A 60948-nucleotide genomic window follows, 5' to 3' on the forward strand; every position below is an offset into this window, starting at 1 on the left:
GAAATGGTGTTCACAGGAACCAAAGCTGGGAAACACTGTCCTGATACATCATAGAGGCTCTGAAAATATGGAAGAAGGTGGAGAGTAAGGGAGTAAGAAAGGAAGGACAGGATAGAGGGGAAAATAAAGAGTTGAGATCTCATTTTCATGTTCTATTCACTTCAAAAAAGCTTCGAGAGTAATAATAAAAAGCATTCCTAGGCCCGGAAATAAAGATCCCTTCTCTTCATTTTCTCTATCCATAGAGGAGTTGATAGGAAAACCCCATAGCCCAAAGGCAAATCAGATTTATATGTAATGTGGATTATATTGTCAGAGTTCAGATTCTTACTTGAAACCTGGCTTATTTCAGGGTTGGGGGTCTTTCCCTTGAAATAACATTGTTTAAGGGCAAGCAGGTTTGATTTGTTTTTATATCTAATCCTTTACTGAGCATCAGCCTAGGATGCCAAGCCCAACCAAGTAAACAGTGGGAAGGGAAGGGACAAAAGGCATTTTCCAGAAACCACCTCTTTCCCCACATTCAGTGACTCAGCAGAAGTGGGGAACAGTGCCCACCAAGGGTGGCAGAGGGAAAGCCTGGGAGGAGACCCCGCCCCCTTCTAAAAATCCTCCCCTCTTAAAACAGATTTGGAGTGGCCAGGCAGAGGTCAATGGGGGGAAAGGAGACATATGTAATACTTTAAATAATAAAGAATTTTTTTAAAAGTTTGGTAGCATACCTTCATTTTCTCCAATATGGGAGCTGTTTCCCTTCTCTAACAGCGTCCAAGAAGGTGCAGGGCACTCGCAGAAGAGAATGTGCTTTCCAGTGTCCTCAGTCCTACTAACAATTCCAAAGAGAAAGTCTCCATTCTGTGCCAGCATGTCATTAAAGAGAAAAGACCTCAGAGTCAGACATCAGTTTTGCTTTCATTATACTTACTTTTGGATACTTTGTATTTGCATATTTTCATTTACAGATGTGGTTTAGAGTTTCCTCTTAATTTAGTTTACAAAAAGTGAGTTGATTTAGAGAAAAATGATAAGTAAATAATGGCATGTGAATTATGAAGATTAAGTTAGGGAGACCCTCACTCAGCCTTATTTTTATGCCAGGCCCTGAAGACCCACAGAATAAGACCATGGGACTGTCAAAGGGGAGGGCCACGTATTGAAATTACTGTAAAAGAGAAACTATTACCCATTCATATTCTACTCACTCTTCACAACTCCATGCTATAGTCAAGACTTTCCTCATTAATGTTTCAAGATCTTATTCTAAAAATTTCCTCTTCTGAGCCCTGCAGCACCTTGAAATTATAATAATAACCAACATGTATTGTTTCCCATGTGCCAAGACTGTGTTCTAAGCACTTTACATAAGCTAACATACAGCTTATGAGTGGCTCGAACCCTGAAAGTATGGGACAACTGTCAGTGTTCTTCGTCCCATGCTGTGTTGCCTCTCACGTCACTAATCAGAAGACATTTGCTTCTTGGTTTCCCCAGCTAGATCAGAGCTTCCCAGGAACAAGGGCCATGTCTGATATAGCTCCCTCTTCCAGCACCTAACCCATTGCTTGGCTTATAAGAATGCCCACTGGCCCTGGCCAGTATGGCTTGGTTGGTAGGAGTGTCATCTCATACACCAAAAGGTCGAGGGTTTGATTCCCAGTCCGGGCACATACCTCGGTTGTGGGCTTAATCCCCGGGCCCGGTTGGGGAGCATGTGGGAGACAACCGATCGATGTTTTTCTCTCATATCAATGTTTCTCTCTCTCTTCCTCTCCTTTCCTCTCTCTCTAAAATCAATAAAACATATCCTCAAGGTGAGGATTAAAAAACAAGAAGACTATGAAAGAGAGTGACTGGGGTGGTCAGAGAAGGCCTCTGTGTCCAGGTAACATTTGAGCAGAGGCCTGCAGGAGGTGAGTGAGTAAGCTGTGTGGATGTCTGGGGAAGAGCATTCCAGGCAGAAGGAACAGCACTGCAGGCAGAAGGAACAGCAAGTACAGAAGGGCTGGAGTGGAAGTTAGCCTATTGTATTTGAGGGACAGGGAGGAGGGGTAGTGGGTGAAGTATGAGAGGGAGCCGGAGCCAGATCAGATTGGACCTTGCCTTAGCATTTATGTGATTGATGTGAGAAGCCATGGGGAGGTCTTGAGCAGGGGAGTGACATGATCTGACTTAGGTTTTATAGTATCTATTTTATATTATCTGTATTTCAGTATTATAGTTATCTATTGCTGCATAACAAGTAACCCCAAAATATAGTTTCTTAAAGCAAGAATAGCCACATATTTCTCAGAGCTTCTGTGTGGGTCAGGAATTTGGGAGCAGCTTGCCTGAGCAGTTCTGGTCTCTCACAGGGTTGTAGTCAGTTATTGGCCAGGGCTGTACTCATCTGAAGGCTTGACTGTGGCTGGAGGTTCCATTTCCAAGGTGGCTGGCAAGTTGGGGTTGGCTGTTGGTGAGAGGCCTCAGCTCCTCTCACAGGATTGCTTGTGGTGACCTCTCAACTTCGTGGCTGGCTTCCCCCAGTGTCAGTGATTCGAGAGACCAAGGCAGAAGCTGTGATGCCTTTTATGACTTAGCCTCAGGTGTCATACACCCTCACTTCTGCCATTTCTATTGGTCACACAGGCCATTCTTCTTCAATGTGAGAGGGGACTACACAAGGGCGTAAGTACAAGGAGGTGAGGATCACTGTGGACCATCTTGGAGAGTGACTACCACAAGCTTTCTGTTTGCTTGGCAGGGTTTTTTTTTGGAGGGGATGGGGGGATTGGTGTTTTGTTGTTGTTGTTTTTTATTTCAAAGAGGGAGAGAGAGATAGAAACATCAATGATAAGAGATGATATGCTCAATCACTGAACCACGCTGGCCAGGCTTGCTTTTATTTATTTATTTATTTATTTATTTATTTATTTATTTTAATAATAGAAATTTTATTTAGGAAGTCACAGAGGCCCTAGACAGTTTGGCTCAGTGGATAGAGCGTCAGCCTGGAGACAGAAGGGTCCCAGGTTCTATTCCAATCAAGGGCATGTACCTCAATTGTAGGTTCCATCTCCAGTCCTGGTCAGGGCGCATGCAGGAGGCAACTAATCGATGTGTCTCTCTGCCATCGATGTTTCTCTCTCTGTCTCTCCCTCTCCCTTCCACTCGCCCTAAATATCAATGGAAAAAAATATCCTCGGTGAAGATTAACAAAAAAGAAAGAAAGAAAGTCACAGAGATAGAAGTGAGTGGTAGAAGAAATGGACTCAGGAAATAAGTTACAGTGACAAAAGGAAGGGCCCTTGAAGCTCAGGAGAGAGAAGGGTAGAGGTGCCGGCGGGGGGGGGGGTGGGGTGGGGGGGGGGGGTCGGAGAAGAGGAGAAGGGGAAAGATTGTTTGCTTTGCCGAAACCGGTTTGGCTCAGTGGATAGAGCGTCGGCCTGTGGACTGAAAGGTCCCAGGTTCGATTCCGGTCAAGGGCATGTACCTGGGTTGCAGGCACATCCCCAGTGGGAGATGTGCAGGAGGCAGCTGATCGATGTCTCTCTCCCATCGATGTTTCTAACTCTCTATCTCTCTCCCTTCCTCTCTGTAAAAAACCAATAAAATATATATATATATATATATAAAAAGATTGTTTGCTTGTTTTAACATATAGTAAATTTTTTTGTACAGTTGTATGGATTTTAACACGGGTAGATTTGCGTAACCACCACCACAAACAGGATGCAGAACAGTTTCATCACTCCTCCAAAACCCTCATGTTTCACTTTGTAGTGACATGCTCTTCCCACCCTTAACCTATGGTAGCCACCAAGCTGTCACTATAGTTTTGTGTTTTTGAGAATGTCATGGAATCATAGAGTGCGTCACCTTTTGAAATAAGCTATTTTCAGTCAGAATAATGTCACTGAGACTCATCTAGGTTGTTGCCGGTATCAATAGTTCATTCCTTGTTTTAAATCCTCACCCAAGGAGTGAAGATATTTTCCTATTGATTTTTTTTAGCGGGAGGGGAGAGAGGGAGAAAGAGAGAGAGAAGCATTGATGTGAGAGAGACAAGTCCATCAGTTGCTTCCTGCGAGCACCCTGACTGACCAGGGGTGGGGAACGAACCCACAACCCAGGTACCTGCCCTTTACCTGGAATCAAACCCGAGACTCTGGTGTGCAGACCAACACTCTAACCCAGAGCCATGCTAGCCAGGGCTCGTCCATCCCTTTTTATATCCTGTGTAGATATACATAGTGTGTTTATGGCGGGGGTCCTCAAACTACGGCCCACGGGCCACGTGCGGCCCGCCGAAAACATTTATTTTTTTTACTTCAAAATAAGATATGTGCAGTGTGCATAGGAATTTGTTCATAGTTTTTTTTTAAAAACTATAGTCCGGCCCTCCAACGGTCTGAGGGACAGTGAACTGGCCCCCTGTTTAAAAAGTTTGAGGACCCCTGATTTACGGGTTTACGCAGTGGAGGGGTTACTTCCTATTTGGGGGAATTATGAATAGAGCTGCTGTAAACATTCGTGCACTGCACTCTTTCTCTTGTAATTTCTGCTACTTTGATGATATATATGTCAGATCTTTTGAAATTGTGCCACAGGTCCCTTATACCCTGTTTATTTTATTTTATATTTCCCTCTGTTGTTCAGATTGGGTAACTTCTATGTATCTTTCTTCAAGTTCACAGATTCTTCCCTGTGACAGTTCCATTTTAATGTTTAGCCCATCCATTCAGGTTTTTTAAAATTTCAATTATTGTATTTTTCTCTTCCAAAAGTTCCATTTGGTATATGTATATCTTCTATTTATGAAAAAGCTGAAGAAAGATCAGGTTCTTCGTTCTTACTTGAAGTATTTTTTAAAATTGTGGTAAAACATAATAGCATAAAATCTACCATTTAAGTCCATTTTACGTGAACTAAATACGCTAAGTACATTCACATTGTTGTGCAACCATCACCACATCCATCTCCAGAACTTGTTCTTCTTTCCAAACTACAACTCTGTACCCAGTAAACACTAACTCCCATTCTCTCCTTAGAGTATTTTTAATTTCCTAAAAAAATACCTTTTTCATTGATTTCAGAAAGGAAAGGAGAGATAGAAACATCAATGATGAGAGACAATCATTGATGGCCTGCCTCCTGCACACTCCCTACTGAGGATCAAGCCTGCAACCCAGGCATGTGCCCTTCACCGGAATCAAACCTGGGACCCTTCAGTCCACAGGCTGACGCTCTATCCACTGAGCCAAACCAGCTAGGGCTCTCCTTAGAATATTTTTATAACAGCTGCTTAAAGGCCTTATTCAGATCATTCCAACATCTTGGTGTTGGCGTCTTTTCATTGTCTTTTCCCATGCAAGCTGAGATTTTCCTGCTTCTTTGTGTTGTAAGTAATTTGTCCTGGACATTTTAAAAAATATATATTTTATTGATTTTTTACAGAGAGGAAGGGAGAGGGATAGAGAGTTAGAAACATCGATGAGAGAGAAACATCGATCAGCTGCCTCCTGCACACTCCCCACTGGGGATGTGCCCACAACCAAGGTACATGCTCTTGACCAGAATCAAACCTGGGACCCTTGAGTCCGCAGGCCGACGCTCTATCCACTGAGCCAAACCAGTTAGGGCTGTCCTGGACATTTTTAATATTATGGTAAGAGCTTGGGTCTCATTTAAACCTATGGAGAAATACTGATATTTTTCTCTTAGCAGGCCATTGGCAAAGTGGGGTCATGTTGCAAACTCCATGTGTCTTCTGTGTTGTGGTTCCAATGTCAATCCTGTTTTCAAATCCTCTGTGATGCCATGTGTGTCGGCCCCATGTGCATGTCACTCAGGGGTCAGGCCAGAACTCTCACAGTGGCCTACCTCCTTATTCATTTCTGTGAGACCGGTAAGCTGTTTAGAGTCGATCTACTCATATACTGCTGGGGGCTGAGCCCAGGAGTCCATAAATAACTTTGTGGAGTGCTTTCCCAAACTGCCGCCTCACTGAGATTTCCCTGGGACTTTCCAGTTCCCTGGGGCTTTATTTACCTGACTCTGATGTGCGTTTCTCACAACTGCAACCACATCAGGGCCAAATCACTAGGGGTCCATCCCACAGCTCCTCCATTAGAGAGGAAGGTTCCCTTTCCTCATAATTTCAGGCTCCTGTAGGCCCTTGCCACCACCTCTGCCATGGGATAGCCTGGGGACTGGGACACAAGAGAATGGACAAAAGAAAACAAATAGGTGAACAACATAAACTGATGAACAAAAACAGATCTAGAGACAGAGAAGCATCAATCAGACCGTCAAACCTCAGCGGGAAGGTAGGGGAGGGTGGGGGTGAGGGGGAGAGATCAACCAAAGGACTTGTATGCATGCATATGAGCATAACCAATGGACACAGACAGTAGGGGGGTGAGGCCATGTGCTGGGGGTTGGGAGCGGCTGGGGAGAGGTCAATTTGGGGCGGGGTGGGGAAGGAAACTTAGGTAATACTTTAAACAATAAAGAACTTAAATTTTTTTATTAAAAGTTGGGCTTTCTAAAGGGACAGCATTCAGGGCACAGGGATAGCATGAGCAATGTCTTGGAGGGGTATCAGAGCAGATTGGGAAGGCTGGGGTGATGGGTGCAGGGCTGGGGCAGGAAGGAGGGTGAGTACTATGGGAGGGAAGGCCAAGAACTAGGCTGGGACTAGGTGTTAAGAGGTGAGTAGTTGGTTTCTGATTTCTATGGGCCAAAGAAAAAGGCCAGGTAGCCCTAACCGGTTTGGCTCAGCGGATGGAGCATCGGCCTGCGGACTGAAAGGTCCCACCAGGTTCGATTCCAGTCAAGGGCATGTTCCTTGGTTGCAGGCACATCCCCAGTGGGAGGTGTGCAGGAGGCAGCTGATCGATGTTTCTCTCTCATCAATGTTTCTAACTTTCTATCCCTCTCCCTTCCTCTCTGTGAAAAATCAATAAAATATATTTTTTTTAAAAAAAAGAAAAGAAAAAGGCCAGGTAATGTTTTCCACTAGTGTGTGAGGAGGGGAAGCCCCCACCCCCAGACCTGTGACAGGATGTGGCGATGCTCGTGGGTGACTGAGGCGTTGGCAGGGAAAGGTAGCATCTAGGTTAAAAAAGGCCAGTGGCCCAGGTCCCGAGGAGAGAGAAGGGCAGTTTCACAGCTGCTGAAAGCCTTACTGCTGCAGCCTTTCTTGGGTCTGATGATCTAGGAGAGGGCCAAGGGCTTGGCTGCTTTTGTACCCCAGATAGTCAACCTAACATTTCCCAAGGGCTATTGGTAAATCAGGTGGGGAGGGGGTAGAGGCTGGGGGAACCATATGTTTAGAGGTAGGAGTGACAAAGAGCTTTTGCTATATTCTTTTTTGCTTTTTGTTGTTGTTGCTTTTGCTGTATTCTTTAAAAACTTGTTTTTTAATTTCAAATCATGTGTATTTGAATAAATGACCCCAAAACTCAGAAGGTGAAAATAATAAACATTTATTACCTCATGCAATTTCTGAGAGTCATGAATCTGGAATCAGCGTAGCTGGGTAGTTCAGGCTCAGAGTCTTTCCTGAGGTTACAGTTACAATGTTTGCCAGGGCTGCAGTCATCTGAAGGCTTGACTGGGGCTGGAGGGTCTGCTCATTTATATGGCTGTTGACAGGAGGCTTCAATTATTCCCCAAGCAGAATTCTCCGCAGGGCAGCTCTTGATATGGCAGCTATTTTTCCCATAACAAGGGATCCAAGAGAGAGAGCAAGAGACCAAGATGGAAGCTCCAGTGCCTTTTTTGTTGTTAATTCTTACCCAAGGATATTTTTCCATTGATTTTTAGAGAGAATGGAAGGGAAGGAGAGAGACACGCAAAGAGAAATATGGGTGTGAAAGAGACACATCGATTGGTTGCCTCCTGCATGGGCTGACCTGGCCTGGGGATCCAGCCTGCAACCAAGGTATGTGCCCTTGACCGGAATCGAACCCAGGACCCTTCAGTCTGTGGGCTGATGCTCTATCCATTGAACCTCCAGTGCCTTTTTAAAAAATACATATTTGTTGTTGATTTCAGAGAGGGAGAGGGAGAGAAAAATAGAAACATCAGTGATGAGCGAGAATCATCAATTGGCTGCCTCCCGCATGCCCCCACTGGGGATTGGCTTGCAACCTGTGCATGTGCCCTGACCAGGAATCGAACCATGACCTCCTGGTTCATAGGTCTACACTCAACCATTGAGCAACACCGGCAGGGCTCCAGTACCTTTTATAACGTAATCTCAAAGGTGGCATACCAACATTTCTGCCATATTTTATTGGTCACTGAGATATTGTGATTTACAAAAACATGTACACTTGGTCATTCAGATCATCAAAATATATTTTTCAGGTATATTTGGTCTTCATTCGCAGTTCCTGGCTCAAAGTTCCCCAAATCCCTGAAATTTCCTCAGGGATAAGAGCAATGGGAGCACTGAGTGTTTTGATATTCATAAAAAGCCCCCTTCCATGTTCCTATTAATGAAAGATGATTTTTGGAAAGTACCTAGGATGGGGGGCTTGTTGCCAGGGGAACCAACGGTCAGTAGAGGTTTGGAACTTTTGAGCCCACCCCTGATTCCACAGAGGGGAGAAAAGGCTAGAGGTTGAACCCCTCACCGATGGTCAATGAGTTCATCAATCATGCCTATGTAATAAGCCTCCACAAAAACCCAAAAGGAAGGAGTTCAGAGCCCTTCTAGTTTGGGGAACCAGAATGGCTTCATGTGACACCTTGCAGGGCCCCAAGCTCCGTGGGGACAAAAGCTCCTTTATTTGGGACCTCACTTCATCTGGTTGTTGATTCGTGCCCTTTAGTATCCTTGGTAATAAATCGGTGATCTAATGAGTAAAGAGGTTTTCCTGAGTTCTGTGAACTGTCCTAGCAAATTAATTGAGCCTAAGGAAAGGGTCATTGGAACCTCCCATTAGTAGCTAATCTGAAGTGGAGGGCGATTTTGTGGGACTGGGCCCTTTACCTGTGGAATCTGATTCTATCTCCGCATAGATAGTGTCAGAATTGAGTTGAATTTTTGGACACCTCCTGATATTTGAGAATTGCTTGTTGGCGTAAAGAAGTCCTCCCCCCCCCCCCCCCCAACACACACACCTTGAAATTGGGTTCAGGAACCCTTTCAGTCACATAAGCCATTGCTGATTCAGTGTGAAAGGGGCCTATACAAGGATTTGAATGCAGTGAGGGTCATTGAGGGTCATCTTGGAAGCTGGCTACCACAGCATGGATTACCAATACAAGTTATTTTGTAAATTTAAAGAGATCACAAAGATATATTATTAATAGCAAAAAGCTATTAATACCTTTTTCTAGAATCTCACTTTAATAAAAAAAGAAACACAAAACATATATTTCTATTATACATACAGATGTAAATGTATAGAAAAAAAGGTCTAAAAGGATAAAATTAAAGCTATTAGCAGTGTTACCTCTGGGGAGGGAAATGGAATGAAATGTTGTGAAAAGAAACTAACCACTTTTACACTATATTTTCTTTATGATTTGAATCATTGGGTCACTGCTCTAATTTTCAGTTGCTTGATAGCAAACCACCCCAAACTTAGTAGTGTAAAACAACAATTTTTTTATTCTGCTGACAGATTTGATGAGTTGGGAATTTGGACAGGACATGGTAGAACTGATGTGTCTTTGCTCCATGATGTCTGGGGCCTAAACTGGGAGACTGAAATAGCTTAGGTGACTACATTCTCGGGACCTGGGCTCGGATAGGGCCATTGACTGGAACACCTGACTGTCAGTGTGGCTTGGTCTTCCTTACAGCATGGAAGCTGTGTTCCAAGAGGAAGTGTCCTGGGAGGGAGCATCTGGAAAGAGGACATTCCCAGAGAACCAGGCAAAGCTGCATGGTTTTTATGACCCAATATCGGAGGACACATACCATCACATCTGCCATATTCTGTTGGTTAAATCTGCTACCAGCCTACTCAAATTTAAGGAAAGAGGACATACATTCTCCCTCCCTTGGGAAGTGTGTCAAGGAGTCTGTGGCCATTAAAAAAGAAACTGCTGCCCTAGCTGGTTTGGCTCAGACTGAAGGGTCCCAGGTTCGGATTCCAGTCAAGGGCACATGCCCGGGTTGCAGACTTGGTCCCCAGAAGGGGGCTTGCAGGAGGCAGCCAATCAAAGATTCTCATCATTGATGTTTCTATCTCTCTTTCTCTCTCCTTTCCTCTCTGAGATCAATAAAAATATATTTTAAAAATAAATAAAAATAGAAAAGAAACTGCACAGTTAGTTATATGACTTTAAAATCTATTTTAAATACAACTTTGAGGCTGCCTTTCCTGAGACGGTAGATTGGGAGCCGCTAGGCACATGGTCACAGCTGCTGCCTCCCAGACTCTTAGGTCCTTCTGCTCTTTATCTCCTGGAGCCCGAGCATCTCAGGGACACTGAGATAACTTGGCGGTTACAACTTAGAATTCTTTCTTTTTATTTCTTTTCTTTACCTGGGACCAAGCCCTTTATGTAAATATTTATGTATGGATTTATTTGTTCCTCATGCCTTGTTCCAAAAAGGATTTGAGGAAGCTTATAAGAATTTATACAGCATAATCATGTGATTAAAATACATATAAATAGATCATAGAAACCAAGGTGAAGGGAAAGAAAAGGCCGAAGTAGTAAGTTGAGACCAGAGGGGAAGTTAATTCTCAACAATATATGCTGCAAAGTCTTAAGTAAATATTTGTCACTGCAGGGCTGGGAGGGATTATGTATGCCATCTGATCCAGCTCCCCAGCTGCCTCTGGAAACCCGCTTCCAACACCCTACCACGTATCCAGCTAGCCTCAGTCTGCACATCTCCAGTGCTGGGGAGCTCACTACATTGCAAGGCAATTCCAACTATTAGAAAGTATGGATGGACCCAGGAATCATGAACTCAAATGCTTCCAAGGGCCAGGGAGGCAAGGAAAACGAATGGACCAGGTTGGTGTGGAGCTGGGGAGCATATGGCAAAGTGAAACTCACATCCAGTTTAACAAGGGCAACTGCTCTCCTTCCAGGCAATTATTGCCATGTGGGAACCCATGTGGCCAAGTCTTTGAATATCTCAGAAGAAGCTGGAAATTCCAATTTATATGGGAAATTTCCTGCTTTTTATTTTTTAAAAATATGTTTTATTGATTTCAGAGAGGAAGGGAGAGGGAGGGAGAGGTAGAAACATCAATGGTGAGAATCATTGATCAGCTTCATTGCACATGCCCCACACCGGGGACTGAGCCCGAAACCTGGGCATGTGCCCTGACCGGGAATGGAACTGTGACCTCCTGGCTCATAGGTTGACACTCAACCACTGAGCCATGCTGGCTAGAGCTCTTGCTTTTTTAAAATATTGGCAATTAATTCTCTTTTTTATAAGCATAGTAGGCCAAATAGAACACAACTGCCAGTAGATGCTGCTCATGGTCCACCGGTCTGCGAGCTCAGAAGACGCTAAAGTCATGGGCTTTGAAGTTGTGTTAGAACAGACTTTGACTCTGGCTCTGCTACTGACTCATTGAGTAATTGTTTAGAGCCTCAGTTCTCCTCTGTGAAATGGGGATAATAATAGTTTTTATCTCTTAAATAGGTAGCTATGTGATAGGTAAGGTAGGTTGTCAAGCACTTACCACAGTGCCTGGCACATAGGATGTACCAATAAATACAGGGCTGTAAATAAAGGAATAATTTATAAATAATAAATAAATAATGAACTAATGTTTATCAATAGGTATGCAGTGCTAAATAAATGCAATAAATAAAATAAAAACTATCATGAGGGCTTTTGTGGGGCTTCCATGCACTGATTCCAGCCTTGCCTACAAAGATAACTTTTATTTTATTTTGTATTTTAGAGAGAGAGGAAGGAAGAGAGAGAGAGAGAGAGAGAGAGAGAGAGAGACATCAATGTGAGAGAGAAACAACGATCAGTTGCCTCCCGCATGCACCGTAACTGGGCATGGAATCTGCATCCTGGGTATGTGCTCTGACTGGGAATCAAACCTGCCACCTTCTGGTGTACAGGACAATGCTCCAACCAGCTGAGCCACACTGGCCAGAACTACGAAGGTAACTTTTGATAAGAGTGGTTGAGGTATATTCCAAGGCTTGGGGGACCTTATTTTTAATTGATAGAAGTACAGGTCACATTGTCCACTTAGGTGCCAGTACACACAGCATTTTCCTCAGTTCAGGGCTGAGACAAAACAGCTGACAAAGGAAGTCTGCAGGATCCTGCTTTTGAGTAGGGAGTAATGAGCAGATATGAACAGAGATATGTCGTGCTTGTGAGGAGAGAGGGGTGCAGGGGAGAGAGCATCCCAGGCGGGGAGAACCCCTGGAACAAAGGCACAGAGAGGCTGTGCGCAAGCTCATGGAGCCCAGCCAGAGAGAAAAGGGAAATACTGTACAGCCAACAATGAGATGGGCCCATGTTGGCAGGAGGAGCCTCCAGCCTCCTCCTCTGGGTGATGGAGGGCTATCAGAGTTCTGGACAGGGACGGGGATAACCAAGAATTATCAGTTTGCCAGTCACTGAAGTGCTGACCATGCATCCACAGGCCTCAAGTCAGAGCTGTGAGTGTGTCCCCTCTTCATGAGTCTGGGAGCCTCCAGAGAGATGGGAAAGAGACGAGCCTCTTGTTTGTTTGTTTGTTTTGTCTTACTGCTCGACAGACACACCCAATATTTGCAGAGGACTTGAGAGAGGTGAAGAGACTGTACTGGGGCACCTGACTGGAGGTAGCCGTGAGAGTGTGGGCTCTGGATTCATGTAATGATGAGACATAATCTTGGCCAGTTTTCCCATCTATAGGATGGGGATGATAATAGTACCTTCATAATCAGTGATTGTAAGGATTGATGTGCTTAACTCATTGTAACTACTCTATAAAAAAGTCCTTTCTGTGACTTTCAATTCTCCCTTGGTCTACTTACCCTGGACCAGTGGTTGGCAAACTGCGGCTCGCGAGCCACATGCAGCTCTTTGGCCCCTTGAGTGTGGCTCTTCCACAAAATACCACGTGCGGGCGCGCAGGTACAGTGCGATTGAAACTTCGTGGCCCATGTGCAGAAGTTGGTATTTTGTGGAAGAGCCACACTCAAGGGGCCAAAGAGCCTCACGTGGCTCGTGAGCCGCAGTTTGCCGACCACTGCCCTAGACCACCACCTTATATCTGTGGAATATCTGTCTCCTTCCTAAATCCATGTGCTCCCTCCCTTTTCATTCTCTAATCATACTTTCCTACTGGCCAGGAATGTGCCTCGGCCCTGGCCAATGTGGTTCAGTTGGTTGGGCGTGCTGGGTGTCATCCAGGGCACCAATGGTTTGATTCCTGGCACATGGGGTTTCAGGTTGATCCTCAGTAGGAGGCAGCAGATTTGACGTTTCTCTCATTGATGTTTCTTTCTCCCTTCTCTCTCTATAAAAATCAATAAAAGCATATTTTTTTAAAAAAGAATGTGCCTTTAAATTTCTTCATTTTTGATGCTCGGAAAAAGCCAAAAGGTCAAAGCTGAGAAATGACAGAGTTGGATCTCTCTTTCAAGTTCATGAACTTTGAAGCCACACTTGTTCGCTGGGCCCAATACTCACTGGCTGTGTCTTGCCCAAGACCCCACAGTTATTAGTGGCAGAGCTGAGATCTAAATCCAGTGCCTGGAGCCCTTACCCCACACTCTTCAACCCCCGTATGGAATCTTTAGTTGCCCTTTAGTATAATCACCGTGCTTCTCCTACACGACTCCCTACATTTTACTCCCTTTCACTACATGATCAACTCTCCCACAAGAATTCTGTGAGATCATCCAGCAGGAGTCATGCCAAATTTGTGGATGAAAAAACTGGGCTCAGAGAGGGAAAGTGACTTGACCAAGGCCATTAGAACTGGTTGATATTGCAGGAAGTCTAGAGATGAGGGGAGCCTGGTCTGGCCTGGTGTGATGGCACTGAAGATGGAGAAAGATGGATAGACAAGAGCAATATTTGAGAAGCAGACTAAGGGACATGCTGACGATATGCTGACTGACTGGATGTGGGGGTGAGGGAGAGGGAGGGGAAAAGAATGATTCCTGAATTTTTGGCTTGACTGACCAGGTGGACCCTAAATGGGACCTCAGTAGCAGTTTGAGATGCAAGTCAGGTAACTGATGTGAACGCCCTTTAGGAAAGGTCAACCGGTGGCTGAAGTCGCGTGGAGGGACCAAGGCAACGCGTTCCATTTTTAAGATGGGGAAACTGAGGCACCAGATACCAGCGGGTGGAGTCAGGTCCCATTGCTCTCTGCTCACACTCCTCACTTGGGTGAAAGACCAAGCGTGTTGGGCACCTACTAGGCGCCAATACCCAGCCCCGCCCGGCCCAGCAGGCTCTCCCTGTCCGCCGTCCGAATCCCAATAAAGTTATTGAAATTGACATTGGTTGCTAAGGAAGTAGGTCGCGGAGCCGGGTTGCCAAGGAAGTGAGCGGCCGCCGTCTCTCCCCATCCGGGGCAGTAGGGAATGGCTGAGCCCGGGATTCGCCGCCGCCTCCGCCGCCGCCGCCGCCGCCCGCTCTCGGCTGCCGCCGCAGGTGAGCCGGGGAGGAGCCCGGAGCCGCGGGGCTGGGCGGTCCCGCCGCCGCCCGGACCTTCGCGGAGGCCGCGCTGGCGCCGCCGCTGGCTCGGCACTGCCCGCGGGAGCATCCTCTGCGCTGCCTCCCGGGCATCCTCCGGTCGTTGGGTGGCCTCGCCCCTCCATCCGTGGGTGGAGGTGCGGCCAGACCCCCAGACCCTGCAGCCAGCTGTTGGGGTCCGCGGAGGTGTTTGGCTGTGATCGGGACCCGGCTCCGGAGGGAGGCGGGAAGCGAACTCCTGGGGTCCGCACTCGGCGCCGCTCCCGCGCACTGTGTGACCTTGGGCGAGTCCCCTTCCCCTCTCTGGCCTCGGTTGACCTGTTTGGCCCAGGGGGTCCTAACGCTTGCTGCTCAGAGCGGCCGAGATGATGAGGCGCGCGTGTTGAAAGTGCCCTAAACGAGGAGAGGGAGCATTCTTAGGGCGCCCTAGCCCGAGGGCCAAGAATCCAGTTTGAAGTCTGAGTGTCTGAGTTTGAGACTGACTCTCCACTGAGTCACTGTGTAGCCTTGACTTTTTCTTTGTCTGTAAAACGGGTTAATGAGCCACTGTGGGAATCCAGAGTACCTCCATCCAGCATCCTGGCACATGGTCAGTGCTCAGCACCCTGTTATGAGGCATGTGAGACGGTTTGGGCAAGGCGGCCAGGAAAGGACTTGGAGACAGGTAGGATTTAGGTTTGTAGAGTGCCAGCTCAAGTGGTTATTCCTATCCCCAGTTTTACTTCTCCATTCTGTTCGGAGCAAGGGAGGTGGTGTGGACTTTGCAGGTAGCCCTGGCAAGGGAAGTCCCAAGTCAGGTCCCTGTAGATGGCCAAGGTTATGTGGCCTTACTCTCTACTTGGGTCTTGTTGACCCTTCCAGAAGAAAAAGGGTATCTTATGCCTTTTGGGAAGTGCTTAACATGTAATATCTATGTACAAGTATGTGATTAAGAAGCATTTTCAGGTACACTATCTCATTTACTCTTCATGTAGACTTTTCCAGGTAGGTGGTGATTTTATCTCCATTTCACAAATGAGGAAACTGAGGCTCAAAAAAGTGAATGCCTTGCCTAAGCATCTTACACCTAATGAGTGATGGAACAGGACACCCAGGTAATTCCTCTGTTTTCTCTCCCATACCCTGATGTCTCTGATTTCTCAATAGTAGCTGTTACCAAGCCACAAGGGTATTCTTTTATTACTCTAACTGCTGTGGCTAGAGGCTTGTCTGCCAGTGGCAAAGAAATCAGATCTTACATAAAGCTTCATTTAAATAGGTACTCTCCAAAGTGTGAACCTCAAAATGAGCTGGAATGTTTAGAAGAGGGCTTCTCTGCCCCTCAGTCCCCTCCTCTTTAATGAGAGGAGCAGGCTAAATGATATCCGAAGGCCCTTTCAGTGCTGTTGTGCAATTCTGATTGCATGCTTGTGGCTTAAAAGCATGGCATCAGGCTGCCTGCGTTTAATTCTCGGCACTGCCGCTCCCAGGCTGTGTGCCACTCTGCAGTTTACTTCACCTCTTTGTGCTGCAGTTTCCTCATCTGTAAAATGGGAATAATAATAGTATCCACCATATTGGGCTATTGTGAGGATATATTTGAGCCTAATACAGGTAAAATGCCTGGAAATTTTGGTAAATGTTAGCTATTGTTATGTAGGCTTAACATAGCTCCTGTATATCCTAAGTGATGGGTGAATAAAACAGCTGTCACAATATTATGCAAATATCAGCATTATGACAGGGTCGTCCCAGGAACCTGCAGTCCCATGCCAGGTTGGGTTGCAAAGAAAGACGAGAGTAGTTGAGAGGATGCCACTATGGATTGGTAGCCTGACGTCCAGTTCAGTGAATGTTTACTTAATCCCTCTATGCCAAGCAGAGTGGCGGATGTGGAGATCAGCCACATCTTCCTATTCCTCAAGGACCTCAGAGCTTAACTTATAAATGACTAGTTAGGAAGCAAGGTGAGAAATGACAGTGGCCTTCCAGGGCAGTGGAGATGGTGTAAGTGGATGTGTTTTGGAGGTAGAACCAGCAGGAGGGTGGTTGGGGGATGAGCTAAAGAAATCAAGGATGACTCCTGGGTTTTCGGCCTGAACAATTAGGTAGGTGTTGGTAGTGCCATCTGCCTCTACCATGATGAAAGCACTTTTTGGTAAGGTGCCCTGTGAGGAAGAATCAGGTATGATTCACTCTGAACCCCTTGGAGGAGAGGCATAAAGTATAAACATCATATCTTTTAGTCTGTGGGGTGGAAGTCACAGATTTCATTGCAGGAGAACCACCAGGTGCTTCACTGAAGGCTCCACCTTGGACGTCCAGAAGCCCTGCATTTCTTGAAGTCTGGCTCTTTGCCAGCTTGTGGAGTGGCAGGTGTGGGCTTTGCCATCTGTCTCGTGCTGTTGGCATTGCTGTGCTGACTCGAGATCTTGGCTGATGAAGGCTGGAAGGAGGCTGGCCAGGTCTGGGAGAGCGAATGGAATCACAAGGGAAGCTCACTGTCCCTGCCAGTGTGGTTCTTTCCTTGGCATCGAATGACATTTCTAAAGTTGCAGAGCTCTTGATTTGAGAATACCTTGAAAAGCTCTTGTGTTCTGCCAGAATTCCTAGAGGATTTTTGAATGGAGCAAGGGAATTCAAGCTTTCTTTTCATAAATGGTAATACTTGCATGTGTAAATTTAGGGGCTACAGTGTTGGAAATTCAACATTGTGAATTTTAAGACTAATAATCTTACCACCTCCACTTGTATACTTTTGTTTGCAGTTTAGAATGCTCTTTCATCTGCATTTTCATTTACTAGTGTTCAGTCAGTTGAGATCATGTGGAATATGTATTATCCTCAGTTAACAGATGAAGCATTGAGATGCTGAGAGAGTATACATTTTTATCAATAGTATTAAATACCTACTAGGTGTTGAATTAGGTAGATCCTTGCTGCTCAAGGTGTGTTCTGCACTAATGTCCTCAGAGAGCTTTTATTTTAAACACTAGAGGCCCAGTGCATGGGTCCTGGCCTGTGGGGATTGGGCCAAAACCGGTTCTCCGACATCCCCCAAGAGGTCCTGGATTGTGAGAGGGTGCAGGCCAGGGGTCCCACCGGTGCACGATCGTGGCGGGAGGAACCGCATGAGGGCTCCAGGGCATGTCTGGCCAGTCTCGCCCAGCCCCAATTGGCCGGACCCCCGCAGCAAGCTAACCTACCTGTCGAAGCATCTGCTCCCTAGTGGTCAGTGCACGTCATAGTGACTGGTCCAAGGGTCGGACATTTAGCATATTAGGCTTTTATTATATAGGACTAGTGGCCCAGTGCACGAAATTTGTGCACATTAAAAAAGGGAGTTAATTAGAGGAAATATTTTAATATTGCTACTTGCCCTTTCTCTATAATAGAAGTGTCAGAGATGAAATAAAATTAGTAAAATGTATATGAAAATCTCCCTCCTGTCAGAGTCTGGGGCGCGCCGCAGGACTCAGAGTCAAGTCCCTGCCCACCTGCATGTGCTTCGAAATTGCAAGAGACTCAGATCTGGCCGGCCTCACCCCCATTGGGCAAGACTCAGACCTGGCCGGCCCCACCCCTGTCAAGCCCCGCCGGGCAGGGTTGCAGCCTCAGGTCCCCCCGGCCTGGCGCCGGGTGGGGGGCACAGCCTCAGGTCCCCCGTCAAGCCCCGCAAGTGGGGGGCGAGGCCTGAGGTCCCCTGGCCCAGCCAGGTGCCACACAGCCTCAGGTCCCTGCTGATCGGTCGTTACGCGTGATGACTGTTTGCATATTAGCCTTTTATTATGATGATATTTTTTAAAAATTGACTTTAGAAAGAGGACTGACTGGGATTCGAACTGGTGACCTCTTGGTGCATGGGACGATGCTCAACGAACTGAGCCACACCAGCCGGGCCCCTGAGAGCTTATTTGAAATGCAGACTCTAAGCCTAGATTAATAAATCAGTCTGCATTTTACCAAGACCCGACCCCTCCACTCCGAGTGTATCCTGTGCATATTAAAGCTTGAGTGCACTCAATTGGTAATAAGTAGCAAACCCAGTGATAATGATAATAAAAGTAATAGGAATGGCTAATGTTTATTGAGCCAAGCGCTGTTCTAAACACTTTACACATGTTGTCTCACTTAGTCCTCCCAGCAACCCTTTGGTTACTATTGTGATTCCCACTTTCCAGAAGAGGAAAGTTGAGGCACAAAAAAGTCAGATAACTTCCCCAGACCTGCTGACCCCAAGTCCATTGCTCTTTCTGCCTCTCACTTATTCATCTGTTTTTCAGGTGGGCAGTATATTCCTGATGTTTTGTTAAAGACTTTCTTTTCTCTACCTGGGTAATGAACTTTAAATGCTGATGAAAAAGTGGCTTCAAAGAATGAAAAAATCAGGGGGGAAACCCTTGAGTTATTTTAATGTAACTATAGGTGTCAGTTACTTGACTGATAGGTAACAAACAGATACCCAGTATGTAAGATGGACTACCTCTCACACTTCTTAGCTTAGCAGTCTCACTCAGGGCAGAAACAGCTGAAGCAGGTAGGAGCTGTGGGCTTTTCTTCTGAGTCATTCAGCGCTAAACTGTTTTTTTTATTCTGGCGATAATATCTACATTGGGTGAGAAGAGGGTGGCTAAAGTCCTATACCACCCTCTGACTAATTGCAAAAGATTCAATTTTATAGTGCCTTGCTTTTCCCTCTCTGCCTTGTGGGCTCCTTATTTTCCTTTAAACATCTCCTTATCTCCCCAAAGTCTTAGAATTTCTTTTCTTTTTTTAAAAAATATATTTTATTGATTTTTTACAGAGAGGAAGGGAGAGGGATAGAGAGTTAGAAACATCCATGAGAGAAACATCCATCAGCTGCCTCCTGCACACTCCCTACTGGGGATGTGCCTGCAACCCAGGTACATGCCCTTGACCGGAATCGAACCTGGGACTCTTCAGTCCACAGGCCGACGCTCTAGCCACTGAGCCAAACTTGTCAGGGCAGTCTTAGAATTTCTTGATCAAGGCTTATGCCATCCAGGAAATTTTGGTATGAAAAGGCAGTGGGATCTGGGTGGAAGCATGAATTCTAATAGCAATTCTGCCACTGGCTGTGTGACCTGGGGCCAGTAACTCAACCTCTCTGGCCCTGGTCTCTATATATGTAAAATGAGGACATGAGCCAGCCTTCCAATTTCTTCCAGCCCTTCCTGAAGACTGAGCTTTGAATGGGGTGATACTGTCTTCTTCGTTGGTGGCTGCATGCTGGGCTTTCTCCAAGACCTTCAGGGGTGAGGATTTTAGAGCATATTTCTTGGCGGTCCGAGGTAATCTTTTCAGCATCACACATCTGCACTGAAGCTCGGGAGGTTGGAGTTTAAGGCTTCGTCAATCATGGTGACACATTGTGTCTCCTCACTTTGTCACACTGATTGCAGACAGTGAGCTCCTCGCACACAGGCAGATCTGTCTTTAGCGTGCTGGTTTATTTAAATGATAGTTTGCATTAAAGAGCACCAGTGGTCCTTGTGGTAGGTGTGGTTTTATTTTTAAACTTTTTGGCAAGATATTTGCAGCGTTTGCATTTTGTCATATTTGAACATCGTGTGTAAATGGAAGTGAGTCCAAGTGAAACAGAAATTGTAATAGATTATTGGGAGTTGAGATTTGACAGTCTGTAACCTATTCTGGGATCTTTCATATCACCTTCAGCAGTGGTTTCAGGAAGGACTTGCATTGGGGCTTTTGTGGGTGACATAAACAGAAACTGAATGCTCAGAGCACAGGCTGCAGCAGCTTAGTGGATTGCAGTAATCATTACTTTATAGCACATTTCAGTAATCTAAGCAAAAACACCTAGCTAGTAAATCGTAAAAGATTCCATCCCAGTAAGATAAAATATCAGCTCAAGTTACTTAAGATAACCACAAGAAGGTAGTTCTTAGAAATACTTACTGGTTTTGCAAGATCTGCAGTAATGAGTCAGATTCTAGCCTAAGAAATAGAAGGTGTTTTTCTTTCCTTATTTCTTCAATTGCCAGCATTAAAAAAAAATTATTATTGTATTTGTTGTTGTTAATCCTCACCCAGGGATTTTTTTCCATTAATTTTTAGAGAGACTGAAAAGGAGGGGGTGAGACACAGAGAGAGAAACATCGATGTGAGAGAGACACATTAATTGGTTGCCTCCTGCACATGCTCGGACCTGCGGCCAGGGATAGAGCCTGCAACCAAGGTACGTACCCTGGAAGGCTGAGCCCACATTGCCACATGAGATATTAATAAAGTGCAAGTATCCATAAGTGACCTAAGTGACATTTTAAAAAATATATTTTTATTTATTTCTGGGAGAGGGTGAGAGAAATAGAAACATCAATGATGAGAGAGAATCATTGATCGGCTGCCTCCTGCATGCCCCACACTGGGGATCCAGCCCACCACCCAGGCATGTGCCCTGACCAGAAATCAAACCGTGACCTCCTGGTTCATAGGTCAACACTCAACCACTGAGCCACATGGCTGGGCAAGAGTTATTGCCTTTTAAATTATTTTGGTTCTTCGGCCCTGACTGGTTTAGCTCAGCGGATAGAGCGTCAGCCTGCGGACTGAAGGGTCCCAGGTTCGATTCCGGTCAAGGGCATGTACCTTGGTTGCGGGCACATTCCCAGTGGGGAGTGTGCAGGAGGCAGCTGATGGATGTTTCTCTCTCATCGATGTTTCTAATTCTCTATCCCTCTCCCTTCCTCTCTGTAAATTATTTTGGTTCTTCTGACTATGGCAGAGAGAATATTTGTTTAGTTCTAGCCTATTTTTTAACACTTGCTAAAGCTGGCTTTTTTACCAAGGGAGATCAGGTCTCAACCTTAGGGAAACTACAGTGTCTAGCTAGAATTTAGTGACTTTGTTGTGTGTCCTTATATTTATTTTTACAGTTACCTTCTATTTGCACTGTGACACTGATTTTCCATTCATGGTAGGGATATAAAGTAACTGTTTAAAAATAAATTTGTATTAAAAGAAATTAGCTTTCAAGAAAACCTCAAGTAAATAATATAGTACAGGCGGTACCCGGATATGGCAAAATTGTGAAGAGACAATCCGCTGACTGACATTTAGGACATGCTGGTGTAGAAAAAAGCCATGAACTTTGGAGCCAGTTAGACCTGGTTTCTGCTTGCTTTGCCACTTATTAACTCAGTGTGCCATGTTACTTCCCTCTCCAAGGCTGAGGTTTTTTCCTCCTGTAAATTGAGTCAGGACAGAAGCACCTCCTGTGGGCCAGGCACTGTAATGCTTGTCCCCCTCTGATCCTCACTCTGCTCCAATACTCTGCAGGGTATTGGTATTCCCACTTCCCAGAGGAGACGGGCTCAGAGAGTGGACTTGCATGGAGCCCTAGAACTAGGAATGGTAGGCCTGGGCTTTATTCCCAGGGGTGTCTGAATCTTTTTTTGTTATTCCAGGCCACCTCCCTCTTTTAAATATAGATTTTGCTGTGGCTCTCTACCGAGGTGAGTAGCAGTCTGATTGAAATGAAAAGTCATTTGCCTCACTGGTGTGGCTCGGTGGTTGAGCGTTTGACCCATGAACCAGGAGATCATGTTTCCATTCCGGGTCAGAGCACATGCCTGGGTTTTGGGCTCGATTCCCGATAGGGGCATGCAGGAAGCAGCCAATCAATGATTCTCTTTTATCCTTTGTTTCTACCTCTCCCTCTCCCTTCCTCTCTGAAATCAATAAAAATATATTTTAAAATGAAAAGTCATTACACACACCCATGTTTACTATAGCCTAAATTACAGTAGCCAAGAGATGGAAGCAGCCCAAACGTTTATGGGCAGATGAATGGATAAAGAAAATGGTATTGCCCTAACCGGTTTGGCTCAGTGGATAGAGCCTGCGGACTCAAGGGTCCCAGGTTCGATTCCGGTCAAGGGCATGTACCTTGGTTGCGGGCACATCCCCAGTAGGGAGTGTGCAGGAGGCAGCTGATCAATGTTTCTCTCTCATCGATGTTTCTAACTCTCTATCCCTCTCCCTTCTTCTCTATAAAAAAATGAATGAAAAGAAAAAGAAAATGGTATTTACATACAGTGGGATATTATTTATTCCTAAAAAAGGAGATCTTGTCACATGCTATAACATGAATGACACTAGAGATAGAATGATGGTTTCCGGAGCCTAATGAGGGGGAAAGGGATTTGTTATTTGATAGGTATAGAGTTTCATTTTGGCAAGATGAAAAAGTTCTAGATATTGCCCTGGCCAGTTGCTCAGTGGTTAGAGCATCACCCCTCGGACCAAAGGGTCGTGGGTTTGATTTCCAGTCAAAGGCATGTCGTACCTTGGTTGCAGGTTTGATCCCCAGCCCTGGTTGGAGCACGTATAGGGAGGCAATAATTGATGTGTCTCTCTCATTTCGATATCTCTCTCTGTCTCTGTCTCTCTCTCTCCCTCTCTCCTCCTCCCTATCCTCCTCTCTCTCTTAAAATCAATGGAAAAATATCCTCGGGTGAGGATTAAAAAAAAAAAAGCATATTATCATAGTCATTAAAATATTATTTTTAAAAAGTTCTAGATCTCTATTATACAACAATGTTGATATAGTTAACAATACTGAATTATATACTTAAAAATTATTAAGAGGGTACATTTTATATTATGTGGGTTTTTCACTACAATTAAAAATTTCAAAAGTTAACAGAAAAAAGATAAACCATTGGCCAGGGCTACTTTTTATTATGGAAAATCTGAAGCATACATAATAGTAGAATGAACCATGGACCCATTACCCTGCTACAGCAGTTATCAACATGTAGTAATTTTGTTTCATCTATAACCTCCCAACAACCCCACCCTATCCCTGATTATGTTGATCCCAGACAGCATATAACTTTATCTGAAAATTCTTTTGTCTGGATCTCAAAGTAAGAATATATATATATATATATATATATATTTTTTTTTAATATATTTTATTGATTTTTTTACAGAGAGGAAGGGAGAGGGATAGAGTGTTAGAAACATCGATGAGAGAGAAACATTGATCAGCTGCCTCCTGCACACCTCCCACTGGGGATGTGCCCGCAACCAAGGTACATGCCCTTGACCGGAATCGAACCTGGGACCCTTCAGTCCGCATGCCAACGCTCTATCCACTGAGTCAAACCAGTTTGGGCAAGTAAGAATAATTTTTAAAAAATATAACTTCTGCCCGAACTGGTTTGGCTCAGTGGATAGAGCGTCGGCCTGCGGACTGAAAGGTCCCGGGTTCGATTCCGGTCAAGGGCATGTACCTTGGTTGCGGGCACATCCCCAGTGGGAGGTGTGCAGGAGGCAGCTGATCGATGTTTCTCTCTCATCGATGTTTCTGACTCTCTATCCCTCTCTCTTCCTCTCTGTAAAAAATCAATAAAATATATTTTAAAAAAAATACAACTTCACACCTTAAAAGGTAACAACAATTCCTTAACACCATCTAAGATCCAGTGTTCAAATTTCCTTGATTGTCTCATACATTTTTTAACTGTTGGTTTGTTTGAACCAAGATCCAAAATGGGTTCCAATCTAGGGTCAGATGTTGTATTTGATTAATTAAGCTCTTAATTAGAGTATTAATATGTTTTTATTTATTTTAGAGAGAGGAAGGAAGAGGGAGAGATAGAAACATCAATAATGATAATAATTTTTTTTTTAAATCCTCACCTGAGGATATTTTTCCATTGATTTTTAGAGACAGTGGAAGAAAGAGGGAGAGATAGAGAGAGAGAGAAACACTGATGTGAGAGAGACACATCGATTGGTTGCCTCCCACACCCGCCCTGACCAGGGCCAGGGATCGACCCTACAACCGAGGTTTGTGCCCTTGACCTTGACCGGAATCTAACTGGGGACTTTCCAGTCCGCAGGCCATCGCTCCATCCACTGAGCCAAACCAGCTAGGGTCAGTGTGTATATTTTTAGCAGAGAAATAGCTTCATTTCTTTCCTGGATTAGTACATGGAATGAGAAGTTCCTGGCAGGAAGGTGTTTCCAGCTTCATAGCTTCATGGTGGTCAGAGCATGAGCTGTGTGTGTCAGGGTTGTGTGGACAGTGGTGTGCACTGTTAGTGAAAGGATAAATGGTACAGCCTGGGGGAAAGGTAAGATGGTGCCCTCTGTCAAAAAGGAACATGTAAGTATTTAAATGTCCAGGAATGGATCCTACGAATTACTCCCACCGGTAGCCAAAGGTATATGTTTGAAATATTCACTGCAGCATTGTTTGCAGTAGTAAAAAACTAGAAACCATCAGAAGGTCTCTTAGCAGGGGACTAATCAAATACATTATAAGACAACCATACTATGGCATCTAGGCAACTATTTTAAAGGGGAGTGGGCTGTCTCCAAGATCTATCAAGTGAGATGGAGAATGGTGCAGCCCTGGCAGGTTTGCTCAGTGGATAGAGCATCGACCCTCAGATTGAAGGGTCCTGGGTTCAATTCCAGTCAAGGGCACATACCTTGTTGCAGGCTTGATCCTGGCCCTGGTTGGGACACATGCAGGAGGCAAGATATTTCTCTCTTGTCTCTCCCCCTCCCACTCTCTCTTAAAAAAAAAAAAAAAAAGGAAATCAGTGGAAAAAGAGAATGGTGCATAGTATACTAGAACTTCCACTTGAGTTAAAAACAAAAGTGAAGGAGCAATACAGATACAGTCGGGCCTTGACTTACGAGTTTAATTCGTTCCGTGACAGAGCTCGTAACTCAAATTACTCGTATGTCAAATCAACAGTGAACGAGTGAGACACGTGATGCTGGGCTGAAGTTGTGGCGTTCGCTGTGACGTTCGCTGCACCAACTAGTGGTGGGGTATCTGAAGCTGGCTCGTAACCCGAATTTTAGCTCGCAACTCAAAGCAAAAATTCGGCCAAGAGATGGCTCTTATCTCGAAAAACTCGTTAGTCAGGACACTCGTAAGTCAAGGCCCCACTGTACATTAATGCTTGCTTACGCATTGACTTTCTCCCAGGGATAGGGGGAAGATTTACTTACTTGTTCACTGTATACTCACGCATACAGCTAGAATGTTTTTATTGTTTTAATTATGCGTATATTGATGCACAGTGCATATATGCATATGTGTGTGTTATACAGCTAGAATGTTTTTATTGTTTAATTATGCATATATTGATGCACAGTGCATATATGCATATGTGTGTGTTATACAGCTAGAATGTTTTTATTGTTTAATTATGCATATATTGATGCACAGTGCATATATGCATATGTGTGTGTGTTTTAATGTTTTTATTGATTTTAGAGAAAGAGGAAGGGAGAGGGAAACATAGATGTGAGAGCAGAACATCGATAGGCTGCCTCCTGTATGCCCCCATCTGGGGATCAAACCTGCAACCGGCCATGTGACCTGACCAGTAATCGAACTGGCAACCTCTTGGTGCATGAGATGATGCTCAACCAACTGAGCCACACCAGCCAGGGCACGTGTGTGTTTTAAAAATAAGTTTATATGTGGGTTTTAAATAAGACAAACCTGCTTTTGAATCTTGGCTGTTCCACTTAATTGCTGTGTGACCCTGGCTAAATTAATTTCTCTTAGCCTCCCATGCTTATTTTTAAAATAGGGCTAATAGCTATTCCTCATTAGGTGATTTTGAGGATTAGGAGAGGAATACACATTAAGCTGTTGATATACTGTGAGTTGTGACTATTGTGAGTTGTGACACAACAAAACCCCAGGCCCACATTGATTGTGAATGAGAATTGTCCTCTAGGCTTCAATATATTTTTTTGGATGTATTCTATGAATGTTTCACAATTGGATACAAAAAAGGAATTCTTTCCCTCTTTTTCCTCTTTGATAAATGCTTTCTTTGTTTGCTTGTTTCAGTCATCAAAAAACAGGGAATGCATGGCATCAATGTGAATTCAGGGCAGGCATTTATCTGTTCATGTTTCTTGTCTGTGATCTTTCTAGGTTTCTTTCCAGATAAGTAGCCTAAGACACATAAGCTGAAATCATGCTGCTAGACATTATCCCCAAAGAAAAAAATAGCTTTATTGCCATCTCCCCACTTGATATTAAGAAACTAAATACAGGCACCTCTTAACAGGGCCAGAGAAAGCCAAAAAATCCCTTGCAAGCGCACTCCCAGAGATTAATATTGCTTGCATTTCCCGAGTTTTATTACACATTTTGTGCTAACTAAGCATTTAACATTTATTATCTTACTTATTCCTTAGAATGGTTCTTTAATGCAGGTGTTGTTATTAGCCCCATTTTATAGAAGAGGTTACGATTTAAGTAACTTTCTCAAAATTTTATAGCTAAGTGGCAGAGCAGAAATTCAAACCCTGACCTGACCTGTTGAACACTAAAGCTCCTGCTTTAACGCTGACTTCACAGTCGCCCCCACATCTTTCTCTGCACATACTCACGTGTACATGTAAATAAATCTCACCATGGTAACTCTTCTGTGGGTTTTTTTTTTTTTTACTCAATAAGATGTCATGAACATCTTCCCATATGTAAATAACTAGATGTATATTGCTATTATTTTTGTTGGTTTTAATCCTCACCTAAGGATATTTTTCCATTGATTATTAGAGAGAGTGGAAGGGAGGGAGGCCTCATCGGTGTGAGACAGACACATTGATTGGTTGCCTTCCTCATGTGCCCCAACCAAGGCCAGTGATCAAGCCTGCAACCGAGGTACATGCCCTTGACTGGAATCGAACCTGGGACCCTTTAGTCCCATGGCTGATGTTCTATCCATTGAGCCAAACTGGTTAGAGCTGCTATTCTTAATGAATTCATAATTTCCCATTGTAGAGATATGTCATAATCTAACTGGTCTCTTAATGATGAGTATTTAAGTGGTTAGAAATGGTGCTGTGATAAACATAAACATGTACGTACATTTTGCACGTCTTCAATTATTTAATGATGTTCTTAAAATAATTCCAAGAAATGGAGTTGCTGTTTCAAGGGAGTATTGCATTTCCAGTGTTACACTTTACAAATAATTTGTACCAGTTTGAGATGCTGTGGCTCTTGTATGTATAAGGGACAGTTTGAAAGTTTCTAGACAATTCACACAACTGTTTGGCTTATAAAGAAAGATGACTTTATGTTTATAAACAGTGCCTGTAATAATAACAGAATATATTTTATTAGTCTGTTTTTTAAAAAATATATTTTTATTGATTTCACAGAGGAAGGGAGAGAGAAAAACATCAATGAGGAGAGAGAATCATTGATTGGCTGCCTTCTGCCTGTTCCCTATTGAGGACTGAGCCAGTAACCCTGGCATGTGCCCTGACCAGGAATAAAACCGTGACTGCCTAGTTCATAGGTCGCCACTCAACTACTGGGCCACACCGGCCCAGTTAGCCTGTTATTTTGACATCTTTGCTCTGAGCATCTTTTCAGGCTGAGGCTACCTGACATGCTACATTGATATTAGAAAGTTAAAGATTGCATTGCTGTAGGCCTCATTGAAGCTCTTTTATGAAGCTTCACTACAAAGTTGAGACAAGTAGTTTTGCTTCTAGGGTCCTTGGTTCCTCAGTTATATTCATGGTGGTAAAAATGGACAAATGAAAAGAGGAAAATGACTTTTGACACTTGGATATCTATATATATAAAAGGCTAATATGCTACGTGTCCAACCATCTGACCAGTCGCTATGACACACAGTGACCACCAGGGGGCAGACACTCAATGCAGGAGCTGCTGAGCTGCAGTGACTTGACAGTGGTGGTTCTCAGGTGACGCACCCTGAAACCAGAGAGGAGGGAGCCCGATTCCTCTCAGGGCCGTGCGATTCCACCTTCGGCCATGGGTTATGTTGTTGCTGGGGCACTGTCAGCCCTGAATCTGGTTTACTGCACACCTGCGTTTGCGTTCCATAATCCTGTACGACAGCAGCTTTGCAGAGCGCCCTCTTGCACTCCAGGATCCCTTGGGGGATGTCAGAAATCCGTTTTCGGCCTGATCCCCGCAGGCCAGGCCGAGGGACCCCTCTCCCCCCTGCTCTGGGGTGGGACCATGGGAGGTTAGCTGCAGGGCGTGTTCGGCCCATCTTGCCCAGTCCTCCCCTCCGGCCACCTTCTAATTAATTTCCTTTCAATCCATGCACCGGGTCACTAGTTAGTTTATAATTTCATAAAACTTCCATCGCTTTCTTCTTCTAATTTTATTTTACTAACTAGGTAATATATTCATGATTCAAAACTCAAGAAGGTACAAAGAGTATACAAGGAAAAGTCTATAACTCTTGACCCTCAGCCGCCCAGCTCTTCTCCCTACAGGCCACCATTGTTGTTATCTGGCTCTTGTATATCCCTCCAGATAGATGTATTTCATGCACATATAGAACTATTCCCTCAACACAAATCTTAAATCCTTTTAAAGTTCTGTAGGGCAGTGATGTTATTTTTTAACTAGAGATGAATAATCTTGTTTTGAAAATTGTGTTAACTCCCATTGTGATAACTGGCCATCTTGGGACCCAGGGACCCAGAGTTGACTTACTGTCATGGTGTGGTTCATGGGTTGCAAACAAGGAGTCCTGATACTTCAAAAACAATTAGCAACCATTGTGAAGAGAGAAGTGTTGCTGGTGATGAGGTGGGTAGAGAGTAGAAACAGCTGTTTTCCTTAAGAGGAACCTGCACAGGGCGTTGGTGTGGACTGAGAGTTGCTTTTATCTTCTTGCCCCAGTGTTGCAGTGTTTTTTTTTGATCGCCCATGTGATCTATGGTTTGGGCTGCCTTTCAGACACTCTGAGTCCTTAAACTCCAAGCCAGGGAGTTGGCAGGCGGTTGCCTGGTCTGATCTTAGAGGACATTGCATTGGAATGCATTGATTAAAGATGCATTAGTATGCACTCTGTGTGCCCACAGATTGCTCCTTCTTGCAGGGTTGTTTCTGGTGAATTGCCAGACCTTTATTTTTCCCCATTTGATGATACCACATGCTCATTAAAGAGTATTTAGAAAATACAGAAATGTTGAAGAGCAGGGGAAATCACCTATAGACCCATCATCCAAAGTGGACTATTGATGTTTTGATGTCTTATTTTTATTATATATATATATATATTTATTTCAGTATATACATATTATTGATTTCAGAGAGGAAGAGAGAGGGAGATAGAAACATCAATGATGAGAGAGAATCATTGATCGGCAGCCCCCCGCACGCACCCCACCGGGGATTAAGCCTGCAACCCAGGCATGTGCCCTTGACCGGAATCGAACCTGGGACTCTTCAGTGGAGGGTTTGTTTTGTTTTTTAGAGAGAGGAAGTCAGGGAGGGGGAGAGGGAGAGAGAGAAACATTGATGGGAGAGCGAAACATCGATTGGTTGCCTCCTACACGCACCTGCTGGGGTCCAATCCCAGCGGGTCCAGGGGTCCCCAAAGGTGTGGACGGAGTCGGCGAAGAAGGAATAACACGAAGACAGCCTTCAGTTGATCAGCAGCCTAGTCAGGACCTATAGCCAGGATTTCCAGCCAAAGTTCTGGTCGGAGCTCTGGTTAGGAACTGATGAGGTTCTGATGTTTATTGTCTTGTTACATCCATATTTATACCAGCCGATTTTAATCCTGTCAATTTCTATTACAAAGGTTAGGGCGTTTCTTATCTCCATTCCAGGGAGTAAAGATTATGTAGCTTAACTACCCGCCTGGCACTTAATTAAGGGGTTGTATCCCCTCCCTAACCTCAGGGAAAGATCCCCACCTGGGGAAACAACCTTTCTCGGAGAGGTGACCTTGGTTAAAACACATAGCGCTAAAGGGAGCAAACATATTAAGAACAGTATGCTATATATGCCAGGTCCATTGAAACATATGCTGTGCAGATGTTTCTTTCCTGCAGCGACTGTGTCAAGCAGCAAGGATGGACTGGCTTCCAGCACGCACCCTGATGGATCGAACTCACACCCTGGGTATGTGCCCTTGCCAAGAATTGAACCCGCCACCTTTTGGTATATGGGACGATGCTCCAAGCAACTGAGCCACAGAAGCCAGTTTTTTTGTGTGTGTTTTTTTAAATATAAGCCATGGTTGGATGGCTCACTTGGTTGGAGCGTTTTCCCATACACCAAAAAGTTGTGGGTTTGATGCCTGGTTAGGGCGCATACCCAGGTTGTGGGTTCCATCCCGGTTGGGGCACATAGGGTAAGCAATCATTAATGTTTCTCTCACATGGATCTATCTTCCTTCCTTCCTTCCTTTCTCTCTCTCTCTCTCTCTCTCCCCCTTCCTCTCTTTAAAAACCAATAAAAACATATCCTCGGGTGAAAATTTAAAAGTAAAATGGGTGGGATTTTTTTTGTGTGGAAAATTTAATATTTAAAATATATATATATATATATATGGATATATATTTATATATATATCCATATATATATATATATGGATATATATATTTATATATATATCCATATATATATATATATATATATATGGATATATATATATAATTGATTTCATAGAGAGGAAGGGAGAGAGAGAAGCATCAATGATGAGAGAGAATCATTGATCAGCTGCCTTCTGCAAGCCCCCTACTAAGGCTTGAGCCCACAACCCAGGCATGTGCCCTGATGGGAAATCAAACCCTGACCTCTTGGTTCATGGGTTGATGCTCAACCACTGAGCCACACCAGCCTGGCTATTTTGAGAAATTTTAAACATTCAGAGAATAAATAAGAAACAGCCGGAATTGACAGTTAACATTTTCTTTTATTTATTTGCAGCCTCATTTCCCCTTTTTATTCTCTTGAAAGAGAAATGATAAGATATTATTCATAAAATGGAAATATCCTTCTCATTTCTAGTCCCATTCTCCACACTTCATCCTGCCCAATATAATAAATCATTATATATCCTTCTATTCTATTTTTTTCTCATGTGGACTTGAGCACCATAATGTTTTCTGTTTGTTTTTGTTGTTGTTTTATGTTCTTAATCATAATTATTTCTCAACTAGAGGCCCAGTGTACAAATTCGTGTACTGATGGGGTCCCTCAGGGTGGCCTGCCTGCGGGGATTGGGCCGAAACCCACAGTCTAACGCCACCTGCAGCTCCTACCTGCCACTCCTGCTCATACCAGCCCCACTGTGCCTGCCGCCCGCACCAGTGCAGCAGCGTGAGCCCTGCGACTGGTGCCCCACCCTGCGGGATCAGGCCGAAACCGGCTCTCTGACATCACCTGAGGGGTCCCAGATTGCGAGAAGGTGTAGGCCAGGCCAAAGGACCCCACCGGTGCACGATCAGGGTTGGAGAGGGGCCGTGGGAGGGCTCCAGGGCATGTCTAGCCCATCTTGCTCAGTCCCAATCAGCTGGACTCCAGCAGCAAGCTAACCTACTGGTTGTAGTGTCTGCCCCCTGGTGGTCAGTGCACATCATAGATAGCAGTTGAGCGGCCTTAGCATATCATTAGAATAATATGCTTTGATTGGTTGAACAGTCATCAGGTCACCGGATGACTGGACATGTAGCATATTAAGCTTTTATTATATAGGATAGCTTGCTTTTTTTACTCGTTAATTTATCCACTAGAGGCCTGGTGCACAAATTCATGCACATTGAAAGGAAATTAATTAGAAGAAATATCTTAATATCACTATTCGCCCTTTCTCTATAATAGAAGTGTCAACCATATTCATGAGCGACAATGACAGATCGAAACACACACATGGGATTGGCACCAGCGAGAGCTTTATATGTATTGCGCATGTGCGAGTCAACTTAGCCTTTTATATATATAGAACAGTGATGGCGAACCTATGACATGCGTGTCAGAGGTGACATGCAAACTCATTTTTTGGTTGATTTTTCTTTGTTAAATGGCATTTAAATATATAAAATAAATATCAAAAATATAAGTCTTTGTTTTACTATGGTTGCAAATATCAAAAAATTTCTATATGTGACACGGCACCAGAGTTAAGTTAGGGTTTTTCAAAACGCTGACATGCCGAGCTCAAAAGGTTCGCCATCACTGATATAGATAAACTTGCTTAATTAGACCTGCTTTCTGATTTAGCTAAATTTTTTCCAGTCCAGTGAAGCACCCCAACTTCTCTTTCAGGTAATTGTCAGCAACACAGCAGTAAATATCAACTTGAAGCAGATTATTATTGTAGATCACGCAGGGAGAACAAAGGGTAAAATATTTAACTGCAGCAGTGTTTGACTATATTCTGCACAGTGAGAAAACCTGAGGTCATTTTCAAGGTCCACCATTTCTTACTTCTTTTCAGTTGGGTCAAGTTTCTAAGCTTTCTAAATCTTTGTTTTCCGACTAATGAAAAGAAAATAGGATTCCACCAAGTCTCCTATCTACCTACTCTAGGACTTCTGTGAGGATCAAATGAAATGAAGCATGGGAAAACACTTCACAGACATTTTGTTAAAGTGTGAAGGCTGACGCTCTATCCACTGCGCCAAAACGGTTAGGGCTCCACTGACCGGTTCATATTCCTAGGCTGAAGAAACTGCAAAGAGGCTAGTCATCACTAGGGAGAGGAAGCTGGGCATTATTACGTGACATCATTACCCGGTACCCACAGCCACTGTTTCAGGGCTGGGCTGGATTGTGGGCCACATTTTGCACCATGGGGTCTCGGCAGTGTCGGCTGCAATTTGGTGGGCTCTCATTCTGGGTTGGTGGCGGGGCCTCTGTCCCACTTGGGGGAAGCCGAGTGTTGCTTTTTGGGCACCAGGTCCACAGTTCCGTTTCTCTGTGCACATCGTAGAAGCTCCTGTGTTGAGCATCTGCCCCCTGGTGGTCAGTGTGCATCATAGCAGACGGTCAGACACTTAGTATATGAGCCTTTTATATATATACTAGAGGCCCGGTGCACAAAAATTTGTGCACTTGGGGGGTGTCCCTCAGCCCGGCCTGTGCCCTCTCGCAGTCTGGGAACCTTTGGGGGATGACCACCTGCTGGCTTAGGCCTGCTCCCTGGGGGGATCGGGCCTAAGCTGGCAGTCAGACATCCCTCTGGCAGCCCAGGAGCCCTCGGGGGATGTCCACTTGCCAGCAGGGAGCAGGCCTAAGCTGCAGTTGGACATCCTTAGTGCTGCTGAGGAGGCGGGAGAGGCTCCCACCACCACAAATGTACTGGCAGCCATCAGCCTGGCTTGTGGCTAAGCAGAGCTCCTCCTGTGGGAGCACACTGACCACCAAGGGGCAGCTCCTGCATTGAGCATCTGCCCCCTGGTGGTCAGTGTGTGTCATAGTGACCAGTCATTCTCAATTGTTCTGCTGATAGGCTCAATTTGCATATTACCCTTTTATTATATAGGAGTGCCTGGCCAGCCTGGGTGAGGGGCTGATGGCTGTTTGCAGGCTGGCCACAGCCCCTTCAGTGTGGGGGTCCCCACTGGGGTGCCTCGCCAGTCTGGGTGAGGGGCTGAGGGCCGTTTTCAGGCTGGCTAAGCCCCCCAGCGGGGACCCTCACCCCATGAGGGTGTGGCCAGCCTGGGTGAGGGGCTGATGGCTGTTTGCAGGCTGGCCACAACCCCCAGCCACCCAAGCTCCCAGTGGAGGCTGGCTGGAAGCAGGTATCTGGGATTTATTTAGCTTCTATAATTGAAACATTGTTGCCATGAGTGGAGGCCTCAGCCGCTCAGGGCTGGCGGGAAGCTTGGCTTCCTCCATCTCCCGGGCAACCAAGCCTCCTGCTTGCTCCAGCTCTGTGGCTGCCAGCTGCCATCTTGGTTGGGTTAATTTGCATATAGTCACTCTCATTGGCTGGTGGGCATGGCTTAGGGCATAGCGAAGGTATGGTCAATTAGCATCTTTGTCTTTTATTAGTGTAGATCGATGTAAATATATACAGGGTATGGCAAAAGTAGGTTTACAGTTGTTCAAATGAAAAATAATACAATTAATAAATAATTTAAGAATAAACAGCCCTAGTTGGTTTGGCTCAGTGGATAGAGCATCGGCCTATGGACTGAAGGATCCCAGGTTCAATTCCAGTCAAGGGCATATGCCTGGGTTACAGGCTTGATCCCCAGTAGGGGTGTGCAGGAGGCAGCCGATCAGTGATTCTCTCTCATCATTGATGTTTCTATCTCTCCCTCTCCTTTCCTCTCTGAAATCAATAAAAATATATATTTTTTAAAAAAGAAAGAAAAAGAATACACAGTGTTTTGCATACTCACTATTGTAAACCTACTTTTGTCCCACCCTGCCATCTCTCTAATTCAGTGTTGACAGACTTTCTATAAAAGATCAGGTAGTAAATATTTTAGGTTTTGAGGGCCATACTGTCTCTGCTGCAACACAGTTGTTCTATTTTATAGCTAATGCAGCCATAAATAATATGTAAATAAAGGGTTATGGCTGTGTTACAGTAAAACTTTCTTTACATAACAGGCTGTGGGCCAGATTTGGCCTGTGGGTCGTAGTTTGCTGACCCCTGCTCTTAATTTATTTCTTTTAACTACTGAATAGTATTCTGTCTATAATATGAATATACCATGTTTTATTTTTTATTCCCCTATAATGGATGTTTAGGTTGCTTCCCGTTTTTCTACTATTTTAACAGTGCTTCAGAAAGCATCCTTATGCGCCTTTGCAAAGGATTTTCATCAAGACAAACACATCTGTAAAAGTGGAATTGCTGAAGGCTTTTTTCTTTTCTTTTCTCCATTTTAATTAGAGGTGCCCCAAATAAAATGCTTCAGGTAGAATGTGACCAGTTTTTGACCTCTAGCCTGGAATATCTATAGGAAGCCAATAGTTTTGAGACATCAATCCACACGTAGTTCTAGAATTTGAGGTAAGACTCCATGAGAACTAGCAAAGGTGAGGGTGTGTGAATCTAAACAGAAAAGAGTTGGAGAATGGTCTGGAAGAATGTGGCTGCCTTGAGAAATGTGTAACTGATTTCCTCTGAGGACAAAAGAGATGAAGTTAGCAATTTTTCATGTGCAGTAGCCATTTAAAACGGTACTTGTTAACATCAGATTGACAAGTTCTAGCAGAAAAAGTATTTAGGATGGAGGTGATGAGTTGCTGACCTGTGATTCCGTCTTTCCTGGCAATTCTGTGAGTTTCTTTAAAGATTTATCACTGTAATTAGAGTGGCTAGAAGGAGAATAAGGAAGGTAATAAAGTAAAGAAAGAGTATCAGGGCATTCTTCCAAGAAAACCCTCTTCTTTGAGTTGGATCCAGAGCAAGATTTTAAGCCCTAGTGACAGGAAATTAGATTAGTCCATCTTCCTGAAATAATACATCAATAAAACATGACTAGTTCAGTTGAGCTCAGTGAGCTCAGAAAAGAAATGGTGTTCTGTGTTCTGAGTTGAGATTTAATCAAGGGGACTGGGGCTTTGGGAGTTCCTTCTTTTTAAGAGATTTTTAAGATTATTGTAGGTCATTATGATGTCTTTGTTTTGATTGCTTTGGAGACCTCAAAAATATATGAAGCAGCTGAACATCAGTCAGCCTGCTGCAGGCTTTATTTTTTTCTTTTTTCTTTTTAACAGGCTTGGGGATACATTGTTTTGATAGGTAAAAGCTGGACAGCCCTGCCTCTTCAGAGGTATATAATGCAGAAGAATGGGTCATCTTCACTGACCCATTCCCCATCCACCCCGTTACATGTCTCTTACTCCTTCAAGTCTGGATCCTGTCTAACTGCCCCATGCACTGCAGCAGAGACCTCCCCAAAGGAGGCTTAAGGGCCTGGGGTTTGAGCTTGGCACCTAGACACTTTGTTAAAATGGAGGGAGAGACAGGCAAGGGATCAGCCACAGCTGTAATCTGGGGGCCATTCCCTGGAAAAGAAAAGGAGACACAATAAACAGACTGGCCATTCTAACATCTGGTTCCTTCTCATCTGGCAAAATTTTAATAGCATCTAGAAGATGATGGATGAAAGGGCTGCCTTTTACATAGTTTTCTTTATTTTTTTGTAATATTTTTCAATGTGCTTTATTTTCTTTTTTCTAATTCTTTATTGTTGAAAGTATTACATATGTCCCCCCGCCCCGCCCGCCCTGCCCCAGGCTTTTACCACCCTATTGCCTGTGTCCATGGGTTATGCATATTTGCACACAAGGTTTTTTTGGTTGGTTACCTTCCACCCACCCACCCTCCCTCGCCTTCCCTCTGAGATTCTGCACCCTGTTCCATGCTTCCATGTCTCTGGATCCACTCCATTCATCAGTTTATCTTGTTACTTAGATTTCACTTATGAGTGAGATCATGTGATACTTCTCTTTCTCTGACTGACTTATTTCACTTAGCATGATACTCTCCAGGTCCCTCCATGCTGTCTCTAATAGTAAGAAACTCTCCTTTTTTTACTGCTGCATAGTATCCCATGGTGTAAATTGTACCACAGCTTTTTTATCCACTCATCTACTTGGCACTTGGGCTGTTTCCAGATCTTAGTTATGGTAAATTGTGCTGCTATTACATAGTTTTCTTTAAACGGCTTGAGATTTGCTCAGTTGGAGTGGCTCATTTGATGAGTGTCGCCCTGTGCACCAAAATCTTGCTGGTTCGCTTATTGGTCAGGGCACTTACCTGGGTTGTGGGTGGTTGGGGCACATACAGAAGGCAACCAATCATTGATGTTTCTCTCCCCCCCCCCCCACACATGTCTTGGGATGAGGATTAAAAAAAGAGGGGGTGGCTTGCCCTGCCTGGTGTGTCTCAGTGGTTAGAGCGTCATGTCTGCTTATGCACCAAAGGGTTGAGGGTTTGATTCCCAGTCAAGGGCACATACCTGGCTTGCAGGTTGTATCCCTGGTCCTAGTCAGGGCACGTGCGGGAGGCAGCCAATTGATGTGTCTCTCTCACATCAATGTTTCTCTCTCTCTCTCTCCCCCCTCCTTCCTTCCCTTCCACTCTCTCTAACAAAAAAAAAAATTAGAAAAAATATTCTCTGGTGAGGATTAACAAAAAACAAAAAAATGGCTTGAGATTTACTTCTAATTGAACATTGGTTAGATATTTGGATCTCAGTTTAATCTAATTTATTTTTTTAGGATGATGACTCCCAATGGAAGAGGAGAAAATGTTAGTCTATGATGTTTAATGCCTGAAATTAGGGCTGACTGGTAATCTCTGGAATGACCCTTTGATGGGTCATTTGGATGAACCTGTATTAATTATTTTTTAATCCAGCTTTATGTTGGTTCATAAAAAGCATTTCTGTCTTTCTAAGTGCCTATTAGTCTCACAATTATTTATTTATTTATTTATTTATTTATTTATTTATTTATTTATTTTAGAGAGAGTAGAAGGGAGACAGAGAGAGAAACCTCGACGTAAGAGAGACACGTCGATTGGTTGCCTTCGTACATGCCCAGGGACCGAGCCTGAAACCGAGGTACATGCCTTTAACCCTTCAGTCCACAGGCTGATGCTCTATCCACTGAGCCAAACTAGCTAGGGCAGTGGTCGGCAAACTGCGGCTCGTGAACCGCATGCGGCTCTTTGGCCCCTTGAGTGTGGCCACGAAGTTTCAATCACACTGTACGTGCGCGCCCGCACGTGGTATTTTGTGGAAGAGCCACACTCAAGGGGCCGCAGTTTGGCGACCACTGAGCTAGGGCAGTCTCACAATCATTTAAAGGAAGAACAATGATTCCTGTTGTACAGATTTTATAGCAAAGGGGTTCAGAGAGGGTATGAAGTCTTCCTGTTCTTCATGCTAGACAGCATAATTTTATTACATGTAGCAACTAGAAGTACGGGAATAACTTTTTATGTTTCCATATGCTTAGCAGCAGAATAGGTTTTTTGTTTGTTGTTTTTTGTTAATCTTCACCTGAGGATATTTTTTTATTGATTTTTAGAGAGAGTGGAAGCGAGGGGGAGAGAGAGAGAACATATATGTGAGAGAGAGACATTGATTGGTTACCTCTTGCATGGGCCCCAACCAGGTCCGGGCATCGACCCTGCAACCAAGGTACATGCCCTTGACCAGAATAGAACCTGGGACCCTTCATTCCACAGGCCAGTGCTCTATCCATTGAGCCAAACCAGCTAGGGCAGAATTATTTTTTTTAATGAAAGACCAATGGGAGACATATTGACTTTCTATATTTATTAAGCTTCATCATATATGCCTAGAGTGGCCCGTCACTGCTTCACATTCTCCAGCCCTTTTGTTGGCAGAGAATAGGTCATTCTCACAAATAAAAAGTATATTGTTATCACTGCTCTAAGTATCTATTGAAATTACAAATGTGTATGTCCTGTGATCCAGGAATTGCACTTCTAGAAATTTATCTTTGCAGGTATACTTTCCCACACATGAAAGGATGTGGTCCTAGGTTTCTCATAGTAAAAATCAGATACAGCTTAAGTGCTAGGGTAGTGGTTAAATAAATTATGATGCTGCCATACAGTGGGATATGTAGCTGTTTTCATATAGAATGAGACAGCTCTATATTTCCTGAAGGACAAACTCCAAGATACATGGTTTAGTGAGAAAAAGATGATGCAGGACACTGTGTTTTACTGTGTATAACATACTATGCTTGTGTACAAAGGGAGAGGGTAAGTATATATTAATACATTAGAGGCCCGATGCACGAAATTCATGCAAGGGCTTGGCCCTCGCAGCTGTAGAGGCTTGCCTTGGCCTTCACAGCCCCAGCTTCGTCAGGAAGGTCATTTGGCTGTCTGGTCTAATTAGCATATTACGCTTTTATTATTATAGACTAGAGACCCGGTGCACAAAAATTTGTGCACTCAGGGGAGGGGGGTCTCTCAGCCCGGCCTGTGCCCTCTCGCAGTCTGGGACCCCTCGGGGGATGACCACCTGCTGGCTTAGGCCTGCTCCCTGGGGGATTGGGCCTAAGCTGGCAGTCAGACATCCCTCTGGCAGCCCGGCAGCCCTCGGGGGATGTCCACTTGCCAGCGGGGAGCAGGCCTAAACTGCAGTCGGACATCCTTAGCGCTGCCGAGGAGGCAGGAGAGGCTCCCACCACCACCGCTGTACTGGCAGCCATCAGCCTGGCTTGTGGCTGAGCAGAGCTGCCCCCTGTGAGAGTGCCCTGACCACCAGAGGGCAGCTCCTGCATTGAGCATCTGCCCTCTGGTAGTCAGTGTGTGTCATAGTGACCAGTCATTCCCAGTCCTTCTGCTGTTAGGGTCAGTTTGCATATTACCCTTTTACTATATAGGATAGAGGCCTGGTGCACGGGTGGGGCCGGCTGGTTTTCCCTGAAGGGTGTCCCGGATCAGGGTGGGGGTCCCGCTTGGGTGCCTGGCCAGCCTGGGTGAGGGGATGATGGCTGTTTGCAGCTGGTCACACCCCCTTCAGGGTGGGGGTCCCCACTGGGGTGCCTGGCCAACCTGGGTGACGGGATGATGGCTGTATGCAGCTGGCCACACCCCCTTCAGGGTGGGGGTCCCCACTGGGGTGCCTGGCCAGTCTGGGTGAGAGGCTGAGGGCTGTTTTCAGGCTGGCAGGTGACTGAAGCTCCCAACCTCTCCTTTTTTGCTTTTTTTTTTATTCTGGGATTTATTTACCTTCTATGGCTGTCACTGGAACTGAGAGCCGGCTTTAGCTCTGAGGCTTGGCTCCAGCTCTGAGACCTCGGCTGCTGAAAGCAGGTATCTGGGCTTTGTTTAGCTTCTATAATTGAAACACTGTTGCAGCTCCAGCTCCGAGCCTGGCTGGCTGAAAGCAGGTTTCTGGGGTTTGTTTAGGTTCTATAATTGCAACATTGTTTCTTAGACTGGAGCTCAGAGGCCGGCAGCGGCAGGCGGGGAACCTTGGCTTCCTCTATCACTGGAACAAGCAAGCCTCCTGTTCACTTCAGCTGCCTGGCTGCCAGCCGCCATCTTGGTTGGCAGTTAATTTGCATATCTCACTGATTAGCCAATGGGAAGGGTAGGGAAGTTACGGTTAATTACCATGTTTCTCTATTATTAGATAGGATACTTGCTTGTTATACATTAGCTAGTTCAGAAAGATTAAAATTTAATAACACTTGCCTTGTGGGAAGGGAACTAGGTGGCTGGAAAACAGGTGACGTAGAGGGAACTGTCACCAAAGGACCTTTTGAATCAAGAACCATGTGAGTTACCTATTTTTTTTAAATATGTTTTATTGATTTCAGAGAGGGAGGGAGAGGGAAAGAGAGAGAGAAGCATCAATGATGAGAGAGAATCATTGATTGTCTGCCTCCTGCATGCCCCCTTTTGGGGATCGAGTCCACAACTCGGGCATGTGCCCCTGACTGGAATCTTTCAGACCGAAGGCCAGCGCTCTATCCACTGAGCCAAATGGGCTAGGGCCTCAGCTACCTTTTTCACTTAACATATCTTGGTGTAGGACTACATTTAGGTCATCAGCACATTCTTTTTAGTAACTACATAGGATTCCACTACATATGTGAAATATATTTAATTTATTTAATTAGCCCCCTCTTGATGGGAATTGAGGTTGTTCAGTCTATTGCTGCCACAACAGATACCCCTGTATCTGTAAGATAAATTCTTAGAAATACAACTGCTAGCTCAAAGGTATGTGCATTTAAAATTTTGATAGATAGTTCCAAATTACTCTGCGCAGAGGTTGTAGTAGTTCAACAGGATATAAGATTACTCAGGTTTTTAGAAGGTTTCCAGCTGCCTCAACCTGTAACATAAGATAAAACCTTGGTTGCAGGGAGAGCAAGCCAGTTAACACTATTGGTGGACTAGAGTTTTTATTTTTCCCACTGAAGCTGGTTAAGGTCTTGTGAGAAAGTATACAGTGTAATAAAGTTATTAAATGTAGCTGTCTGCCCTAGCCGGTTTACTTTTAGTATTGAAAAATTAAAAATAAATTAAAATAAAAGAAATGCAGCTATCAGAAGGTTAGCAAGATGAAAGTGACGTGTGTGTGTCAGTTGCTGTTGAGCAGCCTTCACTGACAGCTGTTCTGTCCTTACTTACTTTTGCTTTTTTTCTAGGACCTTAGCATCCTGAGACATCATAGCCTTCAGGGTTGACCTGGTCAGAGTTCATCATGTCCAAGTTAAAAAGCTCAGAGTCAGTCAGGGTGGTGGTTCGCTGCCGGCCCATGAATGGCAAGGAAAAGGCCGCTTCGTATGACAAGGTGGTGGATGTGGATGTGAAGCTGGGGCAGGTGTCTGTGAAGAACCCCCGAGGAGTGGCCCATGAAATGCCCAAGACCTTCACCTTTGATGCAGTGTATGACTGGAATGCCAAGCAGTTTGAACTCTATGATGAGACGTTCCGACCGCTTGTGGACTCCGTTCTGCAGGGTTTCAATGGGACGATTTTTGCCTATGGACAAACAGGGACTGGGAAAACCTACACCATGGAAGGAGTCCGTGGTGACCCTGAAAAAAGAGGGGTCATCCCTAACTCGTTTGATCACATCTTCACCCATATCTCTCGATCCCAAAATCAACAGTACCTGGTCAGGGCTTCTTACTTAGAGATCTACCAGGAGGAGATCCGAGATTTGCTCTCAAAGGATCAGACCAAAAGGCTTGAGCTCAAAGAGAGGCCTGACACTGGAGTGTATGTGAAAGACCTGTCTTCCTTCGTCACCAAGAGCGTGAAGGAAATAGAGCACGTGATGAATGTGGGGAACCAGAACCGTTCTGTTGGTGCTACTAACATGAATGAGCACAGTTCGCGTTCTCATGCAATTTTTGTCATCACCATTGAGTGCAGTGAAGTGGGCCTTGATGGAGAAAACCACATTCGTGTAGGGAAATTGAACCTTGTCGATCTTGCTGGCAGTGAACGGCAAGCCAAGACCGGTGCACAAGGGGAAAGACTGAAGGAAGCGACCAAGATCAACCTGTCCCTTTCAGCCTTGGGTAATGTCATCTCTGCCCTGGTGGACGGCAAAAGCACTCACATTCCATATCGGGACTCAAAGCTTACCAGGCTCCTCCAAGATTCTCTTGGTGGCAACGCTAAAACTGTGATGGTGGCCAATGTGGGGCCTGCCTCTTACAATGTAGAAGAAACTCTGACCACCCTGAGATATGCCAACCGTGCCAAAAACATCAAGAACAAGCCAAGGGTCAATGAGGACCCTAAGGATGCCCTCCTTCGAGAATTCCAGGAAGAGATTGCTCGGCTCAAGGCCCAGCTAGAAAAACGGTCCATTGGCAGGAAAAAGAGGCGAGAGAAGCGGAGGGAAGGTGGTGGCAGTGGTGGGGGTGGGGAAGACGAGGAGGACGAGGGAGAAGAGGGTGAGGAGGAAGGGGAAGATAAGGATGATTATTGGCGGGAACAGCAAGAAAAGCTGGAGATTGAGAAGCGGGCCATTGTAGAGGACCACAGCTTGGTTGCAGAGGAGAAGATGAAGCTGCTGAAAGAGAAGGAGAAGAAGATGGAGGACCTGCGGCGGGAGAAGGATGCTGCCGAGATGCTGGGCGCCAAAATCAAGGTAATAGACTCCTCTTGGGCCTTCTTTTTCTTTCAAATCTTTTGTTTTTATCAAAAAAAATGACACGAGGGATGATGTTTCTTTTGGTTTTGCATTCCCAGTAGCTCCATGATATCCAGCGCCCAATAAACATTTGTTGAATTGTATTGAATGAAGAAGAAGAATGTTTTCAAATTTAAAAAATTTAAATATTGAATTCATAGTAAGAATAATTATTCCATATGTGCAAGGTATAAAAAGCAGCATTAAAACTAACACCCATATTATTACCCTCCATCCACCCAGTGTAAGAAATAGGACAACAACCATATCTTTTTTTTTTTTTAAATATATTTTATTGATTTTTTACAGAGAGGGAGGGAGAGGGATAGAGAGTTAGAAACATCGATGAGACAGAAACATCGATCAGCTGCCTCCTGCACATCCCCCACTGGGGATGTGCCCGCAACCCAGGTACATGCCCTTGACCGGAATCGAACCTGGGACCCCTCAGTCCACAGGCCGACGCTCTATCCACTGAGCCAAACCGGCTTCGGCAACAACCATATCTTTATGAATTCTTTGTGTCCCCTCACACCCACCAGGTAATCATTATCTTGGATTTGTTGGTTAATTTCCTTTATAGTTTCCCATATATGTATATATCTCTAAATAAAAGATAGTTTTAGTTTCACATTGTTTTTGACTTTTATATAAATGGATTCTCACTGCTGCAATGTGCTTTTATTCACTCAGTGTTATGATAATGAGATTTATCCACATTGATGCCTATAGCTGTGATTCATTCATTCATTATTACTGTTCTGAGAGTTGCACGGTATTCCATTCTTCTGAGAGAGTGAGTTGTTTCCATTTTCTGCTATAAACGTTCTTGTACTTGGCTCCAGGAGAACAGGTACATACAAGAATTTCTTGTCTGACACTGCTAGGTCCTAGAATATGTGCAGCTTCAACTTTACTAGATGATGACAAGTTGTTTTCTAAAGTGGCCCTGTGAATTGAAACTTCTACCAGGAACATATGAGTTCAGGTTGCTCCTCATCCTTACCAACACTTAGATTATCAGACTATAGTTTTTTTGTATATCTAGTGAATATAAAATGGTAATTTGTGGTGTGTGTGTGTTTTAATTGATTTTTAGAGAAAGAGAAAGGGAAAGAGGGAAGAGAGAGAGAGAAACATTGATGTAAGAGAGAAACATGAATCGGCAGTCTCCTGCACGCCCCATGCTGGAGATAGAGCCCACAGCCCAGGCATGTGCCCTGACTGGGATTCAAACAGACAACCCTTCAGTGCACAGGATGACACCTAACCAACTGAGCCACACCATCCGGGCTCATTGTGGTTTTAACATGCGGTGCAGTGGTCACACAATATACAGGATGGTTTCATCACCCCCTAAACGCTCCCTGTAGTCAGTCCTGTCCCCCAACCTCCAACTGTCCAGTTGCTGACCAGTATTCTAGAGCAAGGAGGCGCTCTGTGTTGAACCGTCTTCTGGTGGCAGTTACTGCTCCATCAGGTGCCTGGACCCGGGGCTGCCACCGGGCGTCCATGGCAGAGGAGGGTGCAGAGCTCGCCCTGGAATTTTCGGGTGACCACTGCCTGACCACGAGCCAGAATTCTTCTGGCCTGTTGGGTTCTAGCTCATTGAATTTATGCACACTTTTTATTTCTGCTCTAAAATGTATGTATGCTTATTTAAAAAGGGCAAGTGACCTCTCTCTCCCCTCGCCTCCCCCTGCTATGTGAAGCCATACTTTGTCTGTGGCTCATGGTAGCCCTCACACAGAGCTGGGTACTAATTTATTTTCAGAGACAGAGGTCCTTTCCAGGACTCTCAAGACCTGATGCGAAAATGGATTCATGTACAACACAGTTAGGAGATGACTCTGTTTCAGGGAGCAGCTTTCTAAAGGGGTTCCATTAGTGTTCCAAACACTGCCCCACCCTCCTCACTCCACTTGAAGGGTAACTGGGAGTGCCCATGTTTGATTTGCATGCTGTGTTTTAGGATCACATCTGTTATCCAGGTCCAGGAACACCTAGAGTCTCTAAATTACCTGGTGTATTTAGGCAACTCTCAGAAGCCAAATGTGGCCGGACTCGGCATTACTGCTCCCTTTGGGCGCAGTCAGTCCCACCGCCTCTGACTCCCGTCGCACCAGGATCTCTTGGACCCATCATCCCCTTTGCTCTCCTCCTCCACTACTGCCCTAGCCCAGGCCTGGACCCTCAAAACAGCTGCCTGGCCGGTCTCCCTGCACTCAGCCTTCCCTTCTCCAGTCATTCTCCTTGTGGCATGGAGTCATGTTTCTAAAACACAGATCTGATTGTGTACCGTCATGCTCAAAGAACATGGCCGTGTTTGCTGCAGTTCTCGGGATCACGTTTAGTTCCCATAACAGAGCTTTGAGGTTGTTGAACTGACTGACCCCTGATTGCTTTGCCAACTTCATGTATCACCACTCCTTACCCTATCCTCTCACACCAATTTTTTTCTTGGCTGATTTCTATTTTGACTTCAGCACTCTGTAGATGTCTCTGAGACAGGAAACTTTTCCTGACTCCCTCCTAAAGCCTGAATTCTCTCCCTCCTGTGTGCCTCTCCCATTATTACTTGTTTTTTTCCCTCATGATTGCTTCTGACCCGTAGAGTAAGAACGTGCTTACTTGTCTGTGGCCCTCAGTGGACTCTCAGCTTTGCTATTCACACTGAAACGTTTTTTGTTAAAAGAAAGCTGAAGTTCGTGTATGTCTGGAGAAGATGTATCTTCTGTATTTCCAAGGTGGAGCCCCCTCAGCCCCACCGCAGTGATGAGCAAGACACAGCTGAACACAATATATTTTTCTCTGGAGTCCGCCCCCTTTGCCTCAGTCCAGGAAGATGGAGAGGCACCTGTAGGAATCTCCCTCTGAGAAGATACATTCTGAGGGAGACCATTCACAAGATGGATTCTACTCTTTTCTCAGGCCATGGAGAGTAAGCTGCTTGTTGGAGGAAAAAATATAGTAGATCATACCAATGAACAGCAGAAAATCCTGGAGCAAAAACGGCAGGAAATTGCAGAGCAGGTAACTTTTCATTCCTGTTTGGGGAGAATGTGGAGGGTAAGGCACATTAATGCTACCAAGCAAATATCTCTTGTATTAGACTCTCCAGAGGGGATGGAAATGCGCTGTGGTAGCCCCTTCCTAGTGGGAGACTCTGATCTGGAGCAGCCCTGCCCTATATTCTTGTGTAGACATTGTCTCTAGGCAAGCTGATGAATTTTGGAATGTTGCTCAGAAACGTCGAGAAAGAGAAATCCAGCAACAGATGGAAAGTCGAGATGAGGAGACCTTAGAACTTAAAGAGACCTACAGCTCATTGCAGCAAGAGGTGGACATCAAGACCAAAAAACTCAAAAAGGTATAAAAGGAACCAGGCCGGGCAGAGGTGTCTTGAGACTTGGGGGAAAGGGAGAGCTCATTGTCTGGCGGGCCACCCTCCTCATCTGCTTCTCCCCTGGGTTCCAGCTCTTCTCCAAGCTTCAGGCAGTGAAGGCAGAGATCCATGACCTCCAAGAAGAGCACATCAAGGAGCGGCAGGAGCTGGAGCAGACTCAGAATGAGCTCACCAGGGAGCTGAAACTCAAGTAAGTTCTGGGCCCTCCATGGCGCCCCCCAGCCACTTGCTGGGTTGTTGTTTGTTAAGTAAGAAATACTTCCCTGAGGACAGGGTCCCTTCTCTCCAGCTCATCTCCTGTCACTTTGTCCTCTATTGTTGAGAAAGTCACTTTCTGTCTCTGGATTTCATCTGTGAAGGGAATGATTTCACCAGATGATCTCCAAGTTTCCTTCCACGCTGCCTTCCTGAAGCCTTTCAGGACTCTGGCCTCACCTTTATCTATTAACGAGAAGGAATCTTTTATTAACTAGAATTTTCTGAATGGTATAGAGAACACCCAAATACCCATCACCCAAATTCAATGATAAAACATCTTTTGTCATCTTTCATAAAAGTATTTTTTAAAATATATTTTAATTGATTTCAGAGAGGAAGGGAGAGGAAGAGAGAGATAGAAACATCAATGATGAGAAGGAATCATTGATTGGCTGCCTCCTGCATGTTGGACCGAGCCCGCAACCCAGGCATGTGCCCTTGACCGGAATTGAACCTGGGGCCCTTCGGTCCGCAGGCCAATGCTCTATCCATTAAGCCAAACCAGGCAGGGCCATAAAAGTATTTTAAAGCAAACCTTACCTCATGTTATGTCACTCCTGCATACTTACATGACCACAATGCAATTTTTTAAAAGCTTTCTTGAAAGATAATTCACATACTTTACAGTTCACCTATTTAAAGTATACAAGTGAGTTTTAAAAAACTATATATTTACCCGGGCCAGGTAGCTCAGTTGGTTAGAGCATTGTCCCTATATGACAAAGTTGTGGGTTTCAATCCCCAGTCAGGGCACATACAAGAAGCAACCAATGAATGCATTGAGTGGAACAACAAATTGATATTTCTCTCTCTCTGTTGCTCTCTCTCTCCTCTCTCTGCTTCCTTCACTCTTTTGCCCCCTCCCTCTCTCTCAAATTACTTTAAAAAATATATATTTAGCCTGGCCAGTGTGGTTCAGTGGTTGAGCATCGACCCAGGCACCAAGAGGTCACTGGTTCAATTCCTGGTCAGGGCACATGTCTGGGTTGCAGCTCAATCCCCAGTAGGGGGCATGCAGGAGGCAGCCAGTTGATTTTTCTCTTTCATTGATGTTTCTATCTCTCTCTCTCTCTCTTTTGATTGATTTCAGAGAGAGAGAGGAAGGGAGAGGGAGAAAGAAGAAACATTGATGTGAGGGAGAAACATCGACTGGTTGTGTCATGCATACAACATAACTGGGAATCAAACCGGTGACCTTTCTGGATTTAAAAAAAAAATATATATATATATATATATATATATATATATATATATAGTTATTGATTTCAGAGAGGAAGGGAGAGGGAGAGAGAGACAGAAACATTAATGATGAGAGAGAGTCATTGATTGGCTGCCTCCTGCATGCCCCACACTGGGGATCGAGCCCACAACCTGGGCATGTGCCCTGACTGGGAATTGAACCATGACCTTCTAGTTCATAGGCTGATGCTCAGCCACTGAACCACGTCAGCCAGGCCCAAACCGGCGACCTTTCGATGCATGGGAAAATGTTCGACCAACTGAGCCACACTGGCCAGGGCCATTTCCATATAAATTTTAAGATCAGCTTGTCAATTTCTGAAAAAAAGCCAGCTGTAATTGTAATAGGGACTGTGTTGAATCTGTAGATCAATTTGGAAAATATTGTCATCTTATCAATATTGTGTTCTGATCCATGAATATAAGATATCTTTCTATTTATTTAGAATTTCTTTTTCTGTCAAAACTGTTTTATAGTTTTCAGTGCACAACTACTTGCACTTCTTTTGTTAAATTTAAACCTAAATATTCTATTTTTGATGCTATTTATATGGAATTGTTTTTTTAATTTTCTTTCAGGGTACTACCGTTGATTTTTTTATAGAACATATTGTCTTTCCACCTAACAAAATTAACATTAAGTTTCTTAGTATTTTCTCATACTCTGTCCATATTCAGTTCAGATATTCTTGGTTTGTTCATATTCAGATCTATATGTGGACCACATATTGCATTTGGTAATTATGTATCTTAACTTTATTTTAATGTGGAGCAATCCATTTCTCTGTTAAGAACTTATCTTCTAGCCCTGACCAGTTTGGTTCAGTGGATAGAACGTCGGGCAACGGACTGAAAGGTCCCGGATTTGATTCCGGTCGAGGGCATGTATCTTGGTTGCAGGCTCGATCCCCAGCGCGGGGCATGCAGGAGGCAGCTGATCAATATTTCTCTCTAATCGATGTTTCTAACTCTCTATCCCTCTCCCTTCCTCTCTGTAAAAAATCAATAAAAATCTATTTAAAAAAGAAAAAAGAACTTATCTTCTAGTTAACTTGTTGAAAAAGTTGGGTCAGATAGCCTGTAGAAATATCTCACATTCTGGATTTGTTGGTCTGCTTCTTCATGGAGTTGTCTAATTTATGTCTCTGTCTCCCCTTTTTTCCTTTAACTGAAAGCTAGCGCTGAAACACTGGTTCTCAACATAGAAATCATCTCAGGAGTTTGTAAAGTAATGATTCTTGGGCCCCACCCCAGAGATTTTTATATAGGGCAGGGTCCTTAAACTTTAGCAGGCACCGAATCATCTGAAGGGCTTGTTAAACACAGATGGCTGGGCCTCATACCCAGAGAGCTTGATTCAGTGTTTGGGGTAGGGCCAGAGAATTTTCCTTTCTAACAAGATCTAGTCGTTGGCTCCTGCTGGTTCGGTGAACATACTTTGAGAACCATTGATTTGTCATGGATCTGGGCAAGATGTGTTTCAGAACTCTCTAAATGATATTAATGTGCAGCTTGGCTTGAAAACCATTGACCTAATAGTTTCAACCAATAATGATCTTTGTCTGGATCTTTTATTTCATTAGGGCTTACAAAATGATGCTTTTCTATGTCAGTCCTTCCACAGCATTAGCTGGAATTTTTCTTTAAAGAACTTCTCAAAGGGATTATTTTAACAACCACGATTTAAATTTTAAAAGAAGCCCTTAAAATTAAATGAATGGCCTTGGCCAATGTGGCTCAGTTGGTTACAGTGTCATCCCATACACCGAAAGGTAGCAGGTTAGATTCCCGTAAGGACACATGCCCAAGTTGCTGGTTCGATCCCAGTCAGGGAGTGTACAGTAGGCAACTGATTGATGTTTCTTTTTCACATCGATGTTTCTCTCTCTCCCTCTCTCTCTCTCTCTCTCCCCCTTCCTCTCTCTAAAATCAATAATTTTTTTATAAAGGGTTGAAATTAAAAAATGTTAAGTGTATATATCAGTCCTCTTTCTAGGTATGCACACCTGGAAAAGAGATCAGAACAAAATATGCCAAAATATTAATAATAGCTATTTCTGGATAGTGAAATTATGTGTAATGATATTTTTTCAAAATTTCTAATGTGTAAATAGGCCCTTTAAAATCAGAAAAACGAACAAATATATGTTTGAAAAATAATTTCTTAAATGTCAAGTAAAATGAAGAGAAAATTTCATCTCTCCAGAATACTGTATTTTTTCCTTAATGAAGGCATTTTTAGCTCTTCTTTTGAATAAACAGTGAGTCAATCTGTTTTTACAGCCAGTACCCTTCACCTCTGGTGTCTGTTGTGCGTCTCTCTCACATTAACACCCCTTTGGCGTTGTTCTGTCCTGAGGTTTTGAAAGAGCGAATGCAGACATGTGGCAGGAGACAGTCTCACCATGGTGAGACACACCCCAGTGGTCTCCTCTTTCATTGTTTGCCATGTTCCCTGGATGCTTCTGACACAATCTCTTCCCAGGAATGGTTTTCATTCTGAGAAGTCTAAGGGACTGAAATATTTGGTCCTACTCTTTGTCCTAGTGATTAGAATGTGAAATTTTCCATCTCTGGCAACAATCCAGGGGATTGGAGGAAGCAGTTTAATTTCTAATCTGTTTTCAGCATGTTGGAAGTTAATGAGTGGGTTAGCAGTACCAGTGTTCCTCCAAAAGGCACTTCAAATAGCACAGGTTCACTCCAGTGTAGTCCAGGTATCATCTCCCTCTTCAGTTCTTTCAGCTCCTCAAGCCACTTCTCCTTATTCCGAGGGCAGACCATTGTCAGCACCTGTCATACCTAAGAGTGCTATACCGTTCATTACCTCTCAGTTACAGGCAGGGACCAAGTGTCATTCATGTCTGATCCCAGTTCTTTGTATGATAGCAGGTTCATGGTACCTGCTTAGTGAATGTTTGCTGAGTAACTTGACTTATCTAATTACTCACTACACATGGGACCAGATAGCGAACACTCCATCTGTATTCTTTCTCTATTTGTATTCACCCCTGTATGTGTGCTCTTACAGGCATCTTATTATAGAAAACTTTATCCCTCTGGAAGAAAAAAGTAAAATTATGAATAGATCCTTCTTTGACGAAGAGGAAGATCATTGGAAATTACATCCTATAACCAGACTGGAGTAAGTCACTATTTAAAGTAGACTTTAAGGTGGGCAGGAGGGAAGGAATGTTGATAAGCTGGACTTGGCCAGAGGGGTATGGTAAGAACGCAGTTTCATTCATTTAAAGATGGAACCAGCTGTATCTCTGCTTTTGTGATGACCATAGTTCCAGAAGATAAAAGTTTGATGAGTACGGTATTAGAACTGGGAGACTTTGTCACAGTGAACTAATGACCTTTCCTGAGTTCCTCGTTTCAGCTTCCCCAGCTGTCAAGTGAAGCAAGATAGGCCAGATGAGGGGCAGTAGGCAGGTGTTATCTTGTGTGTCAGTCTGACACCGTTTTGAGAAGGACTCTCAGTATAAGTCTGGGTCCTGCTGGAAAAATGGAAGATGTCTGCCAAGGACACAGGGGTGGGGAGTGTTGACAGCTATGCTTCATGCCTACCATCTCAGACGGCAACTCAAGCAGAAAGTAGAAGCAGCTCCTGTGTCATTTCCATGTCAGCCCTCAATCCAGGGAGTCACTTGCTTCAGGTTCTCTTTAAGCAGGCTCAGAGTCTTCTGAGTGCTGGCTCCACAGGACCGATCCTGGGGCTGTGGACCACACGCCAGCCAGGTCTTTAACCACTGCAGTGCATTTCCAGGAATCAGCAGATGATGAAGCGGCCCGTCTCAGCTGTGGGATATAAGAGACCATTGAGCCAGCACGCAAGAATGTCCATGATGATTCGTCCAGAGGCCCGATACAGGGTGAGAAGAGTGTTCTTGTCTTCCTCTCCGCTCTCTTTTAGAGGAGTTTAGGCACCGTTCCGCAAAGTCACAGAGTTTTCATCCTGACTCTTTCCAGAGGCACCTGAGGAAATTTATATTAATGTAACAACATTTTAAAAATATATTTTTTTATTTATTTCAGAGAGGACTGGAGAGGGAGAGAGAGATAGAAACATCAATGATGAGAGAGAATCATTGATTAGCTGCCTCTTGCACACCCCACAGTGGGGATTAAGCCCACAAACCGGGCATATGCCCTAACTGGGAATCAAATTGTGACCTCCTGGTTCATAGGTCAATGCTCAACCACTAAGCCACGCTTGCTGGGCTTAATATAGCAATTTTAACAAATAACAAATAAAAAATAATTATAAATAGAAAGGTAAAATAGAACGAGATTTAGAAAAATCAGGACTAGGGAAGGAGGAGAGTATAAGCATCCTGTCCATAATGGCCAATAAATATTAACGATAAGTTTTTAAATGGCTCTGTGGGCCCAGCTGGTGTGGCTCAGTGGTTGAGCATACCAGGGGTGGGCAAACTTTTTGACTCGAGGGCCACAATGGGTTCTTAAACTGGACCGGAGGGCCGGAACAAAAGCATGGATGGAGTGTTTGTGTGAACTAATATAAATTCAAAGTAAACATCATTACATAAAAGGGTACGGTCTTTTTTTTTTTAGTTTTATTCATTCAAACGGGCCGGATCCGGCCCGCTGGCCGTAGTTTGCCCACAGCTGGCATAGACCCATGAGTCAGGTGGTCATGGTTTTGTTCCGGGTTGGGGCACATGCCCTCGTTATGGGCTAGATCACCAGTAGGGGGTGTGCAGGAGGCAGCTAATCGATGATTCTCATCATTGATGTTTCTATCGCTCCTCCCTATCTCTGAAATCAATAAAAAATAAAAACAAAACAAACAAACAAAAAAATTTAAAATGGCTCTGTGAAGCCATAGCCGATTTGGCTCAGTGGATAGTGCATCAGTGTGCGGACTGAAGGGTCCCAGGTTCGATTCTGGTCAAGGGCACATTGGTTGCAGGCGTCTCTCCCTGGCCCAGGCCGTGGTCGGGGCCTGTGCAGGAGGCAACCGATCAATGTTTTTCTCTCACATCAATGTTTCTCTCTGTCTTTCCCTATCTCTTCCACTCTCTAAAAAGTCAGTGGAGCCCTAACCGGTTTGGCGCAGTGGATAGAGCGTCAGCCTTCAGACTGAAGGGTCCCAGGTTCAATTCCGGTCAAGGGCATGTACCTTGGTTGCGGGCACATCCCCAGTGGGAAGTGTGCAGGAGGCGGCTGATCGATGTTTCTTTCTCATCGATGTTTCTAACTCTCTATCCCTCTCCCTTCCTCTCTGTAAAAAATCAATAAAATATATATATTTTTTAAAATCAGTGGAAAAAATATCCTCAGGTGAGGATTAACAAAAATGGCTCTTTGGGAAGACTGGGAAGAATGTTGGTGTCAGTGATAGGAGATGGAGATGTGTTAAAGAAGTTACGGTACTTCCATTTAACTTAATGTGGGTCAGTCAGGAAGTAATTGAAAGTGCCACAATTAAGACCTGTTTAATGACCCGAGCATATTATAATACTGAATGAGCTATTTATAAGCATTTGCTGTGTACCAGGCACTATACTCAGTGCTTTATTGCTTTCTCTACTAAACCCTCCCACCTACTCTATGCAGTAGTCCTTAGTAGGTAGCTGGTAAATGGAGGAACCAGGAGACATGATGTATTATTAAGTTATAAAACAATTGGTTCTGCCAGTGTATATATGAATAAAAAAATCTGGGAGAAAATATATCAAAATGTGAACTGGTTATCCCTGGTTATTAGAAGTACACTCAATTTAAATTTTCTTCTTTTTGCTTATCTGTATTTTATAATGCCATATTACTCCTGTATAATTTTGATAATGAAAGGTTTTTATTTAAAATATATTTGAGTCTCCCTTGGCAGCCAGAGTGAAACAGATTAGAATTAGTTAGCTCCTCAGGTGCTGTCTTCCTGGCACTGAGTTATTTAAAATAAAACAAAAGCAAAAAAGATGTATTAGTTGGAGTTTTATATAGTGGAAGATGAGTAATGTGTCAGACAGAATCCTCAGAAGCATTTTTATAACAGTTTCAGAGGGTGCATATCTTGCCGTTTATTTCATGTCTTAAGCCAAAAACATGCTTTTAAATCCTACAAATCAAATATGTAGATTTCCAGGGGGCAAACCTGATCCAAAGGTAGAATTTAAAGCAGTGGCATGCAGGTGTTTTTAGCAATAGACCCAATCCATTAAGAGAAATTTTAAGCAGTATCTCAATATATAAAATTGAGAAGTAAAGCCACTCCCTCTCCTCACCTTCTCCTCCCAGTGACCCCTCCTACCCGCTCTGGAGTGCTGGGCCCTGAACTCTGCTGAGTGGGAGGAGCTGGAGGACAGGACATGTAACCTGGGTGCTCTTCTGATATGCATTTGCCTCGGTATGGGGGAGCTCAGAAAAGGCCCACCACCGGGTAGCAAGTGAAGAAATCCCTCCACAGGCCAATTATGAAGCGGGCCCTGACTGATTATTCTTTTTATTATTTATTTATTTTTCCAAACTGATTTTTCAAATGTGGTTACATGCACATACACTACCACACACACCCTCCACACACATACACCATACCTGCCCTCTCCCCTTGGCAACCAAAACATTCATCAAAGCTGCCGTAGGTGGTGAGATTATTGGTGATTACTATGTTCTTCTTTATACCTTTTTGTATTTTTACATTGTCTTCAACAAATGGGTTTTACTTAATTTATTATTATTCCCCTTTGGCAGTGATGGCGAACCTATGACACGCGTGTCAGAGGTGACACGCGAACTCATTTTTTTGGTTGATTTTTCTTTGTTAAATGGCATTTAAATATATAAAATAAATATCAAAAATATAAATCTGCCCTAACCGGTTTGGCTCAGTGGATAGAGCGTTGGCCTGCGGACTCAAGGGTCCCAGGTTCGATTCCGGTCAAGGGCATGTACCTTGGTTGCAGACATATCCCCCGTAGGGGGTGTGCAGGAGGCAGCTGATCGATGTTTCTCTCTCATCGATGTTTCTAACTCTCTATCCCTCTCCCTTCCTCTCTGTAAAAAATCAATAAAATATATTTAAAATATATATATATAAATCTTTGTTTTACTATGGTTGCAAATATCAAAAAATTTCTATATGTGACACGGCACCAGAATTAAGTTAGGGTTTTTCAAAATGCTGACACGCTGAGCTCAAAAGGTTCGCCATCACTGCCTTAGGGTATAATACATGTTCATTGTTAAAAAAAATTTTTTTTTTAAGGAAAATAGTGAAAAGCCTATAGAAGAAAATAAAAAGCATCTGTAATCCCACCAGGAAAAATGTTATAAAACTACATCACTGCTAGGCAGGAACTTGGTAGGCTCTGAGTAGCAAGCAGTTTGCAGTTCTGCTTTAGGAGGGGGTCTACTTTGCTTGTACTCTCTGTGTCTGATTGGAAACCAACCTTGCTGGTTATGGCTGTGCTTCTGCAGGCAGAAAACATTGTGCTGCTAGAGCTGGACATGCCCAGCCGGACCACCAGGGACTATGAGGGCCCCGCCATTGCCCCCAAAGTCCAGGCGGCATTGGATGCGGCTCTGCAGGACGAAGATGAAATACAGGTGGATGCATCATCCTTTGAAAGTACTGCCAATAAGAAATCCAAGACCAGGTGAGCGGCTCTTGATGACCTATGTTTTTAGACAAGGACAAATGAAAGTAGAGGGTGGCAAGAGTGCTTGTTTATCATAAAATGCTTTACAGGATACACCAGAAAATAATGCCATATTACTCCTGGGTTTATTCACTTATTGCACAAATATTTATGGTTCTGGCATTATGCCAGGTAGACTGAATACCAGAATGCCGAATGTGCCTGGTTCCTAGTATAAGGAGCGTGTGTTCTAGTGAAACAGGGGACAGTTCTTTGGTCCCCACCAGGTACCAGGGACTTAATTTGGTGCTAAATTAGAAATTCTACCATATTAAATTCTGGACTAGAAGTTTAAGGAAACAACTGGGTGTAAAACCAAAAATGAAAGAAATTCTACGTGGAAACAATATTTTTTGCCACTTTGGAGAAGGCAGTCAAAATTTGATTTAAATGGAGGAACAATGGCTGAGAATCAGAGTCCCTTCCCTGAGGTTTCACTCCTTGGTTGGCAGGTTGTGTTGGCCATGTGCAGAGGGTCGGGCTATGCCGTTCTCATACTTTTACAGCTGAAAGGCCATTGACGAAAGGGCACCTGGAAATGTTAATGGCACTTGGTGGGAAAGGAGTCTGATCTGTGCTGGTGACAGAGATGGGACATTTAATAATGTGAACATGTGCTTGACTTTTGCAGGCCTAAAAGCGGAAGGAAGTCGGGATCTTCCTCTTCTTCCTCAGGAACCCCTGCATCTCAGCTTTATCCACAGTCTCGGGGGCTGGTTCCAAAGTAAAGCCAGTTCCTGCTCTCCTGGGGTTTAAACAGCATTTGCCTTCTGAGAAAAGAGATGAGCAAATACCTGCAGAGAGGACTCCAGCCCAAACTCAGAACATTCCCCTGGGGAGAAGCGATGGCCTCTTTGCAGATTAACCAACTTAATCTGGCTGAAAGGTGCTGGTCCTAACCTGGCATTCAGCTCCTCTGGGCAACGTCCCTTAATTAGCATCTCAGATATGCATGGGTAAGGTAAAGTGCGATAGTCGAAGTGGAAAGCAAGAGGATGACCCGTGACCTTGCTTCCCTTCTCCCTTGCCTTCTCTCCCTTCCTTTCCCTTCCCTCTCCCCTCTCCTTTTCTAGCCTGTTCTTTACACTGGGCTCCCTTCTTGTTGAACAATAGGGCAGAATCAGGAGTCAGCTTAGCAGGACCAAGTCTTTAGAGCCTCAGGATAAAATAACGGTGAGGTTGAAAAGTGGAAGCCCTAGAACTTGAATACGTGCTTGTTCTTGTAGGTTGAAATGAGAAATCTCATTTGGATCCAAACCCCAGTGGGCATGATCCATGCTCCTCAGTGAGAAGGGGATCTATCTTTGGGATCTGCTGAATGAGGAAATGTTGTCCAAGGAAGCTACCAATTTCAGTCCTGAGGGATTAATGTTGGAAGCAGTAGAAATCACATTCCCTTTGCCTCCTTGGCGAGTTTAGAGAAACAGCTTCTTTAAAAACCTCAAAACCATGACCATCCTGTCAAAGACATAAACCTGTAAACTGATGCCATGTCCATACACCGTGTCATTTCACTCTCCATTTGTCACCATCTTAGCCAAGCGTGGTACTCTGAGCATCCTTCCTAGGCCCATCTGCCTCCCGAGCATGCTCTACAGTGGGCCTGTTTTGTGGGACAAGGGAGGCTGGCTCTGCCTTCTCTGTTTGGACATAAGTAGGGGGAATGAGACATATGGTGGCACTTTTGAATTCCCCACTTTGTCCCATATTTACGGAGAGAGCATAAGGGTACTAGGCAGATGCAGAGACAGAGACATGAGGCTCAGTGCAGTGTGAAGGGAAGACAAAGGTGGTAGCAAATGAACCTGCCTGCCTTCAGCTGAAACTCATCAAACCCTAGGATGGTGGCTCTCCCAGGCAGAACCTAAAGGGTGGCTAGGAGGTGCTGTGTGATTGCATAGGCTCAGAGGAGAGTTAGAAGTTCCCCGTTTACATATACTAGTTTGGTTTATAAGTTTTAGTTCTTTGTATTATTGAAATTCAAAGCTTCATTTTATGTTGGTCACTAGGTGAATGTTACTCCTTTTTCCCCCAAGAGAAACTCATAAGTGTGTGTGGATGTGCAAGCACAGTGGTGCCTATGTTCTTTGAGTGTGTCCATGTGTGTCTGTAAGAGAAAGATAGAGACCAAGAACTTGCCCGGTTTTAGAAATACACTAATGTACAGTTGTTGCCTTTGTCTGTATTAAAGGCCCATTGAATGACTAATCCAGTTGGAAGCACTCCCATGTGGGTGTCTGAGTCCATGAGCCAAGCCTGCGGGGCAGTGTGAGTCCCCAGGTCTGCCTCCCTGGTGTACCTTGCTGGCATGGTGCCTCGGGAAGGTGGCGACTCAGGTGGGCCTTGAGTTATATTTTTACTCAGCTGCTCAGTCCCCAGGGCACGTTTCTGGATCAGAACCTGTGGGAAAGAGGAGGTACCAAGTGCAATGTCACAGCATTCTACAAATGGAGATCTGTCATCTGGCAGCTTATCTCCTTTTTAGTTACTATTCTTTCTGAACCCAGGGTCCTTTTCAGTAATTCCCAGAGCCTGATGGAGCCTTCCCTCATCTTCCTTGGGATCAAACCCTGCTTCTCTCTTATTTACTAAGACTTTACCAGTTTGAATAGGAACCACATGACCAGGTGGTAGCTTAAGATGGTTTTCTGCCAGTTACACCTGTCTCTTGCCCCCCATTTTTTCAAAGCTAGTATGAATTCTATAGGCTGCAAATATTCATCTGGCAAGTTTGAGAATTGAACACTGCAGATAACACGATACCTTAATACTGATGTCTCAAGGTGGCTATTCTGACCAAGGGTGGTTGCGTGACCATAGAGCTTTTCTAAGAAGGCAAAAGAAGAAAGCTAAGTTGACAAGCAGGGCTAGTGAAACAGCTTGCCTTGTACTCTTCTGATGGTCTGTGAACAAAGTGGAGGAACACCTGAGTGGAGGCGAAGCTGTCGCTTCCCAAGCAGTCTCCGGTGCTTTTCTTCTCTCACAGTGGATCCGATAAATATTTGAATAGAGCAGATAGCAGAACATAAGCTGCTGTGTTGGGCTCTGAATTGAGCCAAATGTGTGGAGGACCTCCCAGGCCCACTGAGGGACCAGGTTTCCTGTCTGTAGTCATGCTAGAGTGTTCCAAGCCATCTGAGGGCCAGCAGCAGTTAGTGAAGTCGGGAAGCCAACCTAACGCTATCTAAGAAGATCATCTGAGAGAAGGAGTTTGAGACTGTGTGTGCAACCCTCATCAGGCGCCTTTCTGCTCTGATCAGTAGGAATGTATCTGGCTTTATGTTTTAAAGTCACCTGTCGCCCAGACCCCTGGATCCAGAACCCAAGGCCAGAAATGATAGGCATGAAGCACTTTCTTAAGACTGACTGAACGTTGGATTGTTCCCTATCGAATGCCTGCCTGCATGCTGCTTGAATTGCACCACCCACACCTCCATGACCAAGGGCATCGGAGTTCTGCAGCTCAGGCGTGGGCCCTGGGCTGCTCTCTGCTTTTCCTGTCTGACTCTTGTAAGTCCTCCCTCACTGAATGTAAACTTGTTGCCAAGTTGCTGAGAAGTGTCAGTTCCCTGTTGTTAACATGGGATGTCAGTCCTGCCTCACATCTCCCACTAGAGGTCAAGGCTCACTGCAAGTCACACCTTGGGCCATCGGAACACCATCAGTGGACCAAAATGGGGCTATTAATATACTCTAAAAGCCATAATCAGAATGCTCAGAGGGAACTGGATAAGAACAGTGGGCCTGGCTATTGTCTATCTCACAAGGTTTTGTCTTGTACTGTTCAGAAATCTGCCACCTTTCTCCTTGCCCTTGTTTCTTGAATGAAATGCTTTTGAGGTTATTTATGAAATGAGTAATCCTGGTGCAGGAAGGAGGCAGTGGGCTTTATGGCTCTTTAGAGTTAATACTGATCTTGACCTTCTCTTTGGCTACCTTTAGACAAAGAACATGCCAATTACTTGGGGCTCTAAGTTTTACAATTGATATTTATTTGTATCATCTCTTTGTCTAGGAATGTAAAAGTGATTCTAAACTAAGATGTGTAATAAAAATCAATCAGATTTATTGTACCTACAAAAAGGTGTCCTCATAAATGACTAACGTTTTTGAAAATGATATGCCTGTGGCTGATACACTGTCACTTTCTTTAAACATTTTAATTTTTCTAGTGAAAAGAGGGTGGGAGTGGAAATGAAGATTGAGTTGGAATGCTGGTATTTAAAAAATAGAGCAACAAGATAAAGGGACATAAAATGAAGCAAGACAGAGTGACAAGTAAGTGCTTCTCATGTTTTTCCAAGGAGGGTCCTGAGGCCAGCCTAGGCAACAGCCATGACATGTCTTTTTAACGATTGTGGTGTGTTGTTTTTTTAATTTCTGTAAATGTATTACATATTATACTTTAAAATATGTGGGGGTATTTTTTACACAAAAATATTTTTTGTTATTTACCATCAGGAAAAAAAAGAAATACCAGAAATGGGCCATATGTTGGTCTTGTGGCTTCTCATATTCTCAGGCCTGCTGAAGTATATCCCTGGGGGGTTGTGCTTCCTGGTTGAGATGTAGGGACTGAGAAGAGAGGGCACAGACCCTGGCCTCTGTGCTGGGTCTTAATTCTGGTTGTGTCTGCTTACTAACCATGTGACTATGAGGAATTTAATTTACCTCTGTGAATCTCGGGGTCCTTGCCTGTAAAATACGGTGATAATCCCTGCCTTGCAGGACCATTGTGAGGATTAGCAATGATTTAAAGCAACAAGCACATAGTATGTGGACTAGAGCAGACATTTAAAATGTACTTGCTGCTGTGACAAGGCCCTGTGTTCAGAAGATACCATGAACAATTTGAATCCTAAGGTACTAGAAGCTAGTGCTGGGCAAATCATGTTCAGAAAATCCTAGGCCTCTATAGAAAAGCTGGCATTTTTTAAAAATTGATTTTTTTTTTGAGAGAGAGAGTAGAGAGAGAGAGAGAGAAATGGGCGGGGGTGGGGGGGGAGAGAAAGAAAAACATTGATTTGTTGTTCCACTTATTTATGCATTCACTGGTTGCTTCTTATGTGTGCCTTGACCAGGGATCCAACCTGCAGCATTGGCATATCAGGACCATATTCTAACCAACTGAGTTACTCGGCCAGGGAAAGCCGCTAACTATTTAACAAATATATGGTGAATACCTACTATGCGCCATGCTATTCTGGGCATTGGATATATAGATGTGGGCAACACTGACATGGTCCCTGAACTCACAGAGCTTGTACTTTAATGGGGAAGGAGAGACAGGATAAGTGTTAACCAAACACACACAAATGTATAATTAC

The 60948-nt window shown here is 44.3% G+C and overlaps 1 protein-coding gene across 2 annotated transcripts; it reads left to right on the forward strand.

Annotated features, from left to right (window-relative positions):
* The first annotated feature begins 14505 nt into the window (after positions 1 to 14505).
* Positions 14506 to 59720, forward strand: KIF3B (kinesin family member 3B). 2 transcript variants are annotated; one of them, XM_070420131.1, is made up of 10 exons: positions 14506 to 14590; positions 22060 to 22107; positions 41550 to 43009; positions 45983 to 46084; positions 46299 to 46421; positions 46529 to 46647; positions 50986 to 51099; positions 51727 to 51832; positions 55401 to 55579; positions 56253 to 59720. In XM_070420131.1, exons 3-10 carry the CDS (start codon positions 41606 to 41608, stop codon positions 56347 to 56349), a joined length of 2244 nt encoding a protein of 747 aa, XP_070276232.1. In that variant the 5' UTR covers positions 14506 to 14590; positions 22060 to 22107; positions 41550 to 41605; the 3' UTR covers positions 56350 to 59720. The 2 variants fall into 2 exon arrangements, with proteins under 2 accessions (XP_070276232.1, XP_070276231.1); XM_070420130.1 differs by lacking the exon at positions 22060 to 22107.
* Positions 59721 to 60948: the final 1228 nt, after the last annotated feature.

This window comes from Myotis yumanensis, unplaced genomic scaffold (assembly GCF_028538775.1).
Source record: "Myotis yumanensis isolate MYYU_CA2020_CCGP unplaced genomic scaffold, mMyoYum1.0.hap1 SCAF_7, whole genome shotgun sequence".
Lineage (NCBI taxonomy): Eukaryota > Metazoa > Chordata > Mammalia > Chiroptera > Vespertilionidae > Myotis > Myotis yumanensis.

Excerpts from the sequence above, each read along its gene's own strand:
- KIF3B (XM_070420131.1), top strand. The coding sequence starts at position 41,606 with ATGTCCAAGTTAAAAAGCTCAGAGTCAGTCAGGGTGGTGGTTCGCTGC. Across the intron at positions 43,010-45,982 it reads TGCTGGGCGCCAAAATCAAG|GCCATGGAGAGTAAGCTGCT; the intron begins GTAATAGACTCC and ends CTCTTTTCTCAG. Across the intron at positions 55,580-56,252 it reads AATAAGAAATCCAAGACCAG|GCCTAAAAGCGGAAGGAAGT; the intron begins GTGAGCGGCTCT and ends TGACTTTTGCAG.